This window comes from Cavia porcellus, unplaced genomic scaffold (assembly GCF_034190915.1).
Source record: "Cavia porcellus strain 051 isolate PalLab524CR breed Dunkin Hartley unplaced genomic scaffold, mCavPor4.1 scaffold_10, whole genome shotgun sequence".
Taxonomy (NCBI): Eukaryota; Metazoa; Chordata; class Mammalia; order Rodentia; family Caviidae; genus Cavia; species Cavia porcellus.
The window spans coordinates 73,882,798-73,954,886 of NW_026947493.1; the positions used below are offsets into that span (position 1 = coordinate 73,882,798).

Genomic DNA, 72,089 nt, shown 5'->3' on the forward strand with positions numbered 1-72,089 from the left:
TCATCATCCATTTCTTTGTTATGAATATTGTACTATATATACTAGATTTAATTCCTCATTTAACAACCAACTCAATTAAAAATCTAGTTACAGGGCTATAACTCAGTTGTTAACTAAGGAATACCCCTCAATAATGCTTATCAATTCTTTCAAATTTTTAATAAAACAACTTTATTAAACCAAAAATCTGAATATCACACAGTACACTAATCTAAAATTTAGGATTTAATAGATCCCAAGACACTGCCAGAGGTATATACAACTACAACCGCAGTCACCCTGAGGTCATTTTTGCTGTTCCAAACCAAAACACTCCACCCACTAGATCCCATCTCTCAATTCTTTCTCTGAATCTAAGTAACCATTTAACTACTCTCTACATTCATAGATTTTCCTATTTGGGAATTTAATTTATTTCTTTCAAAATAGACAATGCTCAAAACAATAATAAACACCATAACATATCTGAGGAGATATAAATCCTGCAACATGAGCTCTCACAATTTTTTTCATATATTCATTTTTGCAGAAGTTTGGTGAAAATTAATTGCTTTGCTTAAGAATGGGCAGAGGGCCAGGAAGATTGGGAGGGGACTCAGCAAGAAGACAAAACACACCCTCCTGTGAACAGCTGGTGCATGGGCTGGGAAGCCCAAAGAGCATCTCCCACCCCAACCCAGTAGCAACTGACTGATTAGATGGACTCAGAGAGGTAACAACAACTGAGGTGAAAGAAATAGCTTGATGCTTGCATCGTTTGACTGACTATGCAGGCCTGGGCTGGTGACCAGGGATCTACCTGGAGGATGGCAGTGTGCATTGTGTTAACTATGGGGATTTACTTCTGTCCTGTTTTTGAAATCCAACATTTTGTTCCATTTTACTGTTCTGTTTTATTCCTATATCTGGTAAGCTGAGTAACTATTTTGAGGATAACTATGCAGTATAACAACCATTGTTAAATTCCCATCATCTTGTTTTGAAAACCTATATAGCTGTTGTTTTGTTGTTGTCATTTTGCTTTTGTTATTGTTTTTAGGTTTGTTGGTGTCTTGATTTTTCTTTTTTTTTTTTTTTTTTTTTTTTTTTTTGTCTTTTTTGGTATCGGGGATTGAACTCACGACCGCCTGCTTGCAAGGCAGGTGCTTATGCCGCTGAGCTAAATCCCCAGCCCCTGTTTTTTCTTTTTTGTCTTTAAAACAAAAACATGTACAACAGATATTGTAAAGTGAGAAGAAACTGTTCAAAAGAAAAGATAAGCCACGATAGGGGAAAGAAGAATGGATAAAAGGAAAAATACATGTGTATAAAAGATAGTTAAGGTAGTTACACAGGCAGCTTCTGCTTGTTCCTTGAAAACAATGTTTTGTGCTAATATTGTTTAGCCAAGATATCATGCCTGTGTCCTGCACTCTGAATAAAAAGTACCAGAAGACACCAATATGCAATGTATCAAGTATTGTAACTGTCCTACTTATTTTCATTGTCTGTTTATTTTTCTCTTTAAAATAGAATAAAAGGAATGGGCAGAGGAACTATCCAGTTTCAACCAGCAGTCTGTAAGAATGGGTCTGCTAGCTTGTCTGATGTATTCTGAGGATTTGTTCAAGGGTATACACTATACATTCCATTTACCACTTAGACTTGAGTCCTGTCTTTAATATGTCATTTCTCAGCAATACAAAAGAGATCTAGCTTTCCTGGAGGGTTAGAAACTTTCCTACTAGTTTTTGAAACAAATAAGCTACTCTCTAGGCACAATTTTACAGAACCATACTTGAAAAATCAGAATTGGAAGACAGTCTTTTCTTCTGCTGTATTCAGCCCTAAGAAATAAACTACTACTATTATTCCTACTTTACATATGAAGAAATCAAGGTATAGAAAAATTAAATAACTCTTCAAAGCCACTTAGAAAATAATTGAGCTAGGACTAAAGATTTCAAAGCTGATTTCAAAGCTGGGACCAAATCAGAAGCTACAAGGTTAGCATTTGCCCTTGTAATAGATCCCTGAGCTCAAGGAATTGGACACTGCACAGGTGTGGAATACTACTTCCTGGGGGACATCCTCAGAAAAAATCTGGGTACCCATGCCTCTCTTCTGAGAACTCTCTTTGCATGCTGTCTTTCTCATCCCTTAGCTGGTTAGTTAGGAGCAATTTGTCACACCAAACACCCATTTTTTAAATTTAAAGTTCGAGTTTGGTTGGTCTTTCCTCTGATTTGCAAAATTACTACAAACCATTTACCCAGAATTAGTCTCTTTTGGTCCTGTATAAAGATGTATGCATATTTCAAGTATAGCAGCTGACACACTGCACTGTAGCATAATTGGCATTTATGTAAGTCACGCATGCCTGCTAGGGACTCCTCTGTGTCTGTCATATTCACATTGCTATCTACAGTGTCTGGCACAGAGCCCGTCAAATAGCTTGCACTCAATAAGTCAACACTTGATAAATGGGAATGGCCAAATGGGTGCACCTTTACACTGAAGGTGAAAAATCACTTAGTAATGTTGTCTCCTACTGTATCTCTGCACTTCTTTCCTGCCTTTCTGTTTCATGAAGTTTTCCCTAATATCCAGAAAGGTTTAAGAGGAAAATACTGTAAAATGTTTTAGAAATATCTTGTTTCACAGAAAATTATTATAAAGATTTCAAAAGCTGAAAATTTGTTTTATGCTGGCATTTAATCTTAGTATTTCCGACAGTATAATCTATAGAATAGCAGTGATGAGTAAATTACATGTATATGTTAGGCACTTAAGCTAGCACCTGCTACATAATAAAAGTATAATATATTCACCACTCTCTAAACACAGTGGAAAATAAAACTGGCTTTATTTAACTTGCTAAAACACCACTTAACACATTTTAGCTATAAAATGTCTCATGCTGTACCCAGTGAGCTTTTTAATATTTAAGACATATCCCTGTAGAGATCCTACTGCCACAGCACCAAGTAGACATTAAGTAAAGGGCTTCAAAGCACATGACCTACAAAGTAACAGAAATTTTAAAAAATAGGAAAATGCACTTGTCTTTGTATACTGCTATTCTATATTTCAGTAATTGATAGAACAAGTTGAAAGAAAAATCAATAGAGTCATAGAATACTTAGCATTATCAACTATCTTCAACTAACTGATTTATAGAACACTCTACCCAACCAGGTAGAGCATATGGAAACTTTATTAAGATAAACCATGTGATAAGACATAAAATAAGTCTCAATAATTAAAATGGATTGAAGTCTTATAAAGTCTTATTTGCTGGCCTCAATGGAATTAAAACATAAATCAGTAATGAAAATCTATCTCACAAATCTACAAATATATGGAAAATACACAGCATACTTCTAAAGTCTTAGAAAAAATATAATGAACTCAATAAAAATAAGAGCATAACATATCAAAATTAACAGAATTTAACTAAAGAAACTGTCATGGTTATTTTTCCCATTGCTGGGACAAAATACTCAATACCCTAAATTAAGGGAGGAAAGATTTATTTAGCTCACAGTTTGTGAAGGTTTCAATTCATACTCAGCTGGCTCCAAGTCAGAGTGGCATGTGGCAGAGAGTAACAATTCTTGGCAGCTGGAAGACAGCAAAATCAACAAGAAAAAAAGGAGAGGAATGCAAAGAAAAGACTCTTTCTTTCCCTTATATTGTATGCAGGCCACACTCACCCTAGGTTGGGTGTAACACGCATGCTGATAATCCCAGCACTGGACCATGAATTAATCACAAATTCTAGAAGCCTGCTACCAATGACTGCATGAGATGTTAGGGGAATATCCAGACTCAAACATTAAGAAAAGTATTTATAGTTCTGAGTGCTTACATTAAAAACAGAGTTCTAGCAACAGTGCCAAGCCTACCCTAAGAAACAAATTGAAGACAAAGTATTTAGGAGAGAAATAACAAAGATAAAACTGAATTCAATTACAGTAAAATGAACAAAATATAGAACAATGAAACAGAAAGCTGTTATTTGCAAGCCCTAATAAAATAAACTTCTGCTTATATTTATTAAGAAGAAAAGGCCTTCCCATGAACCAGAATCAGCCATGGGGATGGGAAAAGAAAGCCAAACCACACTTTCCTGGGAGCCAGATGGGGACAAGAAAAACAAACCCACCCCCCCTCCACCACCAGACAACTGGCTGATTTGGAGGAACTTGGGCTGAGATGACAGCAACTTAAGTAATAATAATAATGATAATAACAATGCTTGTATTGTTTGATTGACTTTGCAGGCCTGAAGCTGGTGATCTGAGCATCTATTTGGATGATAACAAAATGCATTATAGCAACTATGGAGGATTTCCTTCTGTCTTGTTTTTGAAATCTAATGTTTTATTCCATTTTATTGTTTTGTTCTATTCTTCTGAGCAGCTATTCTGAAGACAATAATATGTAATATAACAACCAATATTAAATTCCTATTGCTATGGCTTGTGTTCCTGTAGCCCGCCTCCAGCCTCATGTAATTATGGATGTGGCTGAATCTAGTGTTTGTGATTGGCTTGTTGTCTACCACTCAGATTGGTGGTGTAAGTGCCACACCCACCAGGGGTGGAGCTAGTATACAGTGGAAGGGCGGGAAGAAGGCCTGTCTTTCTCTTGGTGAGTCCTGCCTTGCTGTTTTATAGTAGCCCACCATGCCACCTTGCTGTTCGAAGCCAGCTGAGTATAGACTAAAACTCCAAGAACTGTAAGAAATAAACCTTTTCTTCCATAATTTTGAGCATCAGGTATTTTGTCTCAACAACTAGAGAGAAAAGTAACTAAGACCTATATCATCTTGTTTTGAAAACCTGTATTACTATTGTTTTGTTTTTGTTTTTGTTGTTTTATTTGTTTGCTTATTGATTTTTCTGTTTTCTTTTTCTCTTTAAGATAAAAAAAGAAAAAAAAGAGTTTAACTACTTGACAGTAGAAAAACAAGACACTAAACATATTATATTGATGGCAGATAGAAACAGCAAGATATGTCATGCACAGACACAAATTACCTATGATGCATGTTATCATTGTATATATCTAAAATGTAGCAAGACCCTATTTCAAAAAAAAAAAAAAAAAAGAAAGAAAAGGACTAGAAAAACTGAGTGAATTTAGTATAATTACAAGTTAAGAGGTCAATATGCAAAGTTACAACTGTATTTCTATACGATATAAATAAACAATGGGAAACTGAAAAAAATGTATGTATTACACTAATATCAAAGATGTGAAATATTAGAGATCAACTTAACAACATATGCAGTGAAATCAGAGTGCTCATATGTAAAGGGAAAAATATATTATCATCACAGACCAGAAGAATCAATATTATGAAATTGAAACTATATTTCCATAAACACAGTATATGTGTGCATAGAAAAAGGTTTGTTAATGTAGGCTTCTCTAGTGGTTGATTGATTGTGTCAACTTGAGACAGTCAGAAGCTAACTAAATGGGTTTAGCAATTCTACACCCAAGGATGTAGAAGAAGACCCACCCTAGGGTGGGTTATCACCTCGAGGTATAAAAGGGGAGGAGGAAGGACGAATCCATGCCATTCTTGGGAGAAGCTCCAGTCTTCGCCTTTGGTTTGGACCTCGCCTCCTGACCTCCAGTATAGACTCTGCAGCTTTCCAGCGTAGACTCTTCAGCCTTTCATCACAGAGCCTTCGGCCTTTTGTCTCAGACCCATCAGCCTGCTGGTGTGGACTTGCACCAGACACTAGGGTGAGCTCCAGACCTTGGATTGAATCCTTCCGCCTCCAGTGCATAGATATCCTCTGCACGCTTCCTCATCGGACTCTGACTGACTATCATAAGCCAATCTTGTTGTTTCTGTATATTCCGGGTTATATCTGTTCTCTATAGTAAAACCCTGACCAATACAGCTTCATTTTATAAATTTGAAAAAAACAACAAAAAAAGACCAAAACAAATGTCCACCAACAAATTTGAGGAATGAACCCAATATGACATAGCCATATATACACCCAGTGGAATATATGCAGCAAAAAAAGGCTAGCTACTAATATTGCAAAAATATTAGATAAACTGACTTAAAAAGAAGCCAGACACATAAGAGTACATATTTATAATTTCACATATATAAAAATCTTCAAAAACAAATATAATCAAGAGATAGAAAGTTGAACAGACTGAAAAAGGATATAGTGATGTTTTAGGATGACAGAAAGTTTCTTTTTTAATTGTGAAGAGGCTACAAAGATTTATATACTTCTTGAAAGTCATATGGCTACACTCACAATGAATTCTTTTTGTTCTATTCAACTTGCATTTTCACAAAGCTGGTTTTTTTTTTAAAGATACACAGACGTAAAGAAATAATAAGCACACACACATATCTGTAAATAAATAAGGAAAGAAGAATCGAAGATCAAATGCCATACTGATTTAGAAGGAGGAATATTTCACTAGTAAATACTTACACAATTGTTTATGTAAAAGTATGGATTTGGATTTCAAGCCGGAAGTCAGAATAAAGAATAACACATAATCAGTCAAAAAATTAAATTTTACGATATGGTAATGGATTCATTATGGTAATTTTTGAAGTTACAGGAATTTTTGAAAACATGTTTAAATAATGCTCCTTAAAAAATGTGCAATAAGCCAAAGTAAATATAAGCTCAGAAATTTAAAAAGTTTGTCATTTGTATAGGTCAGAACAAGTGATACTTTGCAGACATTTTTGCAAACGGTGTATAACCCTTCCTAAAGTGTTCATCTGATCAGACAATGGGTGGTACCAGCTTCAGGGGATAAGAAGTTATGAGTAGGCTTGGGGGCATTTCCAATAGGCTTCTGCCGTGGCTGGTTGTCAGCGGTGGTGGTGGTACCAGAAACTGAGCTCAGGGTCTTGCCCATGCGGGGCAAGCACTCTACCACTGAGCGTCTCTAGTCCTATCATTTGTTTTTAAATTTAAGATCCTATTTTCTCCAAAAATATGGACATTGGGCAATATAGACGTTTACATAATAGAGAAACAAGAAAAGCAGTTTTTGACTAAGTTAGGCAACATTACTACGCAAAATGTTTTACCTTTCAGAGTAAATGAAATTTTGTGCCTTTGCCAATAAGCAAAAGCAACAGCTTCATATTCCATTACATAAAGTATTTTTACTTATTGATCAAAAGCCAGTTTTCTCTGGCTAACATCTAAATTTCAGCAAAAATACATTTTGACATTTTTCCTATAGAGTGTGCCAGACATCTTCACCTTCTGGGCCTGTCATGGAACCTCTACCTGAACAGGAAATTTAAGGATCCTGCATTTAGCATCCAACTGACCCATCATTAAATCTTGTGTTGATGTTTTCCATCTCCAGAATCCAAACCTTACGTTTCAATTCCAGGAACTAAAATTTTGCTGTGATTTTAGCGTCTGAGTCATAATCTGATACTTTGCACTAGGTTCAGCAGGCCTTAAACCTGTGTAGTTTTATACAATCTCTCCTAGAAAACAGTCTGGTGGCAGAGCCATCTGCTGCTATAGTTTTCTGATGCTGTCACCATTCTGAACCTTAGACCTAATTTATGTAACCTCTCTGACTCTCTCACAGATGCCTACATGACTACATACCACCAACTTCTCATTTCTAGACAACAAATTTTGTGGTCAGGATGAGTAGTTCTCGGCCATGGTTGTAAATAGCAAAGCCAGGGACTTCACTTCCCGAACAATCAAATAAGAATAGATAGTCCAGGTATCCTTAGTTTTAAAAACTCCGGAGGATTCAGAAAGCTTGAAATACACCAAAGTAACAAAAACGTAAAGTGACTCAAAAAATAAATAAATAAATAAATAAAACCTCAGTAAAAAGGTGATATTTTAGTACAATATTTTTAAAAACCAAATTTGAATGAAAAAATTGCATATTATAAACAAAACAGCAAACTTTTAAGTAAAGCACAGTACTTCACACCTACAGCTAAGCAAATGTATAACACTGGTTTTATCTTTATTTAAAATTTTGATGTTTTATTTATCATAGACACTTTTGAATTAAATTTGTTGTTTAAAAATGTATTGCATCAAAACATGGATTGTCCTGAGGTTTTTTGGTGGCCCTTAAATTTTCCCCTCTATTCATCTAGGCCTGGATCTTGTAAACCATTGCCCTACGCAGATGTTCTAAAGTTTAGAATCTAAACAATCAGGAAGTCTCCTAGTCTCCAAAGCCGTCAGGTAGCAAGCATTAATATTTTCCTAGCTTGCTAAGTCAGGCTTGCTAAGCCACGCTAGTAATGGAAGGGAGTGAAGCACAATGAAATCAAGTCATTTGCTTTTGTCTAGAGTTCCCATCTCTTTCTCAGAAAGCACACCTGTACCCAAAAGATGTGGCAGGGCCAGGTTGGTTGCGATAGTTTTGAAACTTTCTCTAAAGTGGTTTTGACTTATCTTGGCTCCCCATTACCCTAGCGGAACCCAAAGCTAAATCACATCTTAAGTACCTTGCTACTAAGGTGTGTACAGCTACAACGCTAAGAGCACTGCGATGTTTATACCTAATGTACACATCCTGATTCCCCCTTACACCTACAGGACCATAAATCTGGGGTGCAGGCAGAAATGAGGGTTTAGTAAGATGATTGTAGGTTGCAGCATAGCAAACACTGATCACATAAATAATCATCTACCTGTTAATTGATTCGCAACAACTAGTGGAGAGCTCCTTCCTGAGCTGAGACCACTTGCGGTCGTTACAAGGAGGCTTCTCGGAGCTGCTCTTGTGCAGGTACAGGGCAGTCCAACTGGTGTGAGCACATGTCAGCCATGGTGTCTCAGCAACCAAATCTGGGCCAAATGGAAGATTTCTTGGGAGTGACCATGATAAGGAAAACTGGTACCATAAGTAAGCCTAATTTGGAATGCAAAGAGGCATAGGCAGAGGTTCTAAATCTTTCTGCAAGCTCAAGGACCAAGTCCGAAGCCAGACCTGGATAAAAAAAGTCCCAGCCAGGAGTCCAAACACATTTTTTTACAAGGAAACCAGTGAAGTCCAATGTTCCTTCTCAATGCCAGCACAAGGTCAGAGGAACCATGCTACAAAGTGGATTTCAGAAGTGTGCACCAGGTTTTGGGTTTGCCATCCATATATACTGTTGTAACAGTGATTTACCCACTTTTTTCAAAGCAAATGCCCAGAACTGTTTTCAAAGGTGGCATTTCTCTCTAGTCAAAAGTACTCTAAAGATATAAAAACAAAGTTGATTAGAATTTAGGATACTGTTGTGAGGAAAAAAAATCTCAATCCAGATGCAAGAATTATTCTACCTTTTTGTGTAGTTTTTTTGTACATAGGAAATTGACATTTACTAGCAAGAAACTCACCCACTTTAAGAAATCACAGTTACTTAGAAAATATGACTTCATGCAGAGCATGAAGTTGCTTGAGACCACGCAGGACCACAGATTGGACAGGGTGGGGAACCAAAGCCAGAAGTTTGGTCTCTCCAAAGCGGCCAGACGAGCAGGCTAAAAAGGAGGAGGAGCCAAGAATAGCATGATGGACAGCACAGCAGAGGCCCTGGGTCAGCACCAGATAGCATTTTCATCACAGGTTAAGTCCTCAGGGCCAAGCCAGGCTCACATCACCGGCCCCACACATCCTAGCCACTTTCTACAGTTCACTTTTCATATCTGCTCACCTCTAATCAGAATGTTTTTACTCTCCCCACCTATTAAAAGAGAGCCAGGCATGTTTCAAGACTATCCTCAGATGTCATTTTGCCTTACGAGCCTTCCCTGGTCCCTAAGCCCACTGTCTCTGCCTCCCTCAAGTGCCTTCCCTTCATGGCCAACCCTTGTTGAATGTATGATTTTTTGCAGAGCATATCTTATTTTGTAACTATATTTCTACTCCCAATGCACCATGATCTTCTTGAAGAGGAAAACAAAACTTAGGACTTTTCAAGAGATACATTGAGTTGAATGGAGCAGGCAGGCAGTTCACTCATCTTAGAAAGCATTTTTTTATTCTCTATAGAGGCACGCTATTGAGAGTAAATACTGTCCTCTAGACCAAAAAAAGTCAACGTATCTGTTGTCCCATCTGCTAACCCGATTGGAGGAGCAAACAAAATTCAAGAAATATTCTGGTCAAGATAAAAAGTTTGCCTTTGGCTGGTGGCTTCCACTCTCTTTCCAAGTACTTGGTAAAAAAAAAATAATGACTTTAAACGACACCTGAGCCTATCTTGTGCAAGCCAAGCGATAGACATCTGAAGTCTGAATGCAGCTTATGGGTCATTACTTTTAAGTACAGATGATCTGGATGAAGAAATGGGTACTCAAGCACTCCTCAGTGATTCAGAGAGTAGAAGGGAGTCAGTATACTCAGAACTTCCCCCTTATCCACTGTGATCTGACACTGGGTATGTTTTGATATCCATATGGTCCTGTCTACTCAGAAGAAAAGAAGCTGAACTCGGTAAAACAGAGTCAGTTCATCCTACAGGAAATGTAGCTAAAAAGTGGACAAACATTAACAGCTGTAGCACACAGGTATTAGCCAGAGAAGAAAGATATTTTCTGAGCTTCATTAAAAAGAGGTATAGGTTTGTCTCATGGTTAGTTTTGAGAAGTAAAAAATCAAGTTAAAGAGCACTTTTTAAAACAATGCTATGGAATTTTATTTCACATGTGTAATACCAGAGTGGCCCTGGGCTAGGAATTCTGCTAGATGATTTTTCCACCTAGAAAAAAATTGAGACAAACCATTTCTGGATGATCTATACACATAGGGTTGGTCATCTGCTGGATGGGTAAAAAGGGAAAGGCACCCACAGTGACTGGACTACCACAGTTGAAAAACAAGCTTCACAGGTCATGTATGTTTCAATCAATATTCTTAGCTCAAATCAGCTTTTTAAATAATAATTTTATAAGCCTTGGAAGATGACAGTTGAAATGACTTAAAATCAATTTTAACTCACTTTCCATTCATGCAGCCTGAGTGGAGGAAGCCAATTTTACTGGCCAACTGGAGGAACATTCTCAGGGTTTCCATAGTACTGAAGAGGCTGATTTCAGCACAGATATTCCAAGTTTCAAGGGCTGGGTCTGGACTGGGAAGGTTTTGCTATCCCCCAAAGCCTGTCAGGCAAGGGCTGGAAGTAGGTTCCAGGGCAGTTCAGTCCTGGAGTCCCTGCCAAACTTGAACTAGCAGTGCCCACGAGACCAGCTGCTTCCAAACCTCTCACTTGTGGGTTCAGCCTTCCACACGGAGACTGTATCAGCAACCCATTCAAAGTGAATCCTTCAGAGGGAGAAGACGGTGAATCAGTCAGGACTGACTGGCATCTGTGAGGAGAGGGAGTGCGTGTGTGGGGCTGGGTGAGGGAGAGAGAGCGCACGCTTGGGTTAAGGGACGATCTGATCTATGATTTGACAGCCTTCTTGCGGCTGCTGCTGCTGCTGCTGGGGCTCCTGCTCCTGCTGCTGCTCCTGCTCCAGCTCCTGCTGCTGCTGCAGCTGCTCTCTGGTCTGTCAGAGTTGAAAAGGGCTGGGAGGTTTAGAGGAACTGCAGTTCTAAGCACTGAATGCTGCTAAGTGGCCTCTCTGTCAGTGTCAGAGATTTTCTGCAGCGCTGGAAACTTGGACCTCCTTCATCTGCTCAGACAAGCAAGCAGCTCGGCAGTAGATAAGGTAAGAGAGCAAACTGTTTTTTATTGGGAATGGGGGATAGAGAGCATGGGGAAATGTAGGCTCAACAGCTTAGGATTTTATACCAAAGAGATCTCACTGTCCAAGAGCAACGGAAACAACAGCTAAGTATTCCTGCAAAGCTTGATCATTGAAGATCTTGGCTTTTTCTCCAGTACCTTTTTCTTTTTTTAGTATACTTTTCCAGAGCATATGAAAGGTTTCTTTGTATTTATTTTTTCAGCTAGCGTACATTATTTAGGTTTTTTTTTTTTTTTTTTTGAGTTGGGCACTGTTTCAAAACAAAGAGCTTTTTCTGTTTCTTTCAAGCATTTTTTTCCATTAAGAGGAACTGGTCCTCTCAGTGTGAGCTGGTCAAAAGAGTTTCTGCGTCCCACACTAGAGTTTCAGTAAAAGTAGTTTTCAAAAGTACATAGAGGAGTCTTATGATACGGTGTAGGGGGGATCATAAGTGAGTGGAGCAGAAGTGAGGGTACTTGTGACTGTGATTTGGTCAGGAACGGTGACGCTGTGAATGAATGTGGCATCATCTTTCACAGAGCATAGATCCACTGCGATAAAGGTGGGCACCGAAGAGAAGATGTTTTAAGAAGTTGCTGTTTCAGAGAAACTTCAAGCCACCGATGATGGAAAACGAGACAGCCAGTGAACTGAACCAAACCCAGCTTCAGCCACGAGCGGTGGTGACCCTTGAATATCAAGTGGTCACCATCTTACTTGTACTCATTATTTGTGGTCTGGGCATCGTGGGTAACATCATGGTGGTGCTGGTGGTCCTGCGAACCAAGCACATGAGGACTCCCACAAACTGCTACTTGGTGAGTCTGGCAGTGGCTGACCTCATGGTCCTGGTGGCTGCAGGTCTTCCCAACATAACAGACAGCATCTACGGTTCCTGGGTCTATGGCTATGTTGGCTGCCTGTGCATTACTTACCTTCAATACTTGGGAATTAATGCATCCTCTTGTTCAATAACAGCCTTTACCATTGAAAGGTACATAGCAATTTGTCACCCCATCAAAGCCCAGTTTCTCTGCACATTTTCCAGAGCCAAAAAGATCATCATTTTTGTCTGGGCTTTCACATCCATTTATTGTATGCTCTGGTTCTTCCTGCTGGATCTCAACATTAGCACCTACAAAGACACTACTGTGGTATCTTGTGGCTACAAGATCTCCAGGAATTACTACTCACCTATTTACTTAATGGACTTCGGTGTTTTTTATGTTGTGCCAATGATCCTGGCCACTGTCCTCTATGGATTCATAGCTAGAATCCTCTTCTTAAATCCCATTCCTTCAGACCCTAAAGAAAACTCTAAGACATGGAAAAATGACTCAACCCATCCGAACAAGAATGTGGATTTAAAGACCTCTAACAGATGTTTCAACAGCACTGTGTCTTCAAGGAAGCAGGTAAGAAAAGCTGAATTTCCTCAAGAAATGTGAAATAGAGCCCCTTGTGAGATGGGATCAGTTTTGTCCTGCTTAGCTGGTGGCAAAACCAAAATATAATCACACAAATGTTTTACACCCTAAGATTCTGCTTTACATATTAAATCCAGCTCGAAAGCAACTAGAGACCTAAAAATAGATGGAGAGAATTTGATAGTATATCCACAAGGACTAGTTCAGATGCTGTAAAGATATAAAGAAGTGTGAACTGAAACTCCAGAAATCCACCTTTAAAATGTTGTGCCTCTCTGACAATGTTACTGGAGCACTCAAACCATTCTGACTTCTGTACAGAAAAATCTCACAAAGCACAGGATTGTCTTTAAGAATCTTACTGCAAAACAGGGCTACCAGGAAAGTTTGCAACTAGATAGTCAAAATAGTGGAACTTTCCCTCAAAGCTGTAGTTATTCACAACATATTTGAAAGATGCAGCTGGACATATTTTGGTTCATCTTTTGGGAGGAAGATTCTCTCACTCTGTTCTTTGGCTATCCCAACATGCAGAAACTAAAAATGCACTTTGCTGAGAAATGTTTTACTAAAAGGGTCAACATCAAGTTCAGTTTGTTATAAAAATAATGAATTTTTAAATGTCTGTTTTTCCAGCCAAGCATAACTAAAATTTTTTTATGCTTTCAGACACCTGAATGCCCAAAAGGTTTTGGTTAAATTATGGTTTTATTAGTGAATGAAGTGCAACATCTTTACAGCAAATTTTTTTCATAAAATAGTAAAAGAATAAAATGATTTTGTATCATGTATATATTTATATGTATTGACACTATTGTTCTAAGCTAATTACGAACCTAGTTTTCAGTTCCTTTTCCTTTTTTGCTGAACAAAGTAGATGATAAACATTTTTCTGTTAGTTAAAAGAAAAAACTTGAAATCAACAATCTTGTTTATTTCAAATGACTTGAATTTTCTCTTTCTCTTTTGTTCTTTTCCACCAATAAATACAGCTTAATTATGTGCATAGGTATAACCTGAGTGTACCTTTTAAGTATGCATTTGGGTCATTCACATTATTACCTCCTAAACTTTAGGTAGCTGATAAATGAAGAATTGTAACCCGAGATATACTCGGACACACATGTGAATTAACTACTAGAATGAAGATGTTTTAGATATGCATGAAATACATAATGAACTGTAACTAAAAAGAAATGCATGCAATATTTTACATGATACTGTGATACTTATTCATGTAACATTATTATTCCAGATACCTAGAAAATAGAGGGGAGGACCTGATCAGCTCTTACTAGCTCTTACTTAGGTTCCTATCACTTGGGTCTAGCAGTGTTACTTAATATGACACATACTTATCCGTCTGTTACCCAAAACTTGATTAACGGAAATACATAGAGATCTGCTGACCATCTGCCAAGACACACATTAATAAATCCAATGAGAGAGTAAAGAATGTGCATCACAATCACTTAATCTCTGCAGCAAAGAAGAGCATGAAGTAAACTTACTCATTAGACTCCAATTTGTACTCTCGTTATAAATTCTAAATATCACTTGGCCTAATGTCTTTTCTTTCAATTACAGTCATTAGTACCTATCAGCTTTAATAATGTTCTTTAAATTGCTAATTGCATTACATGTTTACTTTGTTTTTTCAAAGTTGTCACAGATGAACTGACTTTACAGAGGCCAAGTCATAGAAGAAAAGGGCAAAGATTTGGCTCCAGTGAACTCCAACCTTAAAGGCCAGGGTTCCAATCAAGCTGTCTGACCCTGGAAAATCAGAACGGTTTGAGCCTTAGCTTCTTCATCTATAAAACAAGATAAATGACAGTGCTCAGAATCAGTGTGAGGGTCCAGAGAAAAGTCCTCAGAAAGACACCTAAAGTGGGTGATGCTTATCACCTAAGCACTAGTATAGTTCTTTCCCACCTTGTTGAATATACTGACAACTGCAAAGGGACTACAGATTTGCTCTTGAAGTATATATTTACTACTTAAACAAAGACTATTTGTTAAATCAATATGTATCTGATACAGTAATTTCTCCAAGAAAAATTTCAGGGAATTCTGTAATGTATTCAAAACATTCAGCAATAACATTGCTGTCAGCATACAGGAAGGCAGGATACCTCATGCCCTGCACAGCGAGGAAAGGTCCTGTAACAGAACCTCAGTGAGACACCAGGGATGACTTGTTTTAGCTGAAGTGCATGTAAGTCACATGCTCTGCAACCTGTATTGTAGAAGGGATGGAAGTTTAGAGAAAAGAAGGAAAATTATGGGACTAGAAGGATCAGAAAAGACTTTGTGGAAGAGGCAGCATTTGAGAAGGCTCTAGAAGGATGGGGATTATTTGAAAAATGGGTGGAAAATAACTTCACATACAAAAGATAAGACACAGTGACAGGATGTCAATGGTATGGATGGAGGGGGATCCAAAGAGGTGGCACATGAGGTGAGGTTTCTAATAGGGTAAGTGAGTCGGTTTGAATGAAGTAATAATATATTTCAGAGAACAGTAAAAGATTAGATGAGATAGACAGAGAGAGACAGAGAGACAAAGAGAGTCAGAGAGAGACCCAGAAAAACATGGAGACACAGAGACACAGGGAGAGGATCCTAGATAAAAGATTTTCTTTTTCTTTTGCTGCACTGAGGCTTGAACCTTAGCCTTTGCACTGAGCCAGTCCCCTTTCCCATTTTGTTTAATTTTCACACAGGGTCTCATTGAGTCTCTAAGCTGCCCAGGCTGGGCTCCAGCTCGCCTTCTGCCTCAGCCTTTCAAAGTGCTGGAATTACAGGCGTGAACGACCACCTAGCTTTAGAAAAGGAATTTTGAATTTAATGTAAAAGCAACAAAGAATGTGCATAGTGAAGAGGAAACAGCAATCATGAAAGTGGTGTCTGGTGATGAGGAATCTGACAACTTTAGGTCTGCAGATCTGAAGATCAAGAGATTAATGAGAGGAAAACCTCTTTGGAAGCTGTTGGTAGGGATACAGAAGTAAACAGTAAGATATTCCACCTGGAAAATTTAAATTAGGCTTTAAACCAGAGAGACATTTCTGAGAATCAGTATAATGTGACATATTAAACACAGACGATGAAGAGAGAGAAATTCAATATGGCACCAGGCTCCATGGTGGGACCTTGGTGCATGGGAAAGAGAAGTGTGAGAGAAAGTCAGCTTTGCCCAAAAGTGGTGACCCGCGGTCTGACCTTTTCCTTTTCTGTTTCTTAAACCTTCATAAAGATCAGACCTCTATATTCTATAACCCAAGGGCTTTTAATATTTTTCTCTGCTTTTTTTTCTCTTAGGCAAGCTTAATTTACATGTTATATACTCACCTTGGCCAGGTTTTTTAAAAATCCAAATTATTAAAGTCTACCCAAATGTGCATAGCCTAAAGGAAATGCATTTTAAAATGGAAATAAAACAGCATTTATCTGTAATGGACAAATGCAAGGTGTTTATTTGCTTGTTTATTTTTAACTTATCTTTCCTTTCTGAAAGACCCAGGGCAAAATTTCCATTATTCAGAGTTGCAATTATTTTAGGGAAGCATATTAACATTAAGTAAACTTAAATGAAATAAATGACTAAACTTTGTGGCTTGAAATTGTGTAGACAGGAGAACAATCTGACCGACTCAGTCTTTTGTCTTTCAATGGGTTATTTTGATTTTTGAGGCAATACTATTAAAATTATTACACTTATTACATCTCAGCTCCATGTACACAATGCAAAAAGATCTCCTAGTCATTCAGTCCAGATTCTCAGCATTATGTAAATAAAACATTGATATCATTGACTACCTACTTCTCTGTAATTGATTGTATATTTTGGAAGCACAGAAACACCTGAACCTCTTGGTAACAGGCTGAAGTATCAATAAATGTATTCACTTCAAATATTTGCTTTCCTCAGGATTCAGGGGCATACAGAATATTTTCAATGAAGTCACTGTAATACCTTTTTTTTCTTAGCAACAGAACTGATAGGACAGCTGAAATTTGTAACCAAGACATCTAACAGTTCTCATGATATACTTTATGTGACTAGTAAGCCTCAAAAATATCAATTTTCAGGGGCTGGGGATTTAGCTCAGCATAGGAGCCTGCCTAGCAAGTGCAAGGTTATGAGTTCAACTCCTGACACCAAAAAAAAAGAAAGAAAGAAAAGAAGAATTAGCCTTAAAAATATCATTTTTCATGTCCATAAAATGCTTAAAAGTCTTCTATCCCCAAGAAACAAAAGCATTTTTTCTTTTCAAAGCAATACACGATTTTCAGAGATATAAAACCAATTCTTTATATTATGGAAAACACAATTATAATTAAAATGCATATATAAATCTAGTTAAACTGTATATATATTATAGTTAAAATTTATATATAATTTAATTAAAATAGTTAAAATGTATATATGTATGTAGCTAAAATGTATAGTTAATTATATAGGTAAGATGAATATATAGGTATAAGTTTGCTGCATGCTTTTCCACCCAAAATGTTCAAATTAACTTTCTCAAGGAGAATGCATGTAGAAAAAGAAAGTGATTAGACTGAGTCATGCTCTCTGGGCCTCAGTGTTCTGATCAATGAAATGGGTAAAACAATTACCTCATGAAATCGTTGCTGAAATCCACATCGGTGCGATGCCGCAAACTAAATCCATACTTGCCCTCTTCTGCTTGTCTAACCAGGTTCTCGTCTCTCCCTCCCGTGGTTCTCAGTGCCTCTCAGAGGAGCCCTCTTGGCCCTCTCTTAGGCAACCCCAAGTCATGAGATGTGCTCAAGAAGAATTGTGGCACTCAAATGAGGACGTAGCTTCAATGTGGGCCTCTGTCCTCTCCTTCTTCCCTCCAATGCCTGCCTCAGTGTGTTTGCACTGACAAGGGAAGCAGTATGTTTAACACACAAGGGGAGTGAGGCGTGCTGGTGGAATGTCAGGCAGCAAGCAGGGGCTTGTTTCAGAGCATGGAGTCCTTTGCTCTGTGTGGCTTGTGCGACTGCCAGTTCCACCTACATCTACAGAAGTTCTACCCTGCATGACCGTGCTTCTCCCTGGTCAACGATGAACCTCCCACGTACAGTGGCCTACTGTACTAACCTCTTGATTGGTAGCCCTAAATTAGAGGTTTCTCCAATGTACTAGTGCTGTTTTTACAGATCCACTTTTTATTATTTTCACTTACTTATTTTGTTTAAAGGAGGAAAGGGATATTTAGCTTACAGTTTGTAGAGGTTTCATGCCATAGTTGGCTGGCACCAAGAGCAGCACGTGGCAGAGGGGTGTTGCAGAGAAAGTTCATGGCACCCACAAGGTAGCAAAAGCAACAAGGGACCTTAACAGTGTCTTTTGGTCCCTTTTATACTCTGGGAGTAGCCCAGTGCCAAACCAATGAGTGGATCAATTTACTAATCACCCATCCTCAATCCCAGATTGCACCATGAGTCATTCACTCTCGATCCAGCCACCTCTGGAACACCCTGGTCTAGGACTGGATGAGGCTTTGAGGGTACATCCAGACACAAACTACAGCCACATTTTAATCTGCCTTTTTTTGATGACTAAAGGTTGTGTTTCATTCCAATTGTTTAGCTTGGGACGTCTGCACTTTTTTGTAAAGTATTGTACAAATTTGAAATGCAGATGTCTCAAGCTGTGAAAATCTATAAATTGAGAGGAGGAGGACAATTTTGTCACAGTGTAAAACTGATTAAACATGCTATTTTATTTTTATTACTGAAGAATACCTATTTTCTGATTCATATCCTGTATAAAGAAAGACATATTATGTAGCCCATGAATCAATTACATGCTAATCCCTGTCGTTGTGGGCTTGTGTCTTTGTCTTAGATGAGCACCCCTTGTTTACTTTCAGTTTTGGATTTGAAGCTTTGAGACAGTCTCAGCAGTAGAGAGAAATAAATTTTCTTACATGCCTACAAAAAAGGAAGCATGCACTCCTGCAGAATTCTCAGTTGGGCCACATAAAAAATAAACCTCAAAAGCATTTAACCTTGAATGTGAAAAACTACTTCACATTTTTTTTGTAAAGTATTGCATCAATTCTTCAAAATGCAGGTGTCCCAAACTCCAGACAAGTGAAAGTCACAGTAACTATATTCTTTTTTTTTCTTTCCTTTTTTCTTTTTTAATAAATGGGGGGGGGGGTTGGAAGTCTGGAGCCGATTTGGCATGGGGCAAAGTTTCATGGTAGCTCATGGATGTTCAGCACTTTCTGTAATGTCATTAAACATTCATTCACACTTCCCCCATATTTCTAGCACTCCCTAAAGCATGCAGGCTGCAGGGATATGTGGAGGAAAATTCTTCACCTCCACAGAGATCCATGTTGACCATGTACACAAATATTCCTGAACATGCCACTCTGTGAGCAATGCGCATGCTCATGGGGTGTAGTCTGGAGTGGCTGTGGAAGGGGGCTGTCTGGTGAGGGAAACTTAGTCATGCTGGTCCTGCTACACCTGCTCAGTCTCTCCTTCCAGCCCTGCCAGATTGTTCTCCACACTTTCTTTTATACTGTGCTTACACCTACCACCTATGAGTCTCTAGAGCGGACAGCTCTTAATCCATCGATGCAACTGATTCTGAATCACATGTCTTTAAATTGATACCAATATGTCTAAAACTAAGCTCATTGTTTTTCTTCGTAACTGCTACCTCCATCTTCCCTAGTCTGTGTTCTCTAACCAGAAATCCAGGAGTCCGTCCAAGTGCTCTTTCTTCAGTTACTCCTTTTTCCCAAATCTAATAGCCAACTTCTAGTGATTCTAGCTGATGACTCTCCTAGCTGACCTATTTTTGCACTCAGACAGCCCCTGTCCTAATTTACCATCTCTCACTGGCTTATTCCAGTGCCCAACTTACCAGCCTCGCTGGCTCTCAGTCAATCCTGCCCACAAATCGTCCTGCACGTTGCTGATCAAGGGATCTCTCTAATGCAGAGATAGTTATTGAAACCCTTTTTGGAGAGTTCCCTGATGCCTAGAGTTTAACCTAATCATACAAATGAGAGGTTGGCTCTTGCCTACATTTTCAGCTCATCTCTCATAGCTTTCTCAACTTGCACTTTATGCTTCAGCAATATTGAATTATTTGAAGGTCTCTGAATATACTAGGTGCTCTCAGCGGAAACATCCTTCTTCTGGCAAACTCTCAACTGTCTTTCAAGTTTCAAATCAAATAATGCTCTGTGCACCCCTTCAAAACTTCCTTGAACGTCTCAGGCAGATTTGTACAACAACTCACTCACTATACAATTCATTCCCATGCATTTATAGTACTTTCTATTTCTTTCTGGTTTGATAATTCTTGTAGGTAATAACTTGGCCCATCTTCCTAGCCCACCAGCATCCTTTATCGTAAGGCCTTGTATTCCCAGAACTGTCAGCACTGAGCTTGTCTGTCAAAGTGCGTACGTGCAGTGTTGTGTTGCAGTCCGAGAGCACAGACTTTGCAAGAGCAGCTTGGTGGTCCCTTTTCCCAGTGCTGCATTCAGTGATGTCACAATGGTTGCTCAAAGCCGTCCATCGAAGAAGTATTTACGTTGCAGAAATCAACAAATATGATGTCCAGAGCCCTCTTTATTTGTTGTGAGGAACTTGTTTTAACTGGCACATTTCTGCTTATGTGGTTATATTACATATACATTCATACATGTACATAAGATAGTGTAAAATAATAGTGTAAAAGAGTATATGCATGAATACTTAGAGACTCACTCAACTCCAAAACTCTATTTTGCTCCCTAAAAAATTAGGGATTTAGATTTGTGACATATCTGTCTAAAACTTTAATTAATGTTTTAATGTCTTTGTCTATTAACAAGTATCTTTCGCATGCAAACACACACACACACACACACACACACACACACACACACACACAAACAAATGAAACTAACCAGTAACTAGTACGACAATGATTAAATTTGCAGATAAAACTTTTAGGGAGATTTCTTCTTCTGCACGGAACAGGCTGACTTAGAAACACAGTAGGCTCAAATAATAATTTACTTTGTTACACAAAATCCAGTTCACTTTCCTATAAGCATTCCATCTGAAGGAGGAGGCTACTTTGGACTTTAAAGGACAGAAAAGAAGAGCAATAGCAACCCAGGGAAAAAACAATCTGAGCAGAGATAAAAAGATGATGGCAGATCTACTGAGTGCCCCCATGTGAATAATTCCCCTAGAACAATTTGCATATATCATCTTTTAAAAGAGCATCTCTCCAAGCTTTTCTGAATGCTTTTTGAACCTCTATAAAGCATTATTTTTTCCTGTGGTTTTGCTCATCCACTATCTTTTAAAGTTAATAAACATTTATTGAGCACCAATTTCATGCTAGGCACTATTCTGAAGAAGCCGTAATATTCACTATTTTATAAACTCACAATAAAACACCAAAGACTGATGTTAAAAATAACAAGTGGGAAACAGAAGGTTAGGCTCTACAGTGTACGGGAAAAGCAACAAGAAAAGACTGATACTGTAAAAAGGCCAGAGAGCAAGTGCTAAACAGGAAACACTGCTCTTAAAAAAATAAGTAAGTGTTTTCCAGGCCATCGTGAAAAACACACACTTTCTAACCAGCAGCAGTAGTCATTTCAGTAACTGAGCTGAGCCCATGGAAAGACCAGGGAAGGCACTGCCACTGAATACTCCGGTACTTGGCTTTATGGTACTGCGGAACCACTGGGCGCCTTTCATAAGGGCGGCAGCCAATGGGATTTTACATTTGAGAACTTTGCACTTAAAGTTGCATGGCGTAGCCAACAGGAGCCAGGCAAATAGGGATGAGGATGCTACAGTTCAGGAAAAAATAAAGGGAGGCCTGAGTTAAGCTATGGCAGGAGGAACGGCAGGAAGGGAAGTAGAGGCGACACGTTTAGAAGGCGAACTCAGTAGGATTTAATAACGAATTAGGCAGAGAAGTAAACTTCTAAAGGAAATCCCAGATTTTTGGCTGAGGCAGGCATGGCCTGTTGAGCATGGCACAGAACACGAGTCAAAGTGAAATCTCTATATTTATTCCTTCCCATAGATTCAAACACATCTCCTGAGAATCTACCACACAGGCCAGCTTATTTACGCCTGCAACTTTGCTCTTGCAGTTTTCTCCCATATGCAAAGCCCTGTCCACTGTTGACACCCACTCCCTCCCATAATGTTCAGCTTGGGCTGCATTTCAGATGAGAAGGCCCACATGTTGGACAGACACTGGAAGGCAGGTAAGCAAAACTCAAGTCAAAGGAAGCACAAGCCCAGGTTCTAGCTCTTCTGCTTGCTCTTTATGTTAAGTAAATTGTTTCACTTCTTGAGATTCAGTTTGTTCCTGTGTAGAATACAATATGAATAATACTCATGGTTGCTGTGAGGGAATGATAGTGCATAACACATGCTCAAACATTCATCCTTATATCTAAGTTACATATTATCTTTAAAATATGATTTATTCACTCCTTATCCATGAACTAGGAAAAATTTAGAGCATTATTGTTTCCCCAAAGAAGACAAAGTTTAGAGGTTATAGTAGAGGTAGATATTCCAGCATCTAATAGCTTTAATATGATCAAATCAATGCATACTTCTCCAGCTCCTATTATATCTAAAAGGGAAGCTCAGTAAGTACCTTACCGTGCCACATACAACAAAGTCAGGACATTACTGGCTTTCCATTATGTATGATATATTTGTATTATGTACTACACATTATTCAAGTGCTTTCCATGGACCCTGGTGGTGGCAGCTAACCGCAGAAGAGGATTCAGAGGCACAAGGAAGAAGAGTAGTCTGCCTCGGATCACATGGCTAGTTATAGAGAATCAGGATCTGAACCCAGTGCTCCTGCTTCAGAGCTCACATAGTGTCAACCAGAATGATAAGAAAAAATAAAGATGAAATTAGTAAAAGTCAGAGTAAGCTGCTTTGCCAGAAGCATGAAAGGCTATGAAAATCTGGAGAAGTTCAGTTAAAGAGAATGAGAGAGGGCATCGCAGGCAAATGGTGACAATGGAAGGGAAAGACAGTATTATCAGTTAGAAAACGATAAGCCTGTTCTGTCTGAGGAATGGAGACACGCACGCATCCAGTGTTCATTTGGAGACTATGGGCCAAGGTTGGATCAAGGCAGCCAAAAAATCCAGCATGCGCCTCCTGCTAAGGCCCACCTCAGTTCCTTTGTCCAGTGAACAGGGCCACCAAAAGTCACATTCTACAAATCGTGGAGATTTCACCCTTGGAGTTTTGCTTCCAAATAATTCTTTGGAAATAATTTGTCAGGCCATGATCAATTCCCTCTTTTTGTCCCTTAAATGCCACTTGCAAAATTCCCTGATCTGTTGGAGTCACTGTACCGGAGATTCTCCTCTGCAACCTCCCCCACACCCCACCTGCCTTTCTTGAGGCTGTTGCCTTAGTTCAGCCTCATCTTCTCTCCGCACTGCAGGCAGAAGCCAGGCCCTGCCCTGCCACACCTGCAGAGGCATCCTAACCACCCTCTGTCTCTTAATTCCCTCCTTGATTCATCTGCACACGTGTTGATGGAATCACACACCACGTGAACTTGCTGCTATCCTGATGCTGCCTGAATATGCTCACTCCTTATGCTGACACCCCAAGTCATCCTCGTGATCACCGGGGATGTGTCATCTACTCCCTGACTAGTTTCCCAGCTGCCCTCTTCTGTACCACACTTCCCAGCCAGTGCGTTTATTCCCTGTCCCATTATCTTAAGCACTCTGTAGCCCCTTACTGGACCTTTTACTTCCAGCCCACCCTCCGGTTGTTCATCTCCCAGAACAGGCTCTCAGTGGCAGGTTTGCTGTCCCTCGCTTCCATTTATAGTACTTCGTTCTTTCATCTGCGTAGCCTACCATACTGTTATTGATCATCTGATAACATGTCTGCCTTTCCCACAAAACTGTCTTTCACAGTGATGGAAACATCACTTTATTTATTTTTCTGTATACAGTGACCCTCATAGTGTCTGCAAACCTAATGCTAATTGATTAAATTTGTAAAGTCTGGATATAAAGGATAAACAAAATAGAAGAATTAAATATGAGTCTGAAGAACACTTTTAGGATACTGAAAATGATGCAATTATTATTTTTTTTTGTCTTTTTCCTTTTTATCGGTACCGGGGATCGAACTCACGACTGCCTGCTTGCAAGGCAGGCACTTATGCCGCTGCACTAAATCCCCAAATGATGCAATTATTAAAAGAAGTGCTGAGGAGAGATATTAAAAATACTGCCAGAAGTGTTCCACTTTAAATGAAGACTTGTATATAGTTGGAAATATTTGTTTATAAGTATTAGCATTAGATATATGGATCTGGAAATCACTAAAATAATGGAAGGCAGACATGAGTAGGATTGAACTGAAAAGGAGGGAAAGAGACTGACAAAAATAGAGCACCAGAAGAATGTTGCATTAAGGAAACTAAAAGAGGACGAGAGACTTTGCTAAAAATCAGAAGACTACCTCTCTGTCTGTCAGAGCACAGCAAGGAAGGCAAAGACACAGTTTTAGTGGATGTTGCCAGTTCAGATTGGAAGCAGAGAAAGACGAACAAACCAGGGAGCAAGTTAATAAATTGAATGAATTTATCTAAAGCAGAAGTCATCGCCTGACCACTTGAGTAACACTTCAGAGCCTTGGTACACGAGAAGAATTTGAATAAACTTAAATTACCTCTGAAAATTAGACACAGACACAAGAAATAGAATGAATAATGTCAGACCCTTTGACAGCCACACTGAGTTGAAATAGAAATGGAAAGGAAATTACTGCAAGCTTTCTTAAAAACAACACGTGTCGCTTTTCATTACCTCTCTTGCTGGATCTCCTTGAATATCACAGCACAGCGGGCGGAAGTAAGCAAAGCGTCCTATACCGCTCCGCTCTGAGACATTGTTGCTTGAGTTTTATGGGAATTTATGATTATGGAGGAACTCGGTGTATTTTCTGCAAGTGACTCAGCAGAGGAGATGAGAGTGACAAAGGACAGAGAGAAGGCAAATACACACTCTCCAGGAATTTTGAAGGTCATCTGTAAAGTTAGGTGACTCAAACACCTGCCTGCGTGTAGGACTGACACCCTGGCACAATTCCTCTGATACAAGTTCAACTTGATGACAGATTCTGCTTGGCAAACATTTGCAAGATTATGCAGACATAAAATTTGCATGAGAGAGGGAGGGAGAAAAATTACACTGATACATTTTTCTGTCTTACCAAGAAAGACAGAAATAGGCTCAGAACCAGGGTAAATTTATACTAGAAATATTTAGCTAAAGATTATAATCTGTTAGGATGGATCTCCTAAGATTTCTTCAGGAATCAATTAGATAACTTTCTGAATAAATTAAGAACAATCAAATAAATGCCTTTATATAAACCATGCACAGTGGAGTTGGTATCATGGATTAAACATGGTGCTTAAACTATTACAGTTTTAAGACTTGTACTAGATGAGAGAGTAAAACAGTGAAGTAAGGAGCAGATGTAAAAATTCAAGATATTTGTACTGCTTAAACTGTGATTTATTTGAAAACCAATTATGCCAGGCATAGTGTTAAACCCTAGTACACAGCTATGAGTAAGACATGTTTCTGCACACAAGCTGTTGAGTCTAACAGAAAAAGTATAATGATAATTAAAGCAATAAAGGAATAAATGTTTTAGAAAAAACTTAGTGGCATGGGAAGAGGTAGAGAGCTGAATTGCTCGGTGAAAACTAAGGACTCCTAAGCTAAGCCTTGTGAATCAGTAGTGAATTTTGTAGGGGAGGAGGAGGAAGATGATTTTTGCAGTGGGTGAAAACCAGGAATCCGGGAATGATCCTGCAGTGCCTCCTTCACACTGGACAACAAGGACGGGAGTGAAGCAAACCGGGCCCAGAAGATTCTAAGGCCGGCAGAAAGTCACCGGAGACTGCAAGACCAAGAATAGTGTAACCAAACCTGTGCTTAAGGAAAAGCACTCCATCTCCAGTGCAGGCAAAAGCCTACCTTCAAAGGCCTAATTTAATCAGGTGAATAACAGTGAGAATACACAGGCTCTGCTACAACTGGAACGGAGGCAATAGACTTCTGGTGCATAGAGAGAGGGACAGGAAGGAGTCAGAGGTGAGGCTGGAGCCATCTGGAGAGAAAATCATGTGACAGTGGAGAGCTGGATTCGGGAATCTTATTCCTAGGGATCTGAATGAGTATTGGCCTGACTAGGTGACGTGAGCAAGTTCATTTGTAGCCTCGAGCTTCTATTTGAATAGCTTTATCTATTTATTTTTCTTTTAGAGTTTGAGACAGGATCTCATTCTGCAGTTCAGGCTGAACTTGAATTCAATGTGTGGCCCAGGATGGCCTTGAACTCATGGCGATCCTCCTACTTCAGCCTCCCCAAGTGCTAGGATTACAGGAGTGTGCCACTATACCTGGCTGCACATAACTTCATTTTTAAAACCCTTTTTTTTTTTTTGTACCAGGGATTGAACTCATGACCTTGCTTTTGCCAAGCAAGCACTTACACCACTGGCTAAATCCTGACCAAAAAATTTTTATTAGTACACATCTGTAGAACATTATGATTACATTTGTCTTGGAGAATTGGTACATGCACATGCCAGTAACAAGACTGATAATAATAGTACCTATCTTCAAGTGTAGCTAGGATTTAATACAAAACTGTATATATTGCATCTTGCAGTGCCTGACACCTAGAAATAATAGCTCTTGCTGGTCTTGATTTGATAGTGTAATTTATCTAGAAAAGGACTTCAGTGAGGAGAACATGTTCAATTTCACCTATGTTGCATGTGAAGTGTCTGCAGATTTAAAGGGTCTGGGTAGGAACGTAAACTTGCAGCTCAGAGTAAACTGAGCTGTTGAGGACAGCAGAATAGTGGTGATCATGGAAGGAAATTTTGTGGCAGAGAAAAGAAACCTTAGAGTAGCTGGAATCTGAGGGAGAATGGAGTAAGAGCCTGTGAAACAGAGAAGCAACAGCCAGAGAAGGAGCAGAGATATGTGGAGGAAGCAGTGTGCCAGGAGCCAAAAGGGGAGGCTATGTCTGCAGTGGTCCACAGCAAATGGGAATTGTAGGAACTGGAAAAACACCCCAAAAGGCACTGATCAATGTTTTCACAAATTAGATCACATAGACTTGGCAGATGATAGATGGGGCAGGAGACTAGAAAGCAAGCAATAGCAGACAGTTGCTTTAGCTTGAGTATAAGAGAGAAGAAAGAAGGCAAGGCATTCTTGTTTGTTTGTTTCTGTCTTATCTCTTATGATAGAAGAAATCCAGACCTTCAGATCTGGTCCAGGAAGACCTGGTGGAAGGAAGAGTTCGTAGACCCAGAGCAAGACTCAGTGTAGAGGAGCTGTGGCTCCCAAGAAGGGAAAACACAATATGAAAGGGGCCACTCCTCTACCTCGTCAGCCAGAATCAGGTGCAATTCACTGGTCCATGCGTAACACCTAGCATGGTGTCTTGCACACAGAAATATCCAATAATGTGTGTCAAATAAGAAAATGCATAAATATGTGAATAGCAGAAGGGATGACTGCAAAACAAGAAAAAGAGAAGAATGATTATATTTGCAGATCAGTCTTACTTTAGGGGGCATAAAACAGTGAGTCCTTACAAACTGGCTTCTGCTTTCTTTGTGGACTATGAAGCAAAGGCCTGGGTGAAGGCCTCCGGGAGGGAGAGGGGTCTCAGTAGAGGAGAGACTGTCCGTCGTGGGAAGTGGGGAGAGTGGGTGCTCTGTAGAATGCTGACAGGAGGGGTTTACATTCATGTGTAGGAAAACCAGACTGGCAAGGTAGTAAATTTGACAGAATCCAAGTTGCTTAGTGACATCTGAACAGTTTTAGAGGAATCTAACATCTAAACATATTTATTTAGAGGAATATGGTCCCCAAGGTGGCTTTCTGCTGTAGCATATGACACATCCATAGCTAGTACAATTTCACGGGGAGCACTTGGTCCCCCTCCACGGAGCCCGGAATCTTACGATAAAGGCCAGGCCAGGTTAGACTGCACGTCTCACCACTGAGTAAGGCTCTCTCCCGTTCCTCGGCAGCTCTGCCTGAAGCCTGGCTCCACATCAACAGAAGCCAGAAATCGGGTGTCTCAGTGAATCGTGTACTCATACACACTGCAGACAGGACCAGGTCATGCACAATAATTCTTCCCACAATTTTGAGCCTGGTCTTTACTTCCTCAGTTTCCCGAGTGTCACACCTGTATGTTATTCTTTGTTCTTCCCAATTCGTATTTGAGGAATTCTGGAAATACACATGGAAGCAGCTAAACTAGCCTTGGGTCAAAAACAGCACATTCTGTTTTACTCAGAATTCGGCACTTGACCTTATTAATAACTTTACCTCAAAGGAAAGTGGTATCCTGAGGTACAGATATTCGTAATAAGCAGGGACTGACACAAAGAAGAGAGCTTGACTTCGCATTCATAGAGAATTTTTAAAATGAAAAAATTTTCTTTTCATGCCCCACCAAGACCATTAAGAGTATAAAGGCACCACTCTGATGCTTCAGCCTGGCACAAGGTGTCTGTTTACTCCTTAAGGGAGCTCTGAAATTTTAAGGTGTTTGTGTCAAACGCTTCAAGTACAAGGCAGTCCCAAAATTCAGACAGGTGGAAAAGCACTGTTACCGAGCAGGGCTTTTAAATTAATGAATACATTTCTGCTGTGGGCACCTCCTCAACTTCATCCACTTCCTCAGAATAATTAATCAAGAGATATTTTTAAATCACAGAGGGTTCATTGTCCTGACTGTGACAGCACAGGGACAATTGTTTTAAAATAGACAAATATGCATGCATATGCCTACCACAAGCAGCAAAAGGAATCTTGATGTTTCCTCTTAGGTTTTTACACTTGATCTTAGCCAAAAGGTTGAGAAATAAATGTTGTGTATTTTTTAAGTCATGAATACTGAGTCACCAGAAGACACTTCATGTTCATGTTACATCTTGGTAGCCATGGCAGTCAAAAGACAAACACTTTGGGTCTATGAGAAAAAGAATTATCTCAAGTAATATTTAGTGGTCTTTAAGATGATCAAGGTAACATTTAAGGCAAGTACATTACTCTTAGTGAACTAAATATAAGTTTACTGTCAGACAAATTTTCTATCTTTTAAATAGCTACAGACTAAAGCTTTTATTCCTATTCATTCAGGAAGGGAGCTTTCTGCTTCAGCTACTGTGACCCCATAGGATCTCCAAAGTTAAGGACAGAAAATCAAGTTATTTTGTAACAATAAGAGGTATAATGTACCGTTTCAAAAGCACCAGTTATTTGTCACAGAACAACTTGAAAAATGATGATACACAAGTGTAAAGTTCACAAACACCATTTTCCCTGAAAAAGAACCAGAAGTGTCTGCATTTGGTGGTAAACTATCCCAGTAAATTGTTATATAATGCTGCTGGGGGAATGCTCTGCACAAAAGCCTTTGGAATGAAAAGTCATTTTCTGGTACACTAAGAGCCAATATTTTACATTGTTGCCAAGTTTCCAGTCCTCATAAAGAATTGAAAATATTATACCTTAATAATGCAATGTAAATTTGTTAGCAATAGCTATTTTACCCTAAACCAGTAACACACAGGACCTTTCCCCTCAGTAGCAAAGTCACATCACAAAACAAATTCTAAAGGTGAAATAAAGAGAATCAAGACACAATGTGTATGAATTCTCCATGGTTAATGTATTTCTATGCATTGCAAATATATTCTAATAAAAGAGAAAGAAAAATAAACAAAAAATAGACATGAAGCAAAATTGCAGACTGTCAAGAGCATGGAGACTTGGGGCTGGGGATTTAGCTCAGCGGCATAAGCGCCTGCCTTGCAAGCAGGCAGTCCTGAGTTCAATTCCCGGTACCGATAAAAAGGAAAAAGACCAAAAAAAAAAAAAAAAAAGATATATATAAAAAAAAAGAGCATGGAGACTTCTGAAAATTTCCACAAGTCATTCTCAAAATTTCTCTCAAAATGGTCTCATCTCCATTCAAGAATCATTTCTTAGTAGGCAAGGACCTGGCGGGATCCACCCAGTGACAATGAGTCACAGAGCCTGTGAAGGAAGCCAGCAGAAACAGGGAGAATAAGAATCTTGTAAGTTTTTCTGTGGAAGCCTTGGTGTGCATTTTTATTAATAAAAAATGACTACTCTTACAAGCGTAGAAACCAAAGTCATCCTTAGTTCAACCCCAATCCGAGGAGCAGGGGATGGGATGGAAATTGAGGAACCACCTAAGTCTGTTGAAGTCATCTCCAGAGTCCAATCCATAAAGCATCGCATCCTTCAGAGTCCACGAAAGAAAGCAGTTCCCTCAGAAAGCCCAGGAGTCCTTCAGCTAGGGAAGATTGTCACTGAAAGGCAGTGCAAGTTGAAGCTGTACGAATATTTGTTCCCAAAGCTGCTATAACTCATGACGTCCCCAACAAAGCAAAAGTTAAGTCTCTGGGATATCATAAAGGAGAATTCCTTGGTCATTCAGAGGGAGTTACAGAACCTAGAAAGGAACTCTCAGGGGTAAAGAATATGTTGGAAAAACTCAAGAACTCTGAAAAGAGGTTACTGCAGGATATAGAACGTCTTTCAAACCAGCTCCGGGTGCAGACAGGTAAATCGTGAGTTTAAAAAGTTGCTGGTGGCTTCTGTTGGGGATGATCTTCAGTATCACTTTGAATGTGTAGCTCGTGAGAAGAATCAGCTTATTTTAGAAAATGAAGCTCTAAGTCAAAACACAGCTCAGCTCTCTGAACAGTTAGAACGTATGTCAATACAGTGTGATGTGTGGCGAAGTGAATTCCTCGCAAGCAGGGTAACGGCAGATGAGCTAACCAATTCCAAAGCAGTTCTACAGTGTCAAAACCGGAATGCACAAAGTGCTATACAAGAACCGGTCAGGAAATGGTAGCTTCCCAGAAACTTTTGGAGGAGCTCTTGATTTCCTTACAGTGGGGAAGAGAGCAGACTTACTTCCCTAGTCTCCAAACCCACAGCACAGCAGAACTGGTGTTAACAAATCACAACTTGGCAAAAGCAGTACATACTCATCTTCTGGGAGATGTTGGCATCAGCAGTCAAAAGAAGACCCCATCAGCAGTTGAATTCTGCGGCACACCACTTGAGAAGATGGCTTAAAAAGTTCTGCGCATTCTGGATCGTACAGAAAGCTCAGCTGACAGTCCATTTCCTGAGTCTTCAATAACCACATTGCTTGCTACAAAGAAAAATACTGGACGATTTCATCCGTATACTAGATACGAGAATATAACTTTCAATTGCTGCAGTCACTGCCAAGGAGAACTTACTGCACTTTAATATTCAATAGGTTGGAGACGTATTTGTTACTGAAGAATCATTACTACTTGGGAACTGGGGTTCCTAGAATGCTCAGAGTAATATCATTTCCTCTACATTGTGTGTATTCACAGAAGTATTTCATGTACTGGACTCCACATTACACTGCCTTAATAAATATCTCAGGTAAGAAAACAGTGAAACTATATTCATATATTTAGAGCAAAGAATACTTTCCAGGCAGTACACAGGGTTTTGCTAAAAGGCTTTAAAACATTTTTATAACTTTTTTGGACCCTAAATTATTATTTTATCTTGTTAGATATTATATTTGGACTAGTTTCATTTTGGTACACTAAAGGCAGAAACAGGCATGAGTCAAATACACTGCTATCCAATCTGTTTTTGCATTGCAACAGCTAAGTTGACTAAATGCAGCAGAGTTTTTTGGCCTGCAAAGCCTTGAAAAGGTTTTTCTGACCCCCACTGTGTCCACTCTAAGGGAACAGCTGAAGGGTAAGAAATAGGTTGTGTTCCTTTTTTTTTTTTTTTTTTTTTTTTTTTTTTTTTTTTTTTTCTGTTTTGGTACCGGAGATCAAACTCACAACTGTGTACTTGCAAGGCAGGAGCTTATGCTGCTGAGCTAAATCCCTGGCCGGTTGTGTTCCTTTTATGGCAATTTTTTGGACTTACAAAAATTCTAAGGGTGAAGAGACTAATCTTGTAAAATTAAATGCTATAAAGAAAATAAATATTTCAGAGCTAAATTAGTAAATCCATAAACAAAATATGTTCTCAAGTTGCTTCTTTAAAAGGGAGCCTGTATTTTGAATAGGTACAATCTAACCTATATAAAAGAAACAAAATTCTCAGCTATTGATTCATTATGGCAAACAACTCAAAACAGGAATATCCAACTTAGTATTTACAGTGTATGGTAGAGAAGGTAGAATCAGGAATATTAACTCAAAACTTCATCAATTAATAGATATTAATTATATGATCAACTATTGTAAAATGCCCATTTATTGTCCTTTTAAAATATTCATGAAGTATTTATGTTGAATTACACAAATTACTTGAAGTTGCAACCAGAGAAAGCTTCAAAAGATAAATCAAATACTAATATATTTTAATGTTATCTTAAAGTGCTTTTTTTGGGTCTGAATCATGCAATAAATTTCTCTATTTTGAAAAAAAAAGAATCATTGCTTAAATATTCTAGCTTAGATTGTATAGTCTTCAGTTAATATAATGAATTGGGCTGCTTGTCTGATCTTGCTTCTAAAAAAAGTCACCTAGAAAATAGTCTGTTCCATTTGTTCAAGTGTCAGTCATACATTAATCTTTGTGATAAGTAATATCATTGCATGCCAGGCATAATATCATGGGATTTCTGCACATAGATGCAAATTATCCTATCAATTTTAAAGATAAGGGTTCCAAGGTTTAGAAACATGGAGCTCAGATTGCCCCCTAAAAAATGCAAGAGCAGGCTGAGGCTATAGCTCAGCTTAAGCAAGTGCCTGCCTGAAAAGCGTCAGGTCCTGAGTTCAACTCCCAGTAACAAAAACAAACAAACAAGCAAACTATATATATATAGCAAGAAGTTTTATCCTATCATTTAACCCAAAGCCTCTGAGAGAAACATTATTCTTGTAATCCTCATGTTGTTCTCCACAGTACTAATCTCAGAGATGCTAAATAGTTTAGTGATTAGAACAGAGGAGACTATATATGCCTCACAAAAAGGGACTTTTTCCTTTACATGTGCATGACAAATTCATCCATTCATCGTACAAAATGTGTCAAATACTTTCTTAATTGTTCCAAGAACTCTTAGATCTTGGAAATAAAGCAGTGAACAAGTAAGACAAAAATCTCTGTCCCATGAAATTATATTCTAAAGGAAAGGAGAAAACGAAATAAAGCAATAATTATATATACTATGTCAAACTGTGACGTAAGATTGAGTAGAAAAATCAGGAGAATATGAGGAATAATGAAATTCTATAGTAGAGGAAGTTATTGTAAATAAGACAATCAGAGATATTAAATATCCTGTCTTCAAAGCCTGCTATTATTTTGATTCTGTATGTAAGCGCTAGAAAATGTCATTTGCAAACAAATGCTTGAAACTCACTCAACTGAGTCTTTGTAAGTGATACAACATGGAACACAAAATTGCCTTACACAGGACATTTGGCAATTATATACAGCAAATATAGCATTAGTGATGCTATTCTATTACATTTCATAAACTTTTCTGACAGTCATGTTAAAACAAAATGCTTTGCACTTTCTAATTTAGAGCTGATAAACTACCTCATGGTAAAAAAAAAAAAAAGGCCATTAGGTAGATCAGTGATAAAGAGAAATTTGTTACATGATTCCTTACCCAAATTCTTAGAAACCAATCACTTCATTGTTGTAAGAAAAAGATAACAATCTTTATTCAATCCTTCTCACACCAGGAATAATATACAGTTACCTCCTTTAGGAAAAAAATGAAACCAAAGACTCTTCTCGCTTGAAATCCTAGTTTGACACTAGTAAGCACTGCATGAGTTTCAACATTTGTAAAAGGCAGATAAGGACAGTCCCTTCTCCATGATGCTATCATCAAAATTAAATGAGCTGGCATGTAAGTGAAACATTTAGAGCTAGTTTGGAGGCATAGGAAGCAATGAGCGTTTTCCTTATTAGTTTTGAAAATAACTTTCACTTCTCTAGAATTTAAAGCACCAGCGTGAGCACAGTGAGACAGGTAAAAATTTTTGCCACCATTTAACTTAAAAGAAAAATGAGACTCAAGAAACGTAACAACCCTAAGTCAAACAACTAGGTTGTGGTAAGTGCCATAACCCAGAAACCAACACAGAGTAACTACAGAAGAGTCTTTGCATTGGAAAATTAGGAGAGTTTGATAGAGAAAACTTGGAACTGGTGAGATGACTATCTACCATCAACACATAAATGCCTCCTGCCTGATTTCCACACAACTTTTTATTTAATCATCCTTAAGAGTCCTCTCCTTCTGGAAAAGTTAGCTTCCAAGCTTATCAAAACACAGTGTACTGTGACACTTTTTCAGTTTTGGTAGCGAGGTCGTGCTACCCATAATTCTGTTCAGAAGAAATCCAAATTTGGAATTAAAACTTTGGTCCAAGAGCTGAGAGCCACAATTATTTGGTCTATATTTCTCATGGACTCATTGATAGTTAAATGAAGAATGTGGAAACTTAGCTGTAAAAGCACAGTAGTAATCTGAAGTAGGTTGTATTCCATTTGTCTGATTTATTAGAAATGTCCAACTATTTCTTTGGTTGGTAAAGTACGATCCTGGACCAAAAGCTATTTTGCTGCTTGTTTTTCTCAATCAAGAGTTGATGGAGCTTCACGAGCTATGCTCAGTTACTTACGCATTGTCTATGGCTGGTTCCTCACTGTGACAGTAGACTTGAGAAATGGGAGGGTGACTGCATGGCCCAGAGATGACAGTGTCTAATAGCAAGCCCGTTACAGTAAGCACAGCTATCTGAACCATTTCTATTTCAGGACTTATTTGTGAAAATACATACTTAGTGCTTGTACTGGTGCACTATCCATGCTCAATAAAATTGACAAATGTATATTAGATGTCTGAATTTCACACAGTCACAAAAAATAGGGAAGCTCAAATGTGTCATGAGCAACCTAGATTTGCAAATAGGATATCCTTTATCTTAATTCCTTCCTTTATCTTAATTCACTACCTGTAAAGAAAATGCTTTGGGTATTATATTGAAAATTCCTTGATTTCAACAGGTTCTGCAAGAACAAATTTATAATCTGTATATACAGCATATCATCAAGAGAAATAGTTTTGTATAATTTTATGAGTCACATAGAAGCCACAAATGATTGATTGTGATAGCAGATAGATAGGACAGAACACAAATATCTGTCAAACAGAGATTTGAATCTTTTGAAGGCAAATCGCATTAACTTTGGTATATATTAGCAGAGTGTCAATCAATATCAGTAGTAGGAAATGAACACACCATAAATCATACTGACTTAGAATCTCCTTGGTGCTTTAATTTTCCTAAGTTCTTTGTAACAATGTAGCAAACAAGTTTTTATTATTACAGAGTAACACATTGTGTCAAAGTTTCTTCACCATAATTTATCTGATTTATTGTGTCTCTTTTGGGGAAGGAGTCTCAACAAACAGAATTTAATTTTTAACTTCAGGTATTTATTTTTGAATGGTGAATCCTGTTTTAGGGATTAGGTACAAAATATGCAATAAATGTTATTTCTTCCATTATGATCTTACATACAGGATAATAAAGAAAACACAAAATGATAATGACATTTGTGATTGGGGCTGCAATTGTAAGATAGCCCCTTTGAATTCCACAGAGACTGTACGACAGAGTCACATGGATGAACTGTTTCTTTGTTTCTTCATTTATTTCCTGAATATCATTATGCATGGTACATGCCAACTCTTATATTGCTCCTGAAAAGAATAGAGTAGGGCTCACAAAAGAGACTTCATTACGGGACAAAAGGGCAATATCAAGCAGATAGTGGAGAGAATAGAAACTGTTAATATGTGAAAATAAATGCATGAGGATTAACTGCAAAGAGAACATGAAGACACACTGTACATGCACCGGGCATTTCTAATGTAAGGGGCTGTTGAATCCTTTATCTTGTCTCAAAATTGCGTCAATGGTAAGGGCCAGCTTTATCACCGTGTTAACCTAATGGGCAAAACAAAACTTCAAAATTTTGACACCGCTTGACAGCAGTTAAGAGAAGGACTGTGATTATGAGATTAAATAAACAAGTAGTCACAAGAGAAACTAACCTGAGAAGGATTAGTACCTATCACTCTTTCTAGAAATAATAACTTCTCTGGATTCTGCTTTGCTATCAATCAAGTGAAGAAAATATCTACCTTATAAGTAATATAAACAATAAACAATTCAATAAAGTCTTTAATACTATGGTTAAGATATATTAAGTATTATATAAAGTATTATTAGTGTTAAAAGTGTTAATGTCACTTGGCTAAATCCTCAACATTTTCTCAATAATGGAAAATTTCACCGCCCTCAATCCCACCACCCTAAGTTAAGTATACAGGCACAGAAGGGTAAAATATCTTCCCCAGCTTATACTGATAGAATCCAGCTATGTCTGCCTTCATAGCTAATTACAGTACCTAAGCAACCCAGACCATGTCATACAAAAAAGACGGCTGCGTTATTAATCTGCATGGAGACCTTGGCCCTTGTAGCCAGGGCCAGCACACCCCACACACCTTGCAAACTCAAATGAGTTTCTTGTCAAACAGGTAAGAAGCAGATAAATGCAAGGAAGTTTGTTTAGTCTGTTAGATTACCATGGTGATAAAGCCCTTACCATGGATGCAATTTTCAGACAAGATAAAGCATCTAACAGCCCCTTGTATTAGAAATGCCTAGTGCATGTTATAGTGTGTTTTCATGGCCTTTTTGCAACTAATCCTCATACACTTATTTTTGCATATTACATTCAGACACTAAGATCTGCAAAGAACTGAAAGGCAAGGGGTATAAAGGCTGAGATCTAAAACCAAATCTTTTGAAATTTTGAGCACCAGGTTTGAAAGCTAAAAGCATGGAAAAGATCGACTCTGTGATTTTCTGAAGCAAAGAACATACCTCATTCAATTTTGGCTATCTCTGTGCATTCTTCCAGGACAGCTAGAAAATTAGCTTGGTGTCTCCCTGTCAGCTCCAAGTATGATTCAGTCTGCCTCCCCTGGGAGAGAGACAGGTGCAGCAGCTGATGCTTCTCAGTCACCCTCAGTCACTTGGTGAGGGACTTTGCCCCAGACCTTTAGAAACAAGACAAATGCCCACAAAACATTGGCTCACTAAGAGTTTTGCTTATGGTTAGAAATCGCCGTCACTTTTTTCCTTCTCCACCATTCACACTTTATCCCTAAAATATCCTCTTTGACTACCCTGTCTTCACTGTGTGAGCAACTGGGGGACGGTCTGTATCTTGGTCCACAATGACACCCTTATCAGGCCATAGATTCAGAGAAGCAGAGGAGAGACAAGGCTGGAAAATATCACCCCTGGCAAGGATCAGTGTCTTCAGACAGTTATTACAGCTAGCAGTCAGATTCTCAGCTCACAACCAACCAAGGTACCCTGTTTGGAATTCCTGTCGTCTGGTTCCAAACAGAAAAGAAATGACCAGGAGTAATACTGATGCCCTAGAGAGGAAAGTTTCACAATCTAAGACAAGGGGTATTAGAGCAGGCTTTTCCGCATGCTCAGCTGCTTATCAGGAATTTATCTGGGTGAGAGAACACGGAACAGGCTAAACAGCAAACTCAAACCACAGCAACAGAACTGCGGTGTTCTTTAACATGGTTCATAAAAACATTCAGAATGACATTTTGTTTCCTAACTTCCTACTTTACATAATTTGAATCCTAATTGTCTCTGGCGAGTTTTCCCTTCCGACAATGTTTCCAAATATCCACCTCCCCTAGACAAGAAAACATCCACCCAACAGGAGAGGAGCCAGCCTTTTGTCACCCAATAATCAGTCCGGAATCTTCCACTCTCCCAGAGTTACTCGGATTGTTCATATTGTGGAAAGCTGTGCATCCATCCTCAAATCCAGCTGCATGTTACCTGTCTCACAGCTATTTCCCATCGGTATCAGAAAAACACTAAAATCAAAAACATTTTTAAAAATGTCTTTCATCAGAATTTCGTGTCACAGTGTGAATGAAATAACTCTGTTAGGCACTGGATTCACTTTCTGGTATCAGTTTTATCCTCCATAAAATGCAGGGCTCTTATGAAGAAAATGCCAAGCCCATTGCCTGGTGCATGGTAGGTATTTCATACATCTTGATTCTCTTCCTCTCTGTTATCTGTTACTTCCTATTACGGATTAGAATTTCCTCAGTTTCCATCTTGTTATTCCTACTCTAGATTAAAACACCCCCCTTACATACCCCCAGAGATTAAAATCACTGGAGGCTCATTAGACTAGTAAAGATGTAAGTTAGCACTGAGCCCCAATTCTACAAATGGGGGCAGTTCAAGTGCCAGGTTCCCCACACTCCATGTGTTGGTTCTGTCTGTCTGTCTGTCTGTCTGTCTCTCTACGTCTCTCTCTCTCTCCTTGGAGGAAAGTGCAAAGCTTTGAGTGTTCATCACGCATCAGATTTAAGCACAGAGCTCTGCTTCCCAAACAAGTGTCTTCCCATTCGCATTTGGAAACACTTTTTCTGGTGAGGACCTGGGTGTCTCAGGCAGGCAGGACCACACTGTGTACTGCACAGCAATGTGTCACCATGTCAAACTGGCGTCTTCTCAGTGGGCAGCTCCAATTTGTGACCCTACTGATAACACATGATGCTCTGAGATGCAGAATTTCATCCCCTCTCTTCCAACGCCCCTCTAGGGAACATCACCACAGGTACTGCTCAGCGCAGGTACTCCTCAGCACCTTCTGAAATCAAGGAGAAGAAAAATTTCCACTGCCACACTTACAACCTTGCACTTTTAAATTCTCTAACACCATTCTTTTCCTTAAACCCTACTTCTCCTTCCTTAAGCATTACACAATACAACAAATACCTCAAGCATTACCAACTTTAAATTCTACTGTGAAATTCTGCTAACGTGCTCATGGATATTTATAATCAGAGGAGAACCCAGAAAGCACTCTACATTTCCTGCCAGGATGGCTATTTTGAGTGGAACATCTAGATTTACTGATGACAGGTGGAGTCAAGAACCCACACATTAGCATCCCTCAGTGGTTTCTTGTCAAGAAATCCCTAAGTAATGCACAGAGCAGAGTCTGTCAGTGCCCAATCTCTCTGCCACAAATCACCACTCAGCTTTTACTCTCCTTTATTATACGTTAACAGACTTTGTGTTGATTTCAAGCCTTTTTCTTGTCCATCATTCAACTTTAAATCCCACCAATGACTTCACTGCATGTTATGAAATGCCCCACATTGTTTATAACTGAACTTTAAAAACTGGAAGTCTAGACATATGTCAAAGACAAAAAAAACTGCAGTAAGAAATACACAGTGCCCCTGAACTGTGTGATGACTTGGCCAAATTCAGATCTACTTAATTAGTAAATGAAGTTTATCCTTTAACTCACTCAAAATTAATATAAAGAAATGCAAAAGGTCATTGCTCACTTTGCTGAAAGCTATCTGAGAGCAAGCTATGCCCAGTCACAGAACACTTTGTTAATATGCAGAAGGGGGAAGAACATGGACAAAGTCCAAACACCGAATCTGTTGTTACTCTTTAAAGAATGGCATTAGAATATTAAAGGCTGTTTTGTATTCATTAACCAAGAAATATTTCCAGAAGGAAGCACACTTCTGAAAATGAGAGTATCCCAGCCAGAAGAGACAGAACTATAGCAGTTTGCTAATTTAAAGAGCCCTACACCCAGACACATTTCCACAACGGTACTTTAATGCTGCTTCAGCAACACTTGGAAACCCCCTAAGTGATGTAGTCATGGTTCCTTGTTATATGGTGTGGCCATTTTAGTAGCCGCAAAGCTTTTCCAGTTAGTGGAGTTTGCCGTAGTGTTCAGGTGAGGTCCAGATATGTCTCGTGTCTTGCCCAGTGTCCTCAGAGGCAGAGGCATGTTGGGAAACCAAGATGCTGAACGCTGATTCCAGCTGTGCCAGTATCACCAACACACAGGACTATGCCACAGCAGTCACGGCCACCAGAAGTGTGTCCACATAATAGCCCTTCTTCAGGCTGTCACAGAATGTTTTTCTAAATCATTAGGAGAATCAAAATTCAGACATTTTTCTGAACCAGTGCAAGGATTCCAATTAAATCCTGTAGAGAACTACAGTATGAATCAAATCTTTCTGACTTCCTAAGCAGCCTAATAAGTGGATCTCTGACAATTAATTAAAATGTCCTCTGATCTCATGTTACCAGAATCTAATAAATGACTTGCTATTAATTAATCTGTCACTCCAAAAATAAAAGTTTTTATTACTTTATTTTTTTTTCATTTCCAATTTTTGTGTTTGCTTATTTCCCCAGAAATAGATTGATGTGCTTTGTGATGACAAATTCTGCTCTCTAAATGTGACACTCTGATTTGGGGTAAAAACCCCTAAGGGATTCCAGAATTACCAGTGATTCCTGGCAACAATATTACCCTTTCCAATAGTTCATAAACAACATTTGCAGCAAAGAGAAATCTACGTTGCTTGTCCAAATGCTCATTTCTGTGATCATCTGGAAAGGAAATGGGACTTAGAGCCAAAAGACATTGCTTCAGTAACTAGTTTCTCTACTCATACACGAGCTGCACGGCCTGTTTCTCTGCTTCTCTGAGCTGTTTCCATTTTCTCACAGTGAAATCGGAACACAGCACTTGTCCTCCAGAGCTCAGCAGGATGCAATGGTTTAATGACTTGAAAGAACTTTCTTAATTCCAAAGAACTCCACAAATAACTGCTTTGGAAATGCCATTAAGGGCTCCAAAGGTTGATGAGAAAGGCATGTTCTACACTCATTATCTTGATCTCTTAAATTGGCTGAGAAACTGTAGACATTGAAAAGGTAATTTTATGTCTACACTTAAGAAGATGCCAACCTCACACCCTGTCCTACTTTAGAATAGGGTTCCCCAGTCATCCTCCCTCTCGCTGCCCAGGACTGTAAATATCTCCTTCTATTTAATTGTGCCCTAAGAAAACAAAGATGCTGTGCTATCTGCCATCTTTGAAAAAATAAACAAAATGGATCTTATTTATCTCCTGACAAGTTGTCTATTTCTCTATTCCCCTTTCCAGCAAAATTTCCCAAATACATTTATAATGATATCTCTACTTTTATTTTGTCTCTTGAAGTTACTCCAAACAGGCACACCAGATCAATGAAAGTTCTCACTAATATAAATAAATAGTAATTCCACCAAAACACCTCGTTTCTTCTTGTTCACATTTTTCTATAGTATAGTTATTTTCTAGTTTTCAAGAGAGGTTAAGACAGCATCTCAGCTGTTTTAACTTTGTCTTTATATCTTTTCTGAGTACTCACCTCTGTAAATCATTAATGATTCATTAAGTGTTATAGTAAAATTATAATATATCAGAATTGTTTTAAAGATTAAAGAAATATTTAACATTACTGAATATAATTTACAAGGCAATATGTAAACCAGCAACTCCACTGCTATAAAATGAAATAAAGAGAAATAAGAGATAAGAAATACAAAAACATTCACATAAAACTTGCACACAAATATTCATAGTAGGTTATTCACAATAAGCAAAATGAGATAAATGAATAATTTGTGAAATATACTTACAAATACTATAACATATATATAGATAGTACATACACATAGCATAAAATAATATTAGTTAATGAAGTACCAATGTGTACTATGATTGTGCTAACCTTATATACACTATGCTAGGTGAAAGAAGGCTCACAGATAAAAAGGACTGTCTGAATCTATTCACATGAAATGTTTGGAAAAAACAGAACTGTGCAGACACAACAGAAATCAATGGTTGCCAGGGTCTGGAGAACATGGGGGAAGGTAGAGATGACTGCTAATGAGCAATGAGTCTCTTTTAGGGGTACTGAAAATGCTTAAAATTAGATTGTGGTGGTGGGTGGCTAACTCTACAAATGGACTATAACACCTGGATTTGTGCAGTGTAAATAGCTTGATTTAATTATATAGAAAGCATATCTCAGGAAAGCAATTTAATAAAGCCATAAGCTGTAAGTCCAGCTGATAGCATGAATCTTGGAATGTTGTGTTCAGAACTGCAATTCACTTCTGTGGACCTCCTCCCAAGAGCCTGTAACCCCAGGTTAACCAGGAGAAGCACATCAGCATCAGCCAAGCTGAAATTGAAACCAATTCTGTAAAGTGCCTAATACACTCCTCCAAACTCTCAAGGGCATTAAAAACCAGGGAAGACAGATAGACTGCCCCAGACCAGAGGAATCTTAAGCACAGATGATAATTGAATGGATTTTAGTGTTCTAGATGAGATTTTCCTTAGGACATGGGGAAAAGGGACATGAGGAAAAAGAATTAATGGAAGCCCAGTGATGTATAGAATTAAATAAATCTGTATAAAGCTACCAACATTGATTCACTAGTTGCAACAAATGTGCCATAAATAAGGCAAGAAGTTAATTATGGAAGAGGGTATTGGCACAGGACATATAGAAACTGTGAATTATCTTTGCAATGTTTTAATATACCCAAGAAAGAAAGAACCATAGAAACATACCGGTTAACAGTTTCAGAACTTGTACTGAGTTGAGAATCGTGGCACTAATGCTAAGTGATAGTGGCGATACAAAATTCCTCTGTGGGTTGAAGAGAGAAGCTCATTAGCCTTGATTCCGTGGTACACATCGTGCTCCACTGAGTAACTATAAGCTTAATTTTAAGAATCAGAAACTGAATCAATTCACATTAAAACAGAAAAAAATCTCTGAAAAGAAACATTGTGTAGAGTTTTAGGAGGATGACAGAAGGGTTATAAAGAAAGGCTGAGTCCAAAGTCTTTTATGAGATCTATTTGCCACCTATTCCATGTATTTAAATACAGTAAAGAATAAAAAATATGCAATAGGGCTTGATGTCAAAAATATCAGATGATCCTCACAGAGTTGCTAACCCATACCTGCGGTGCCCAAGGTCCAGGAGGTTCTTCTTGTCATCATCTTCCTCATCTCAACCACCTCTGCTGAAAACCTTTCTTTAAATACTCCACTTTAATCAACTGACTTGTATGGTATCCTCTGTTAGCTGCAAATATGCTCTGCAGAAATGCCCACCTGCTTCCATATTATCGGGGACCTGGCCTAGATCCCCAGTCTCCCAAATGAGTGTATGGCAAAGGCTTAAGGAAGTAAGTGGTATGACTTTTGGGCTCCGGCAGGACCAAAACCCTCTACAGAGTTTAAGGACTCTGGTGGCTAACACAGGGACTGTCTCTGGATAGCCCGTATTTATTTAGGGGGTTAAAGAGGGAAATGCAGGAAAATGGACAGAGTGGTCCAAGGACTTTGCAAGTAACAACTTATGTTAACAAGGAGAAGTATCTCAGGAGAAGATCTCCATGTTGCATTTCACTACAGGGTGAAACACCTGCAGCTACAGTCTTTATTAGTTGGAGGCAGGTGTCCTCCGCTGTTATCTTGACCCCACCATGCAGCAGTCTTGCATGTGTGTTCAATTTCCAGTTTTAATGGCTCCCAACACATGTCGACTAAAATGACTGTGCAGAGCTGGCTCCTTCCGGAACCCAGCACTCAGCCCTGCAGCGGTACCTGTTTGGGCAGCTATTTGTCTCCTTCTGTCCCAGTAATAGAGGCCAAGGGTGTTTCACTGCCTTGAAAAACAGTGAATTTTCCAATGGTTTTCACAACTTACTAGAGAAAGAAAAGGCTCCACTTCCTATAGACTGTAAATGGAGCTGGAACACTAAATTACTTCCAGGCCCGTGGTGTGCGCCAGGTACTCCCCTGCTCCAAACCTCAGAGACATTCTTTCTGCCTCTCTTTACCTTAAGACTTTAGCATGGATGTCACCTGGGCCTGTAAACCCTTGCTAACCACCCCTCGGTCCCAAGCGCATATCAGTGGCTCCCATAGTGCCAAGGTTTCCCCATCTTTGCACAGGTCACACTGCATCATAACTTCTCTTCGGATTAAGGTGTGTGAGGGAGGTGGTCATGTCCCTCTGGATCACCGTGAAGTCTTCAAGAGCCAGCACATGGGTGCACAATAAGGATGCCAGTGAATAATGTTGCATGCTTGGATAAATTCCTTGTCAATCAATCATAAATCTAAGATCGTCTCCCCCAAGCTGTAACATGCTGTATTTGAAGATCTTTACATCGTGGAGTAGAGGCTGCTGTTAAAACACAAGTTGTAGATCAACTCATACCCCACACACTATGGTTAAAAACAATGGACAGATTTCAATTTCTACATTTTTTTAATGCTTCAGGATAGGGGACAACATCAGAAAAAAAAAACTTCAAAAACCACAGTGAAATTAATTGGTTAGAAAAGACAATGTCCAGGGTTTTTCCTTTCCAGAAGTATTAAGAATCTGCTGCTAACAATTCAACTAAAAACTAGTGGACATTTTGGAAAGTGATTAGAGCCAATTAAAGATATTTGAAATTAACTAAAAATAATTATGAGTGGAATTAGATATATTCTCTATCATTTTGTCTGGGATATAGTTTTTTCATAGTCTTAGAAATACCACTATAACTGCTTCATTTTAGTTCTCCTTGAAATTCTTTAAAGTATATTTCAAATGAAAAGTTAAAATGTATTAAAAATTCATCTTACTGATTAACCTAATCTCCACTTAAAAGGGATTTTTTAATATGAAAAAGTATTTGCAAAAATCCTCTAACAATACACTGGAGAATTAAAACTCATAAAAGAATCATGGTTACAAACTAATATAATTCTTTCTGTTACTGAGTTTATTCAACTTTTTCTGAGGATGTCTGCCTGTCCCATAATGTACTAAATACCTCAGCACGCAGCACTGTGAAATGAATACACTTGCCCCTATTGTAAAGACGGTCACTCTTCGTGAGAGAAGCAAACATATTTAGTTTATTGCTGTGATATCCAAGTATACAAGGGAGGCTACGGAAGAACAGGGAAAGACACTAACCTTGAAAAAGCTTGCCTTTCTTCAGCAGAATGGAAGTTGCTCCCTTCACTGACTTTAAATGAAAGGAGGTAGGTAGATGTGATATATGGGTTCAATCTTTCATCTGAAAATTGTGGGGGAAAATACAAATAGCATGAACTTTAACCTTTCTCTGAAAGACGACAGCAATAAAAGTGTTGGATTTATACTAAGAAGAACTTCAGTGTTTTGGCGACCTTGATGGGGTCATAGTTGAAATTCGTTGAAAATAGGAAAAATAATTCATAGAGGGAATGAAGTATAAAGGAAAGAAAGAGATCTTTGGCTTATGTGGATTTGGATTTGAGTTTCGGGTCTCTCACTCCACATGTGTTTTTAGCTCTCAAATCACTTAAACTCTAAACTCATTTCTTCATGTGCAAAATAAAATTAATACTAGTTTACTCGTAGAGATATTATAACCATTACATAATATAAAATTTATGCTACTTATCGGATTAAATGGGCCATCACAGAGGATTCATGTGTGGCAGACATCTAACTTAAGCAAGGCAGGGATTCCAAAGTAAGATGCTTAGTCCTTGGCAAGGATGGAGATAGTGACCTATGACGGAGAACTGGGAGAACTGGGCAGAGGATGGGGCAGGGATGGAGACGTGACAGTATTATTGTAGTGAGGATGACAGTGAAGGTGATAATTACTATAGCTCCCTCCAAAGCTCAGAATATGAGTCTGATTTCCAAGGACCAACAAAAATATTTACTCATAATCTTGAAAGCGTGATTAGGTAAAATCTAATTTTAGTTATCCTGTAATCTGAGTGGACTCTCTTTACCACTAAATGAAGAAAGTCTGTGGAATGTTTTATCCCACATTATATGAACAACATGCGAATCAGATGTCAGCAGTGATCAACTTCTCTGCGTCCTTGGTAAAAATGGAATATGAGAATCCCATGTGCATTAGTCACTGAGTGTGTGTGTGTGTGTGTGTGTGTGTGTGTGTGTGTGTGTGTGTAAGGGTTGGTACAGGATGGCCTGCGTCACATCCCTGGAAAGCTGGGAGGGCCTAAAGATGGGGAGAAAGTGACCCTGGGAGCAGAGGAGGTGCTTAGTCATAAGAGTAGTTGGTCACCTCAGCAGGTCCACTGGAAGGAAGTATACGAATAAAGTAAGAAAAAAAGAATACAGTAAGAATATTTCAAAAAGAGATAAAACTATGTGTGCATACGATGAGAATTCTGGAGTAAATGATATTTGGAATACTGTCAAGGAAAGAGGTAAGCAATTACTATAGACCAAGGGCCAATAGCAAGATGGTAGCATTATCCCACCAGGCGGAGCCAAGGCAGGCTCTCAGCTGGGCTGGCAGAGGTATGACCACGGGCAGGACTCTAGCAGGTGGAATAGTTACAGCATCTGAAGGTGGAAACTCACTGGATGCCTGCAGAATTGTATTTCTACATATGACAACTTCATAAAGCCCTTTTCAAGGACAGGGCAATCTCCCTCCATGCCCAGCAGGACAGAGGCTGCTGCTGAGGCCACACTGCCACTGCTGGGATGTGGAGAAGAATGAGGGAGGGAGAGGAGGCTCATCCTATTTTGTTAGTTTACAAATTCAAAGTCAAAGCCAGATGCTTTGTAATCCAGGCCAATCTTTAGCTCTTCTCTGAACACTAAAGTATGAGAAATCTGCTAAATTATTCCAGTTGATAATCTTTTACCTGGGGGATCTTTGATATTAATTTATCCTATCTTGGAGCTGGGGATTTAGCTCAATGGCATAAGCACCTGCCTGGCAAGCATGTGGCCGTGAGTTCGATCCCCAGTACCATAAATAAATAAACAAATAACTCATCCTATCTTAATTGAGTATTTTTGGCATTCTATCTGAAGCAGTGCAAGAGAAAATGAGGGAGATTAGAAGGAGATAAAAGAGAAGGCCTTTCATGTGGACATGGGAGAGCGTCAAGGGCAGGGGATACAGAGGCTCTCAAATGAGAACCAAGAAGTGGGATACTTTTATCAGATTTGGCTGGGGGAGGAGTTTGGGAGGTGGGCAAAATGACATATTAACTGACTTGAAGGAGCATCTGCCTATGTAAAATGAGACAGAGTTTTACTGGGGGCTGGGAGTGGAGGCTTGGGTGGTTGTGGAGTCTTGGAATCATAGAGGGCTCAACGCATGCACAAAAAGGGAATGGGAAGTTTATCTCTGCAATGGGGAGGAGGAGGTAGAAGTTACTCTTGAAGAGATAAGCTGATTCTCTGGGTCGGGTACCAAGTTGGGAGGATGTAGCTAAACCCCGGGCTCACAGAAGCTATCTTTTGTGCTTGACTTGTACTTAAAAGCAGGGTCCGTGCTATGTAAAATTTTCTCTTTCATCTACCTCCTTTAATTGGAGGAAAGCTGCACAGTGGGAGGGGCAAACACTGAATGCAGCAGGCTAGGATTCCGACCCGGACTCTAACACACAATTTCCACCAACACTTGAAGTGTGATTTAATTTAATTTAATTTTTTAAAATTTTATTTAAGGAGAAAAAAAAGAAAACAGAAAAAAGGTACAAGTTATACAGAATTTCAAAAAAATTAACAGTAGGAAATCACTAGTTAATAGATTACATATTGTCATCTTAGAAATAGTTGGTCAAGGTACAAAATTAAAGAATATAAAGTGGACATTCAATGAGACTGCAAACAGTTCTGTTCAGTGTCCCCACAAAAACTCAGTAATATGGTTATCTATTTTATACACTTAAATATACATGCAGTTACATATTTTAGAGCACTTTCTTTTCCTCTCTTTTTTACAATGACTATTACAGATTTTGGGTTTTATTACTCCCAGAGTTCTTATTAACTTTTTTTGAAGAGAATAAAACCAAATGTGACATAACAAAACAGAGTCAGTCAAATCAAAAGGATGGACATAGTACATGATGTAAAAAAAGAATACAAGGTGATCAACAATGGTTATCATAATGCCTCTTGCTATCTCAAAAAGAATTGCCTATATCATAAGTTATAATAAAATTTAACAAAACAGTAAAGAACAAAACAAATAAAACCAAAACATTGGAGACATTACAGGACTTCAAAAGAAGATAATAGTCAAACCAGAGTGGGCATCATAGTGAATCTTATGGTCTTCATAGTTGTTGCCTATACTCTCAAACTTGGTACTATCAAGCAAAAAAGAATAGAGTAAAATCAGTCAAACAAGATAGTGAGAGCAATACAGGGTTTCAAATCAAGTTAATAGGAAAGAAAAGTGGGTTACTATAATATATCCTGCTATTTTTAATTTATTTTTCCCTTAATTAAAAAGATAAAAATAATAAAAAAGGAAATTGAGATAAAGGAGGACACAACGACAAAACAGCACAAGTCAGAATATAACCATTTAAGCAAAATAGTGTTTCACCACAAGATATCCCGACATAAAAGTAGTTACCATAGTATCTCTTTCCTTGAAATCTTTTGAGTATAACTTCATATACTGTAGCATCAAACATATCAAGACAATGTAAAACCATTCAAGAGAATGACAGTATTACAGGGTTTTTAGAACCAACTAACAGACAGTGAACAATGGTTTCTGTATTATCTCCTTGTCTATAAAAGTTTTTATTTATATTATCACATATAATAAAATCCAATAAGATACAACCTGTTAAGACCGATAGAGACAGAAGAACAAAAGCTTGATGAGACTTCAAAACAAGATGATATTAAATCAACACTAGTTATTATGATGTTTTGTTTTCTCCAAAATATCTGTTCATACCATCCAACCTCCTCTGCCTCATTTCTGTTGAGTTCTTTTTCTGTCATTAGGTGTCAGTTTGTCTTCTTCATTTTGCTTTCTGTTCCATTCATCGTGGCCTCTCTGCCACTGTTTCTGGAAGCTTGGTATTTTTCATTTTTAGAATATCCTGCAGTAATCTCTGTAGAGTTGAACTGGTGGTTGCAAATTCCCCTAGTTCCTCTTTATCCTGGAAGCACCTTATGTCTCCATTAATTTCTAGGGACATTTGTTCAGGATATATCAATCTTGGCTGGAGGTTATTGTCTTTCAAAGCTTGAATTATTTTGCCCCACATGCTAAGTTTTTGCTTATATTATCATATATAATAAAATCCAGTAAGATACAACCTTTTAAGACCAATGGAGACTGAAGAATACACGTTTGATGGGACTTTAAAACAAGATGATACTAAATCAGCACTAGCTATTACGAAGTCTTGTTTTCTCCAAAATTGCTGTTCCTACCTTCCGATCTTCTCTATCTCATTTCTGTTGAGCTCTTTTTCTGTCGTTTGTTGTCAGTTTGTCATTCTTCATTTCATTTTCTGCTCCATTCATTGTGGCCTCTCAGCCACTATTTCTGGAATCTTGGTATTTTCTTTCTTTAGACTATCCTGCAGTATTCTCTGTAGAGTTGAATTAGTGGTTGCAAATTCCCCTAGTTCCTCTTTATCCTGGAAGCACCTTGTTTTTCCATCAATTTCTAGGGACAGTTGTGCAGGATATATCAATCTTGGCTGGAGGTTATTACCTTTCAAAGCTTGAATTATTTTGCCCCACGTGCTTCGTGATTTGATGGTTTGTGCCAAGAAGTCTGCTGTAATTCTGATGGGTATTCCCTTGTAAGTGATCTGTTTCTTGTCTCTGACAGCTTTTAATATTCTGTTCTTATGTTGGATTTCTGGAATTTTGATTATTATATGTTTGGGTGTAGCTCTGTTTGGGTTGTAGGTTGCTTGGGTCCTGTATGCCTCATATATCTGAGTATCTTTACCATTTGCCAAATTAGGGAAATACTCTTGGATTATTTCTGTGAATAGCTTTTGTAGTCCATTTGTTTGTGTCCCCACTTCTTCTCTTATGTTCTTAAGTTATAGATCCTCTTATCATCTTCTAGTTTTTGTATTGTTGCTGTTTGGGTTTTTGTTGTTGTTGTTGTTGTTATTTTTAAGAAGTTTTTCATTTCACGCTCCCATATTACAAATCTGCCCTCCATTTCAGATAATCTGTCCTTAGTTTCTTTCAAGTGTTATGCCAGTTTTCGATAGAGTTTTTAGTTTCCTGGTAATCTCTTTGAACCTGCTTCATGTATTCTATGTTTTCTCTATTTTCTTCATCAAACAATTCTCCCCTTTTTTTCTGTTCTTCCATTCCACCATCTGTTTTTTCTTGGATGGTGCTTAGCATTTCTCTAACTATTCTGCTTATGTCTTGCTTCAGGTCATTAATAACTTCATTCCTAAACTCATCTATGAGGCTCTGGAGATTGTGCTTTATATCTGTTGGTGCCATGTCTACTATTGTGTGTTTCTCAGGATTGGGGGCTGAGGACCCTTTCTTGTTGCTCCCTCTTCCCGTATTCTTTGTTCCTTATATTTAAGCATGTATAGGAGGCCTAGCTTCCTTCCCTGTCGGCCACAGTCTGTTTGAATTGCAGGCTAGGTGTTCCCACCCACTGCAGTGTACTAGGGAGACACAGACCTGGGCAGCCTCTGCTGGGCCCGCCCCTCCAGGTCAACCTACCGAAGGCTTCACCACTAGGGTGCACCTTCAGGCACTGGGACCTGAGTTGGGCTAGGCTATTGGGTCTCAGCCAGCGGCGTCTCACAGGCCAGGCACTCCCCACCAATCCCGCTTGAGAGGGGGATATGTGACTGAAGTCACTGCAGCTTCTCATTCTGGGAAGTCTGCCCAGTCAGAGTATGTCCTCCGCTGAAGCCTCCTTCTCTATGTAAGGGTCTGATTTGCTTGCTCACTCACCGCAGGTCGATGCAGGGCACCCGGTCAGTCCTGCTCCCAACTCCTTTCAACACTTTCCACTCTCCTAACTTTTGCGCCTCTCTCCCTGCTGTGCCGACCAGGACGCAATAGCGGCTGCAGATAATTCAAATCACAGTTTCCAGTGTTGCGGATCCAGCTTCCGTGCTGATACCTTATCTGTGCCTGCTGTCTCACCAGGATTGCATTTCCAGGTGGTTTCTCTTAATTTAGTTCGTTCCTGGGTCAGCGAAGAATATCCCCCCTTGCCTGGGACTTCCTGTCCGGCACCATTCCTATATTTCAAGTGCAGTTTCTCCGAGAGCCTCAGAGGCTGCTGCTATCTATCTGCCATGTTCTTCCGGAATCCAGCACCTCAATTTTCTAACTTGAAAAATGGCATGTGCAATACCTACTGTTGAAGGATTTCATGCTTCTTGGACTTAAAATAATTATAAAACAGCTGGTCTAGTGTCTAGCACATGATAACTCTCTAACAACCATTACATTTTTGCTCTATCATTCTTATATTGTCATGTTATCTCATTTGATTTAGGAAGGGAATGGTTTTGGCTTCATTTTGCAGATGTGCTATTAACAAAAATTAAGATAATTTAATGCTACATATTAGGATAGGAAAGATGAGATTAGATTGAAGCTTAGGTTTCCCGATGTTTGACCCTGACAATTTTTGTGCCCAGCGCTCACATCCTCATAGCCTAACTGATTTCAGCCCTGCCATAGTGGATGATCCCTGCCTGCAGACAATACCCCTTTTTGGACACCCAGGATTCCAAGTTGGTCACTCTTCTCCTCTGCCTCAAGGTCTCCCCTCCAGTTCCCAGACTGTTTTACAGGCACAGAGGAGACAAAATTCCCGAGGAGCCTTCGACAAATGGAAGCAAGAAGCAGTGGATGAATGCCCTTCAGACAGATCATTCTGATCACCTTACTTAAGCGGCAGCTGCCCACAGAGGGAGCCATTTTAACAATGGCACCTCCATCACCGTCTCTGTTATACCCTTAGTCCTTTTTCCTGGGTTCACCTCACAAATAAACAACCTGCACCTAAGTCCTGACTCAGGGTACATTTTGAGAATGAACACTGGGGCAGGGAGAGGGAGGGTGATTTTGTTCTGCTTTTAGTTGTGTTTGTATCACATCTCTTTCTCTTTCTCCACAGGTCACCAAGATGCTGGCTGTGGTTGTAATCCTTTTCGCCCTTTTGTGGATGCCCTACAGGACTCTTGTGGTTGTCAACTCATTTCTCTCCAGTCCTTTCCAAGAAAATTGGTTCTTGCTCTTTTGCAGAATTTGCATCTATCTCAACAGTGCGATCAACCCAGTGATTTACAACCTCATGTCCCAGAAATTCCGTGCAGCCTTCAGAAAGCTCTGCAACTGCAAACAGAAGCCAAAAGAAAAGCCAGCTCACTACAGCGTGGCCCTCAGTTACAGCGTCATCAAGGAGTCAGACCACTACAGTACAGAGCTGGAGGACATCACTGTCACAGACGCTTACTTGTCTGCCACTAAAGTGTCTTTTGATGATACCTGCTTGGCTTCGGAGGTAACCTTTAGCCAAAGCTGATTTGTGAAGTACGAGAAAATGGACCACAAAATAAATGAGAATCTCTTCAGTTACCAACAAGAGAGGACACAGCCAATACTCAAATAGGAAGGCAGGCCAGTCTTTGCCTCTGCTCTGCCAATCCTGGTCATAAATACCTACTCCATGAGAATGATTCAGATTTTCCTTCCTACAGAGTTCGTGTAGCAAAAACAAAACAAAACAAAAAAATAGGGTAAATTTATAAAATAGCTAAATGGTGAAAGCTAAAAGTTTAGCCCCTTTTATTTACTTGGAGAAATCGCTAAATTTTCTGGGGTTATGGAATTACAATAGATTCTGAATACCAATTTACATCATTCATAAGAATCTTATCAAATGTGATTTCCCTTAAAAAGTTATTCATACATTGGTAATTTGTCAGCTCATAAACTTTTAAATGTTTTATTTAGGATTTCCTTTTCATAAAGTACAAGGTTTTTCATGAATATCTGATACTATAGAGAAAAGTAAGGAAAAATTCAGTTACTGATTAAAAATGAGATTTCAGACATATTCAATATATTAAAAATACTGTCATAATGTTTATGATGTTTAGAAATTCAAAGTATTTTTTACAAAATAGACTCGTCATACAACTTCACTCTGTAAAATGAATGTCAAAATACACAAAAGTACCAATTGAGGAAACATAATTTAAACTTGAGATAAATCCAACTCTTAACAACTGTTCAAGCCTCCTAAACGTTGGATGAAAGTACAGAAATATTCAAATTAAATGACTGTGGAGATACAAATTGACATACAATGTAGAAATGTATACCCAACACAAAATCTTTTTTAAAAAGGATTCACTTTATCTCTGAAACTTGTAAGGAAGAAAATCTTTTTTGAACTTGCTTCTGTGTAAACTACTGAGCCAAGTCAAGAAAATCCTTCTAGCTGAACCTAACACAAAGTCTGAAACATCCCCAAAAGCTTAGTGTTAGCCAAAATCTGGCTACTATACCTCCACGCGAAGACCTCCCATTTCACGGAGACCTGTCTGTCACTGTTTTTCCTTTGTGCCCATCTGTTATTTGTAGGTTTATTTTCAAATGCTAGCAATATTTTTGTTTACAGATTCCAAATCAAAATGATGTGGAAGTCTGTTAGCTTTATTTTTAATGGACACAAAATTGATTTCATACTATTTTCAGTATCTTTATATTTTTGACTTAAACCTACGATTCCTATGATTATTAGACAGGTGTGAATGCTCTTCCACTTGGGACCTACTCTAATCTTTCTTCAAATGACTCATTTACTGAGTTTTGGCTAATCAGACTCAGAGTATAAATCAGGTACCCTCAGTGATAGCTGAGGAATTACTGACTTTTAATCAAAAAGTATCTGTACTTTCGAGTACCCCAGCCTATCCCCCTATTTCATGAATTTTTCTGGAACTTAGTTGCTAATGATAATTCCCTCCCCCATCTTCTTAAAACAGGAAGCACCATTCTGTTTCCAAATGTTGCTTCATGAAGAGTCTGCCATCAGAATCGAAGTCCAGAATGTGTTCCTATGAAACATAGCCTGACATCTACTGCAGGAAGACATTGTTATCTTGTCACCATTGTAGAAAACAAATGCAAGCAATTATTCACAAAAGATAATACTGAAAGTCTATTTTCATGACACTAAAGAGTCCATTTGAACTTGAATTAAATAATGCTTTTGAAGCACTACAGTGATACAACCCCAAGTCACAAAGCACCTGTGTAGATGTGCACAAATGCATACATGTATGTGTAAACCAAGGGATTGGAATATATTAGAAATTTTTTTCACTAAGAGAAAGGACAAACATCACTGAGCACCTGCCATGTCTTGGGCTTCCTGGTAAGTCAACATCATTGTCAGTACAGGGTCACCACAGCCATGCCTGCTCTGGTGAAAACCCCAGTATCAGGCATCCATGCTGCTCCCCTAAATCGTTTGACTCCTCAGCAGAGAAAATGTACAAAACATGCTTTTCTTCTTTTTCTTTTGTAAAGTTAGTATTCCAATCTAAATTCTTATGACCTGGTGGCCTGATAAATATGTGTACACATGTATACATGCATACACATATGTATACTCTGTAGAATGATAATATCAGAACTTGAAAAAATGATGATTAGTTTTATAAGGCATATACAGAACACAATATAATCTACTAGCCTTTGGGAATTTTATATGTGGGGTCAGTTTTTCCATTTTAATTTTTGAAAAGTTATCTGGTAATAATCTCTCACTTATAGACCATATGGGAAATTTAAAAAATGTCTACCCTAAAACAAATGCCACAGGAGCTGGGGATTTAGCTCAGCGGCATAAGCACCTGCCTTGCAAGCGGGCGGTTGTGAGTTCGATCCCTGGTACCGATAAAAATGAAAAAGACAAAAAAAAATGCCACTATAACATTAGATATTTCTGTGTAATATCTGACACCTTGATCTACAGAGAAGAGAAAATCATTTAAAAGAATCCTTTGTTGTACTGTACTAAATCATAAAATATTTCCACAAAATTTTTGAAGAAACCATAGACTCTCTCACTTTTATAAAACTTAAAGTCCAGTGATAAAAAGCCAATATTCTAACACTTCAAAATGTAATCTTTTAATAATTTTAAGAATATGAGTTTCAGATGTCACAACTACCTTTAAAAAGAAACTATTAACAGTCCATTTGCAAAGACTTTATGCAAAGACTTAATATAAAGATCACTTATTCCAACTTTATTTTATGGATTAAAAGTTAGAAATATCAACTCAATTTTTTAACTGCACTGAACATACAGAAAATAAAAAACAAGGTCAGATAATACCCTGTTATATTCTTATTGTATGTTTGGTCTATAAGAATAATCTCAAATCACTGAACAGCCAACTTCATTTAAGAAACTTTCACATTGGGAACAATGTATCACTGGAATGGTTTGTACCAAATGGATTATGCTGATATAAACTATGTCAATATGGTTCTGGATTTAATATTCCAGTATTCTCTGTGATAGGAGTGATCACAAATGTTTGTATACAGTGTAATCAGGCCTGTTTACATTCTTCTATACCAAGCATATTCATGGCAAGTCTAATATTATTTGATTAATTTACATTTTAGAAATGACATGGAAAAATTTGGAAGTGACATGGAATTTAGAAAAGATATAGAAAAATTTGGTGAAATAGTACAGTTGAGTCAGCATCTTCAACTCTGAAGGTGGCAAGGACCCAAAGGAAATGAAAAATGAGTTCCCATAGTGACTATGCCAGAGCACGTGGGTGGAGCTCACATGACAATCTCCACTGGACCCAGGGAAATCAAAGCACTTTGAAAATCACCAAAGGTAAAAGATAGGATAAACAATGGAGTAAGCTAGAGCTCCTGAGATCCTATGATCTCTGCAAAACAATGGACTTATTTCTTATACATGTGGCCATTCTTTGCCAAAAAAGGACATGAACTTCCTTAAGAATGCTTTTGAGCTGATATGGAGAACGAAGGGATCTTTTCAGGAAGTAAAAATAAATACAATCTGGCAGCAGAGTAGAATTCCATCTAACAGAGGTCTGAACTCAAAAGTCAATAATGGAACATTCCACTATGCCTGCAATGGTACAAAGAGTCCCAGTCACGAGGTCCAGTGTTCGTCAGTCACCAGGACTAGTAAGCACCCCTGGCGAGACACACATAAGAATTAGGTGGGAGGTCATCTCCAAATGTGCTTTATTTGTTCCTACTCCAAGAAATGGTCCTTTTTTTCAGGTGATTTTAATGCCCAAAGTCCTCTGGATTCACCTTGAAAACCACTGGGTTCTGAGCTCTTCAATTCTCTTAAGTTATCAAATAATTTTTTATAAAAAACTAAGCAGAGAACTCCTGGAGGGCAAATGTGTTTCTCATTGTATTTCACAAATCATCTAAACTTGGGTGTTGTCCCCGATATCTGCTAAATGAATAAATGTATCAGTGAACTCCAAAGTAAGGAGTACATTAGAAAATCTCAGTCATCCCCAGTTTGCCCATAAAGCTATCAAGATACAATAATTGTTTTTGCTTGTTTTTAGTTTTTTAAGCATTTTTCATGGCTCAGTGACAGGCACTGCTTTGTGTATCAGTTAGTGTTCAAAACAGTACTTAGATACAGTATGTGTGATGATTTCAGTAACACTCTCTTCTCCGTTACCTAACGTAACAATGAGAGAGGAAGATCAAAGCATTGGCTCTGTTTTCAAGAAGGTCACTATTTAGTGATGACATATGAACACAGAAGCATAAAATAAAAGCAGATAAAATAGTTGGGAGTCACGTGGTGTGATTTCGTACCGCATATAATAACCACATTATTCAGAAGAAAGAGGGCCTAAGGTGTTCTGGGACCATGAAGGAAGACTTTGTAGAGAAGATAGATTTGATTTAGATTGTAAAAGCCAAGAGGATCCATACAAGAGAAAAAAGACGAATAAGAACAGATAAACAAAATAAAATTTAGAGCAAGACTCTGAGTACTAGAACACAAATCCTAAGCAGCCCAGTTCATCAGCGATTTACTAAGGAAGGCAGTCTGGATAAGTAAATAAATAAATTGAAATAAAATAAGAAAGGGAACTACCTATATTTATATTTGGTCAGAAAAAAGTCACCCATATCCAAGTATAAAGTAGAAATGTACATAGGCAAGCTATGTTTATTTTGTAAACTTTGTGAGTTTCATTTATTATGTATAGAAAACATAGTATACTATTTGTCATGTAAGTGTTATAATTCCAAATGTATTCTTAGAGTCCTAATTTTCCAAGTGACTGTATATATCTTTTTGGTATATTATATTGTCATCATATATTGACAACTACGTATATGTGTGTATGCATTTAGAGGTCCTTAACTACTCTGAAGTTACCAAGTATGATAACCGTAGAAATCAGTGCTAGCTCAGCAAGCCAGACAATTCAAAAACTTAAGCTTTGACATTGAAGATTGAACATCAAATATTAAATTGAAAAACGCATAGTGATTAGCTTCAGGTTACTATGACAACTTGATTGATTTGCATGTTGCTTATGATGTGCCTCTGAATGCCTTGGCTTCCTTCTCCCAGCTTTAGGAGGCTGCATGCTGACTCTTCATCATTTGAGAATTTACTATTGCATGCTTTTGGGACAAATACTCTCCCCTAAGAAAGTGCGGTGTTATGTGATCTACAGTGGGAAATGTGTGTCTGTTTCAACATGTGTGCGGTGAGCAATAAAACATCAGACTAAAAGATCTGGCTCTTTTACTTTTCTTGTCTTCCAAATTATTTCATTTTGAACATAACTTGACCATTTGTCCCAGAGATTTCATTTTTAACTCAGGGTCACCTAACATACACCATTGGTAGGCTTTGAGATAAATATAAATAATATACAAATAGACACATTCAATTTTAATAATAAACTTGATATGTATTAGAAAACATAGGACTAGCTTACAAAATCCAGATTACATTGACTTTAATGTTATAATCCAGTACTGATGTCAGATGAGGCAAAACTCATAAATTTAATATAAGTGACTGAATTTTGAGCAACACTGGTTGAAGTAATTGTTTCAAATGTCTCTGTCACTTTTTGAACAACAACAAAGTAAACTCAAATACTGTATGTTATTACTTCTATAATTCTAAATAATCCATTACCTCTATAATTCCAAATAATCTCCAGTTTACCTGGAGTCAGTGAGACAAAAATGCTCAGGTTACAAAATCCAGCTCTGTGTAGAGCAGGTTTGTGTATTCCCTGGGTCACTGTTCTAATAAATTATTCCACTTAGTGAAGTTGTTTTACAAGTGAGAGAAATTCTCACTTAAGTAAATTTCAAATGACTTCATTTTCTCACACTTAAAGAACTTGGGGAAAATAAAAACTACACTTGAAATGTAACATTCAGTGAACAAGATTTTAAATATTTCAAGAACGTTATCACCAACATTACCTACATTTCAATTTTTTCTTCCATTGCAAAGTAGAGCACCAGAAACGATATGAATTTTCCTTAATTCTTTAAGATAATTAGTCTCTACCAAGTAGTACATCCTCTTTTCTAGACTTCCTGAAAAATACATAAAATGAGAGCACATTTTTGCTCACTATGGCCAGCAAAGTGCAGCAATTTGCAAAGTACTGGGAACATAATGGACATTCCATGAATTTTGTTAATGGATGTAAGCAAATGTGTTTATTAAGGAATTTAATGATTAGGAGGCACTGCAAACCACACATAATAATGAAAAGGATGCAGACTGCATGTAGATACTGAAAGGTTTCAGGCTGCTCGATCTCAAACACTATCTACTCATTCATAGTAACGTTAAAATGTGTTCGGCTTCATGATTCAGTTATATGCCCTCTAACATAAAAATGTATTAGTGTGTCCACCTCGCTCACTCTGCAGAACTGCTCCTTCTGTTAGGTTTGTTCTGAAAAGAGCTAAAATGTAAGGAATGCAGACCAAGGTAGCAGTACTTGTAGTGCCTTGAATCTCATTTCCTTTCAGGTTCTGACTTCATCACAGTCATAATCAGAAGTGAAACACACATTATCCTCCCAAGCTCATCAAACAAAAATGACTGATGTTCTACTCATCACAGTCACCACAGCTCTGGAAAGCCATTCATCACGAATACAGGTAGCCAAGGATTTCAGGGGAGTTAAACCCTGAAAACCAATAAATTCAAATGATAGAGTGTGAAAGCCTATGGGGAAATATTCCAGCCTTTCATTTTCTGATGAAATATTTCTGAGGTATCTTCAAAATGATTCACCAGAGGGGCCCACACGACTCAGTTTCATTCTCATACTGGAAACCAGCTCAAAAACATATTCTTCATTGGCTTTTTTTTGTCTTTCTTTGTCCCACTGTTTGAACTCTCTCACTTCTGCTTTTTGAAGTATCCCCCAAAGAGAACCAACTGTATCCAGATGATTGGTGAGTTGTAGGATTGAAATGTCTTGAAAATTAAAAATTAGTGACACTGTGATCATAACTCTTTGTAACTCCAATCACAGATTATTCTTTAAAATCTTAAAGAAGTGGCATTGTATATAGATATTAATTATTATATTTTTAATATAGCACAATTAATGAATTGCAGAAAAAATTGTACCTCTGTATTCCTGAATCATAGAGGATTTTATTTCAATTCTTTACTTTTCTCTCTTTCTAATGTAATTTGTAAGTATTCGTATTGTAGTTTAGATCTAAAGTGTAGCCCCAAGGTCTCAAGTGTTTGAAAGTGATTGTCTCATAGTGGTACTATTCTCATTAGTGGTCCACTCATGAATTTATAGCTGACTGTGCAGCTTATATGTAAGACCTGATTAGAAGAGGTGGGTCACCCAGGGCATGACCTGATAAGGTATACTCTTGTTTCCTGCTCTGCTTCTTGGCTCTTCCCATGCTATTTCAGCCCACCATGGACTGAACCAACCAAAATTGTGAGCCAAAGTAAATCTCTCTGATTTTAAATTGTGCATTTCAGGTATTTTGTCAAAGCACAGGAAGGCTGACTAATACAATCTGATGCTTAGTAAATAGTCATTGCATACAGAATGAAGATTGAAACATCTAATTAATAAGTAAACTAGAAAATTAAATTACACTAAAAAGTAATTATAAATGGCATGGGCATTGATACGCTTGTTCACCATGGAATGGTCAAAATTGAGTAGCACCATAAAGTCAGGTAGTGCTCATTTAAAGCAGGTATTCATTTGTTTTACTTTCAAACCAAGAAAATTTTCTTGACAATACAAAGCATGACAGTAATGACAACACCATTTGACTTTTTTTCTGGTTTAGAACAATAGTTGTAATATCTTTGTGAGTTTTCTGGAAATCTGAAATTATTCTCCAAAAATGTTTACTAATAAAAATGACAAATATTGGTAAAAGAAGTCCAGAAAGAAAGTAGATTAATTTTTAATGTCTCCCTTAAAAGCTCCAAAATTATTTTGACTCCCATACAGTTTTTTTTAAAGGAATTAGTCCAATTACAAAATTATACAAATGTTTCTAAAATGACTAACAATGTTCATAACTGTCACACCATAATTTAAGTGCAGCAGGATTTTCTTCGCAAGAATTTTTTTGAGTGGCTCTCATTTGAATCAATTAGTTTCACTGGTTGTTACACAACAGCATGAACAGAAAAGCCAGTTTAATCTCAAATTTTTCCTTCCCTCTTTCCTTTCTCTTGATTTTCCTCTTCCTTGAACACCAGACTATAGAATTAATTTTCATAAATATAAAATGATGAAAAAAGAAAATAACATTTCTTCACACACATTTACTGATCAACTAAAATTTATTATGAATCCTTGACATAATCTCAGTCATTTTCGTGCATTAATCAAAAGCTCATGATTGATTTCAAGGAGTTTAAAGGACTCTATGTTTGCCATGTTATCCTTAGAAAAAGTCTATCATTGATAACTAAAATGACATTTCAACTTTTATCCTATTCATACCTTAAGTAGCACAAGTCTTATATTCTGGATATGGTAGATGTTAGCATAGTGGCAACGTCCAAATTTTATAGAAGTGTAATTCTTGAGCTCTTTTTAAAAAACCCTGAAAATAACCAGGTGATCATAGAAACAATTAAAGTATTTGTTTGTTTGCCTTCTAAGTCTTATTATTACTGCATAGATATATATGTATAGAGAATTATCTTCTGCTGTTCTCCCAATGTACATGCAGGGAAAACAAACGAGGTTTTTTATGGGATTAGTGAAAAGTTTTCCAAATATCATATTCTGTGTTGGATTTATTAGAGAAAATTCCTTTAGTGCTTAACATTAAAATGTCTTACGAGTACCATTATTTTATTCTTAATCTATCATTGTCTCTGGGAAGAATCTCATTGGTCCTCAAAAGGATTTGAGGCAGTTGAGAGATGGATATCTTTGCCTGAAATATTGAACACATTCTTCTTAGTGCCAAGTCTGAATGGTATAGAAACACTGATTCCTCCAGCCAGATGGTGAGCTACAAATTGGAGGGCTGCACTTGCTACCACCTCTTGGCCATCAGTCTAGGGGCATCTCATACTGCCCTTCTGCTCCCTGATTGGAGATGACAATGATAAGAACATGAATTGCTGTCCTTTAATTTCTTACATATATGTGTTTGGAAAATGTATAGGAACTAATATTGTCAAACTTTATGATTAGCATGATAAAATTAAATAGAGTGAGATATAAAGGACCTACAGGGATTGGGAGTCATATCAAAGCTGCCATCTGAGGAATAATAAAACTGCCACCTACATGAACCAACTAGCGAGAAGGAAGCTGAAGTGGGCATCCGTGTATCTTTGGTCACAGAGAGAAACCCTTTCCAACAGGGAGAAAGGCTTCCTCATAACAACAGAAGGCCACAAACGGGAAGCAAATGAAGGCATTTACAATTCCAAGGCTGTTTCTGAGCTTGAACGGCCATTTTGTTTAGGGTGATTGTGTATTATATGATTTGTGCATTAGTAAGTACCTATCTTTTGGTTTCATGGACTTTGTCTGTAGGTGGTAGCTAACAGCCACTTTCCTGTTTTCCTGAGCCTTGAGTTTCTTTCTCCTCTTCCAAACTACCCTAACCTCCTACCCATGCCCAAAACACAACTCAAGGAGGTGAGACTCAAAGATAACTATGAGGTTGTTTGTTTCAAACACTGCTGAGTAGTAAAACCTAGTCAACATCTAATGATGTTTCCTCCTGAGATTCAGTGAAGGTGCTACTATTCCAAAATTTCTACAAGATGCTACCTCAAAATATCCCAGGAACTATGAACCTATTTAAATCAACTGTCTTACTACAATTTAAAAACATCTTGCCATCTTTCACCCCATCATTTCTCTCTTCCTCCTCACCTCCATCTCTTCAGTTCATCTTTTCTCTCCATCCTCTGCCTATTCCTTCACAGAAATTGGAGCTAAAGGCATGGCACTAAATTATCAGAGAAGGAGGAGTAAAACAGTTGATCAGTATACACTCTTTAACTCTGACTAGGGAATATTTCCCTGGTTAAATGATATCTTTCAGAAAAGATCCTAAGAGAATACATCAGAAGAGGTGGGAGAGCAACACATCAGAAGTTAAATACACGTTTTTGAAAATAAAAAAAATCACAAATAGAAAACTACACTTGCTCTGTTTCTGGTACTACAGATTAAAGAGTAGCTCTTTATTCAAATGAAGTATGACACCACGTATTTGAAGAAGATAAACAAACGGATAGATCAACCCAGGCAAACAGGTAGGCAAGTATTTGAGTATTTGAGCTGCTAACGTGTTACTTAAATATTTTCTTTCAGTGATTTTAGGTCACTCTTAGCACATTCCTTCCTCCTACTGTTCGCAGGACACACTTCTGTTCCAGGCAGCCTCATCAAAACTCCTGTGCATTGCCCTTCCCACATCCCTCACCGTTCACTCTTCATCCTCTGATGTGCCAGGCAACTAAATTTTTCTACACACTGTCTTTCATCAAGAAGTAACTTTTACATTTGCTTTTATCACCCTCCTGGGGAAACCATTTTCTGCAAATTTCTTTTTCTGGATTTAAAAATATTACAAGTGGAAAATTTTTCTCATCACACTTTAGAAATAGTTAGGGCTGGGGGCTGGGGATTTAGCTCAGCGGCATAAGCACCTGCCTTGCAAGCAGGCAGTCGTGAGTTCGATCCCTGGTACCGATAAAAAGTTAAAAAAAAAAAAAAAAAAAAAAAAAAAAGAAATAGTTAGGGCTGGAGATTTAACTCAGTGGTGTAAGCGCCTGCCTGAGAAACGCAAGGTCCTCAGTTCGATTTCCGGTACGGCAAAAAAAAAAAAAAAAAAAAAAAAAAAAAAGAGCTAGAAATAGTTACTAGATGCTAATATGAAATAATGGAAATGTAGGGGGCTGGGGAATTAGCTCAGCGGCATAAGCACCTGCTTTGCAAGCGCGTGGTCAGGAGTTCGATCCCCGGTACCAATAAAAATTAAAAATAATAATAAAAAAAGAAATAATGGAAATGTAACAAAAAGGGTGATATTTGCTAATAATTTGATACTGACTTTAAGCGTCCTATGGCAAAGAGGCTAATGCTTCTGTTTTCAAGCAAACTGAAATGTGAGATCCTAAATACATATTTGCTTTAAAATGAAAGCAAATTTACTTCAGATTTCCCAGGACTCCCACTGCCTATGGAGATAAATTAAATGACATTACATTAATACACAATTTCATGTATATGTTAACACTTCTGCCTAATCAGAGGACCTAGTTTGCCTCTTCAGTTATTTCTTACAGACCCTGGGGGTATATCACATTGCTGGAGACATATCCTTTCTTATTCCTCAGACTCTTAATTGACATAAAACTACTCAAAGACAGCACTAGCTGTCTAGCTCCTGGTTCTCACTGTAGCAATTAGAAATTATCCTTTCTGATTTCAAAAGTTACAAAGCTCTTTCACTGCCACGAAGAACTGTACTTGTTTCCTGCTTTATGGTAAAATGGACTTGTCTCCTGTCTTCCTCTCATCTGTGTCATAATCTTGGTTCTTTATCCCACAGATTACAAACTTGTACTCTGTGGAACAAAGATTCCCAAGAAAACAGGCTCGTAGATGCCACCAGAAATGTCTTCATGCTAGAAAGGGATCCATCCGGTGTCTGTCTAGTGACTTTTCTAACTCTACCCTCACACACACAAAATTTCTACCTCTAGTATCTTCTGAAATATAAACCAACATGCAAATGTTGGGTTGCATGGTGGGTTCTGGTCCAGTACCAAACGTTTCAGTAGCAGACTGTGCTATTGAATCATTCTAGTTTCAGAGAAATCTATATTCACATTGAAAAATAGGCCGTTTAAGGAACAAAGTATGCTAGGTTCCTTCCTCTTTATGGAATTTGTGATCCTTAGCTTACTTCAAATCTGAGCTCAACCCTAACCCAACAAGGAATAAATAATAACCACTTCAGATGTCATTAGTCACAGTTACAGAATGTCTCTCCATCGGCAATAGCCTGGAGCATTCCGATGGCGTGAGAGGGAGAGCGCCAGAATGAATCATATTTGGCTGTCACTAGATTATCAATGACTGGAAAGAAAAGGAGCTGCTTAGTATGACCCACAGACATCTCACAGAGCTGAGGTGGACTTGTGAAATCAAACAGGGACACTCCGTGAGATCCCCAAAGCCAACGTGTTTGGTGGCATCTATTGTGCTTCTCTGTCATTCTTTTGAAATTCTAGGTGAGACTGAGATTACAGAGCAATCTACTCAGCACAGCGAGAGGTGCCAAATCTTCTCAGGGCATTTGGAAGGAGGCCACCAAGTCTGCACTCTTCTTTCTGCAGTCATTAGTTGATGGATTCATGAAATTCAGTTTTACAGTGAAATGCTGCAACATTTCTCGCCATGTTGTAGAAACCATCAACTTATTTATTCTCTCGTTTCACAGAGGTATCAGGAGAGAGTGAGGTCTAAATTTTTACCTGTGGGTGTATAAAAAACAACATTTTCATTAGCAAATGAACATTGCAAACCAGTGTCTTAATCTTGCTTTGTGCATGCAAATCACAAAGCAATTTCTCAGCCAGACTCTCCAAACCCTGTAAGACCAGAGGAAAATAAACAATTTTAAAACAGAATCCTGGAAGCTGATTTCCCTTTTTGCATTATTGCCTCCTCTGAAGAAATTTCCCCAGCAATTAGAGATGCTGAATTCATGCGGAGTGCTGTTACACAGGCAAAACCATACACAGAGTATTGAACGATACATCGCAACATCAAGTACTATAATTAAGAAAATTGTTTTTATCTTTTGCTCTGAATATGAATGACTGAATAAATGATGTGGCTGCAGGGCCTCTTCATTACCTTCATAGCCGGATGCAGAAGAGGCATCTGGGCCTCCAGGAGTTCTAAGAAAACTGAATAGGAAAACAAATTGAACTCAGTAAAAATGAAGCAGAAGGCAAAATGAATGAAATGTGCATCTTGGGTGAGCTTGCTCAGACATTAACCTGAGTACATTGCTTTGAAGCCTTATAATGTTTTCATTCTTTAGTTGGAATGGTCTTATTCTGTTTTGTTTGATTTTATTATCTGTGATGGTATGAACAGCTATTTTGAAGAAAACAAGACATTGTGGCAGCCATTGCTGATTTAATATCATCTTGCTTTGAGGTCCCACCAAGCTTTTGCTCTTCTGTTTCTATTGGCTCTATCATGTTGTATCTTACTGGATTTCAATATGTGTGATAGCATAAACAACTTTTTTATGGAAAATGAGATAATATAGTAGCCATTGTTCATTTTTTCTGTTATTTAGTTCTGAAAGCTCTGTAATACTTTCATTCTCTTGAATGGTTTTATACTATTTTGTTATGTTTGATACTATTGTGTATGAAGGTATGCTCAACTATTTCAAAGAAAGAGACATTATGGTAGCTACTGTTGATATGCAGTTGTCTTGTGGTGAAGGGTTGTGTTGCTTACATTGTTCTGCTCTGATCTGCTTTGTTATGTCTTCTTTTATCTTAATCTCTTTAAAATAAAATTTAAAATTAAAAAAAAAGATTAAATGAAGCAGAATATTGCATCTAAAGAGAGGTCTGAGGTCTACACTGTGGAAGTGAGTTTTCCTAAATTGTCAGTCGTGTTACTTGAGCACTGTGCTTTATGCTACCCTGAATTCCTAGCCTTCTCTGAAAACTTGAAAATTCCTTTGTGCTCACCTCTTTATGCTGTACCAGAAAGCGGGTCAGTGCGAGCTGCCCAGTTTAAAAGGTAAAGAAAACTAGGTGGGGCGTTCAGAATTGCTCCAGAGCCAAGTTGTTAGGAATGAAGAAAGGTCTTGGCTAAGGATAGCGAAATAAGCACTTTTAGGTAGAAATACGTGATCAGGTCATTGTCTCAGAAGTCACCTGGGAACCCAGAGAATTTGGGGTTCCAAGAGAACACAACCTCAACACTAATGTCTGAAACTTGGGAACATCTTACTAGGCTTTTGGGATTTCTCCAATCAGATTTCATTGGCCAGAAACAGCCATGGAGCACGTGAAATACATTTATGTTGGTACGAAAGGTAGTTTTGTAGGCTTTGGAGCCAGTCTTAAGACCATAGCCTAATGATTTGTGAGACTGAGTTGGCTCTCACATTGTGTGTAACTGATTGTGGAAATCTCTCTGTAACCAGATTCCATGCAGTGGGAATTAAGACTTCGCTAAGAGACCAGTTCTTAGAAATTCAGGGTGAAATACACATGACCCATATAAAAAGACACTTGTCACATCTTCTCTTTGCTCCTAAGTCTGACTACCCTCAGTACATGCATCAGCACCACCAGATCTGAGTGACTATGTCCACTGATTTTAATGACTGCTTGGTTGCAGTGTATAGGGGCTGGGGATTTAGCTCAGCGGCATAAGTACCTGCCTTGCAAGCAGGCGGTCGTGAGTTCGATCCCTGGTACTGATAAAAAATAGAAAAGAAAAAAAAAATGTAAAATTGATTGCAATGTATAAAAAGCACCAGAACAAAGCCTAGCTTCCAATAAACACCCAAAAAACAACAGTCTCTTTCCAATCAGAAGCTGAGTACTAACTATTAATTTATGCATAACTTATTTTCTTAGAAATAAACAGAGTAGGTTTTTATCTATAGTTCTTAGCAAGGTATGTTTTTTATTGTTTCGTGTTATTTTCTCCCACCAGCTTGTGAAAAAAATAGACATTTATTGCATTTGTTATAGTTTATATTTCATTATTTTATGGTATGATAACAATCACATAAATCCCTGAGTAGAGTTAACTTTCACTTTACTCTGAGTTCAACCTCAACTTTTGTATCCTGTCTTAACAGTTAGCTGCTCGTGCAATATATCCGTGTGTTATTTCACTTGTGTTGTTTCAGCAGTCACAGAAACCATGATGCATCCAGGCTTCATCAAGGAACTTTATTAAATTGGATCCCAAGAACTGCAACAGTCAACTGCAAGATGATTTGATTCTCTAGCTATAATATCAGGAACTCAGGATTTTTCTCCCTGGTGTGCTCTCCAAAGTGGTTGGCTTTTCCCTAAGGGTTCTTTGCATGATGGTCATAATGTAGCTGTGGGCAGTAACTGGAGAAGCTTGGTCTCTTGGGCACATGTAGAAGGAAAGAGAAAAAATGTACGTTATTCATTGTAATGTGAAGGAACCCACTAAAATCAGGAGCCTGTTTCTGTATCAGTAATAGCTGCCAGGAAAAGGCCATATACTGAGTCATTAATTCCATCATTATCATTCTGTGATAATGATGCTGAAGATTGTATCAGTCTCCCCTTCATCACAGAGACTGCGATACAGAGCTGGATATCTGGACAAGGTCAGGATTTGAATGAGCAACAGAGAATAGTGATCAGTGTCGGGTCACTGGCCACAAGTCCTTGGCTTAGTAGTCACATAAGATTAATTTCCTGAGGAATAATTTAGGAAAGAGAGGAACAATGCACCAAAATGTACCAAGAATCACCAAGCACCACATCACACATGTAGAGACACCACTGTATTCTAAGCAACATGGAAGAGAAACATTCTAAAAGTCTAAAACTATCTCTGCCATCAGTATGTAAATTATGAAAAGAGAAAGATGGTTACATTAGATCACTAAATGTGAGTAGTAACGTTTGGCCAAAGGCTACATCCCAATTAAATTCAAGTTTCCCCACCCTTCTCCCTGAGGACTCTTTCCTAAGCTCTTCCTCTACTATCATGAGCTCCTTAGCATGATGGTTTTAGTTCTTTCATGAAAATCAATTGCTCAATAAATACATGAAGAAATGTTCAACACCACTTGTCATTCAAGGAAATGCAAATTAAAACAATGAGATTCGATTTCACTCCAGAAAGAATGGCTAAGATCAAGAAATCAACCAAAAATAAATGTTGGTGGGGTTGTGGGGGAAAAGGAACCTTTCTACATTGTTTGTGGGAGTGTAGACTGACATAGCCTTTGTGGAAATCAGTGTGGAGATTCCTCAAAAAAATATCCAGCTATCCCCCTTTTGAGTATTTTTCCAGAAGAACTGAAAATATACCACATCGATATATGTGCACCCATGTTTATAGTGGCACTATTGTAATAGCTAAATTTTGGGAACAACCCAAATGGATAAAAATGATGTGGTATTACTACTCAGCTATAAAGGATAGATGAGATTTTTAATTTTTTTATTTTAAAGAGAATGAAACAAAAGAGAACAGAACAAAACAAATCAGAATAGAACAATGCAAGCAAAACAGCACTTCACAAGACAACCGGACATCAACAGCAGCTACCATAATGTCTCTTTTTGTCGAAATAGTTGAGCGTAGCTTCACATACAATAATATCAAACAACAAAATAGTATAAAACTGCTCAAAAGAATGAAGGCATCACAGGGCTTCAAAATCAAATAACAGGAAATGAACAATGGCTATTATAATATCTCATCTTCCTCAAAAAATTTGTCTATCCTATCACACATAATAAAATCAAATAAAACAACAGGATAGAACCAATGGAAACAGAAGGAAAAAAGCATGGTAGGGCTTCAAAATAAGATGATAGTAAGTTGGCAGTGGCTGCCATAATGTCTTGTTTTCTTCAAAATAGCTGTTCATAACATCACACATAATAAAAATCAAACAAAACAGAGTAATATCCATCAAACAAATGAATGAAAGCATTATAAGACTTCAAAGCAATATAATAGGAAACCATGATTACTATAAAATATTCAAAATAGCTCCTACCATCTGACAGCATAAAATCTAACAAGACAGAACAAATCCAAACCTAACAAAACTGTGTAAACAATGCAAGAGTTCAAGATAAGACAATAAGAAACTGACAGTATTTCCACCTTTCCCTCCCAGCTGTGTCCTCCCCTTTGCTCTTACATTAGCTATTATGCTTTTGGATCCCATTAACTCCTTCTGTTTCTTATGCTAGGGTTCATGCGTATGAGTTCTGTTTCAGCCATGAACATGATCTCCAGTTGCATCCATTTACCTACAGTAGCCTTGAGATTATTCTACTTTATACCTGGGCAAGCTTCCACACCATGAAAATACCATAGCTTTATTATCCATTCAGCAGTTGATGGGCAAGTTACTCTTGCTTTTGTTTTTGTTTTTTGTTTTTTGTTTTTTTTTTTTTTTTGGTCTCCTGTCACATGGAACAGTTGTTTTCTCTCCTTTGATTTTCACTCTATGAATTTCTTTTCCAGTTAAATGTGTTTCTTATATACAGTAAATCGATGGATCATGTTTCTTGATCCACTCTGTTTCTTTTTATGGCTGACCTGAGGCCATCTACATTAGTGGTTACAACTGGCATACATTGCTTTTTTCTTTTTGAAAAGAATAAAACCAAATGAGACAAAACAGAGTCAGTCAAAACAAAAGGATGGACATAGTACATGACTTAAAAGGTGATCAACAATGATTACCATAATGCTTCTTTTATCTTCAATGGAATTACCCATATTATCAGGCATAATAAAATTGAACAAAACAGTACAGAATAAAACCAATAAAAACAAAACATTAGAGACATTATAGGACTTCAAAAGAAGATAATAGTCAAACCAGAATGTGTATCATAGTGAATCTTATTGTCTTCAAAGTAGTTGTCTATACCCTCAGAATTGATGCTATCAAACAAAACAGATTCAAATAAAATCACTCAAAACAAGACAGTTAAAGCAATACAGGGCTTCAAATCAAGCTCATAGGAAATCAAAAATGGTTACCATAGTATATCCTGCTATCTTTGGAACAGGTATCTATGCCCTCAAATCTAGTACAAGTAGACAAACTGGAACATAATAAAGCCAAACTAAACAGAGTGCTGAAAACAATATGGGTTTCACATCATGATACAAGATTAACAATAGTCACTGCCTTCCCTTTTTAGACAGTTCCTCCCCTTTCTCTTTCACAGGGTGCACTGTACATTTTGTATCCCACTAACTCCTTTAGTTTTTAAATTAGGGAGGCAACCTGCTATTTACCTAAGTGACTCTGAACCTTTTTATCCCTGAGCATGATCTCAAGTTATATCCATTTACCTATAAGAGCCTCAAGGTTTTCTTTCTTTATAGTTGAGTAGTTTTCCATCATATAAAAGTATCATGGCTTTCTAACCAATCTGTAGCTGATGGGCAAACTACCTCACTTTTTTCTGTTCCCTGTCACATAGATCATTGTTTTCTCATCTTTGATTTTCAGTCTATAAACCCTCTTTCAGGTTAATTATATTTCTTATATAGAACATCTTGATGTACCCTATCTCCTGATCCACTCTGCCTGTGTTTCTTTTTATTGGTGTATCGAGGTCATCCATATTAGTGATTATGGCCAACTTTCTGTGCCTTATCTCTGCCATTGGCTGTCTACTTTTCCCCTTCATTCCACTGTCTGCCCCATTTAGTGAGTCTCTTTTGCTGCTGTTCCTCAAACCATGATCTTTTTTTCTCTCTCTCTAGAATGTCCTTCAGTACTTTTTGTAAGGTTCATTGGTGGTCATGAACTCCCCCAGTTCCTCTTTGTTAAGGATGAATCTTGTTTCTCCATTGATTTTTAGATATATTTTTCCAGGGTACATCAATCTGGGTTGGAGGTTATTTTCTTTCAGGACTTGAGATACTTCAATGCAAGTTCTTCTTGATTTGATAGTTTGTATCAAGAAGTATGTCATGATTCTGATGGGTTTTCCTTTGTAGGTGATCTGTTTCTTTTCTCTTACAGCTTTTAGTACTCTATTCTTGTGTTGAATTTCTGGGATCTTGATTATTATATGTCTGGGTTTAGATCTATTTTGGTTATAGCTGGCTGGAGTTCTGTATGCCTCATTTATCTGAATATCACATCCTTTTCCTATGCTTGGGAAGTTTTCTTTAATTATTTCTGTAAATAGCCTTTGTATTTCATTTGTGTTTACTCCTGCTTCTTCACTTACATTTTTTTTATTCTTAAGTTATAGACCCTCTTGTCATCTTCTAGCCTTTGTATCGTTACTTCTTGGTTCCTTGTTATTTTTAAGTAATCTTTCCTTTCGTGATAGCAGGCTGCAAACCTGTCTTCAAGGTCTGATAGTCTATCTTTAGTTTCTTTCCTGCAGCTTTCAAAGGAGTTTCTAATTTCCCAGAAATCTCTTTGAATCTGTTTCATGTATTCCAAATTTTTTTATCTTCTTCATTGAAGGTTTCCCTCCTTTTCCATGTTCCTCTAGTCTTCCATCTATGTGTTCTTTACAGGTGTTGAGAAATTCTTTTATTATATTTCTTACATCTTCTTTTACCTGTAATAGTAATTCTTCTCTAAGTTCTTTTATAGCTTCATAAAGTTGTTTCTTTATTTCAGTTGCTGTTACTTCAGAAACAACAGGTGTGCAATTC

At 38.1% G+C, this 72,089-nt stretch overlaps 1 protein-coding gene and 1 pseudogene across 1 annotated transcript; both read left to right on the forward strand.

The window, feature by feature from the left end:
* The first annotated feature begins 11,121 nt into the window (after nucleotides 1-11,121).
* Nucleotides 11,122-57,895, forward strand: Trhr (thyrotropin releasing hormone receptor). The gene is made up of 3 exons (XM_003479852.5): nucleotides 11,122-11,684; nucleotides 12,242-13,117; nucleotides 52,220-57,895. Exons 2-3 carry the CDS (start codon nucleotides 12,326-12,328, stop codon nucleotides 52,625-52,627), a joined length of 1,200 nt encoding a protein of 399 aa, XP_003479900.2. The 5' UTR covers nucleotides 11,122-11,684; nucleotides 12,242-12,325; the 3' UTR covers nucleotides 52,628-57,895.
* Nucleotides 29,277-32,306, forward strand: LOC106025798 (golgin-45-like; annotated as a pseudogene).
* Nucleotides 57,896-72,089: the final 14,194 nt, after the last annotated feature.

Excerpts from the sequence above, each read along its gene's own strand:
- Trhr (XM_003479852.5), top strand. The coding sequence starts at position 12,326 with ATGATGGAAAACGAGACAGCCAGTGAACTGAACCAAACCCAGCTTCAG. Across the intron at positions 13,118-52,219 it reads CTGTGTCTTCAAGGAAGCAG|GTCACCAAGATGCTGGCTGT; the intron begins GTAAGAAAAGCT and ends CTTTCTCCACAG.